We start from the raw sequence: 71,072 nt of genomic DNA on the forward strand, positions 1-71,072 counted from the left end.
GCAAAAGCGGCTGATTTTTGCGCATCATTTACTGTATTTATGTTAAATTATTTGGAATACATTCACCACACTAAATCATGTTCACACGCACAAACAAATAATTTGCTTCAAGATTTAAAGTTTAAGAGAGTGAGTACTCAATTGGACGACATTTCATTGTTACATACCTAGTCTCAGCTCAGCTTATTATCAGACTTCTTGAGGTAGTGACCGTTTTTGTCTTTCGCAGCAACAGTATCTCTTCTTCTGTCACTAACTTCGGGGTGCAGCGCATATGGTTCAGTGGCACTCATCAGCGCCATCTACCATCGGGGAGTTTGAAAAAAGGAACGAACGAGTCTCTGATCTTGTCAATTTCAGCATTTTGCTCTACTTACCATGAAGTAAAATCATAATAGTCATCATCATAATAGTAGTACATTACAGTATATATTTGAGTAAAATAGTACAATTTAAAGGGAGTATGTCAGGGTCAATTACTGGCAAATGAGAACACACTAATCCTCAGGGGTCATTTTGGGGCAAAACGCACCACTTTGTGAAGGTTTTGTTTTGATTGAAGAGCAAGAAAAGTATTAATTGGTTCCACTTCTTTCCCTTCTAAATGCGTTTGCCTAAGGACAGCCAGTATGCACATATCTAAATGTTATAAAACATTGTTGTTTTTTTTGCCACTCAGAACACAGACATTTACCTTAAGGGGAGTTACCCTCATTTTAGACTTCCCAACCATACATTTTCATGACAGTGTTCCTAATCTGCAATAGGCAAAGCAGTTGAAAATCGGTAGGTTAACACCAAACCGTGAAGTGATTATGAATTCAGAGCAGTCGGATTAGGTCATAGTCAAATACATTTGAACAAATGAACAACAATATCACAAGGAAAGTGATGTGAGCATTGCATTGTGGAAAGCAATGACTTTACAAGAACATGTATTGCAATGCAAAGCATGTATTTCTAGATTAAACACTGATTCAGTGTGGTGAACAAGTACCTGTATGATTTGGTGTGCTCTACTTGAACATGTGCTTAGAGTTTTGAAACCACTGCCTATATGATGAGCTGTTGTTGTATTTTTTTTAACCAAATACTTATGAAAATTGCACCAGTTGAGAGATGATGGCTCTCTGAGCCTACGGTGAAGAGTACTTCTGATCCAGCAGGTGGTGCTAAGATCCCTCCCTATATTACTTGAATGATGAGTTGACTTATTCCTTATAGCTCCTAATGATTTTAAGGCCAGTGTTGGCAGACATTACTTCTGCTCCAGCAGGTGGCCATGAAATCCCTCCCTATATGACTTGACTGACCAGTTAGTTGATGGACTCCTTACAGCTCTTAATGATTTTAAGCAGAGTGTTGGCCACATGACTTCTGGTCCAGCAGGTGCCTTTTATTTCAACGCCTCAGGCAAGTAAAACATGCAATACGTAGCTTTTAGACGGGTTAGTTAACAACATACATGGTGAGAAATGTAGAGGTGCGCGTATATAATAAGCCATTTAACAGACGCTTTTATCCAAAGCGACATACAGTCATGTGCGCATACATTTTTACGTCCCGGGGATCGAACCCACTACCCTGGCATTACAAGCGCTATGCTCTACCAATTTAGCTACAGAGGACCACGAATAAATATATCAATTGTGCCTTTTTGATGGAAATATGGAGGTGGGATTTTGGAGATCAAGTCATAATTTACGCGCGCTCTCTGTGAATAAGGCAGGCCAGCTGGATGTCCTAGGACACGATGGTCACCCTCTTTACGTGGATGGCACACAGTTTGGTGTCCTCGAACAGACCGATCAGGTAAGTCTCGCTAGCCTCCTGCAGGGCCATCACGGTGGAGCTCTGGAAACGCAGGTCGGCGATTTTTCTCCACAGGCGCTGGAAGGGCACAATGCGGATGAGCAGCTCAGTGGCCCTTTGGTAATGACGGATCTCTCTGAGACACGGTGCCGGGCCTGTAACTGGGAGGCGCTCCTGCGCGCAGACTTGGCGTTGAGCTGCTTCCTGTAGGCTTTGCCAAGGCTGGATTTGCAGTCGGAGTATAGCCTCGAAATGCCCATGTGAAATGTATAAAGCCGGCAGTGGCATCTGCTGATTGGACACCATCTCCCCACCACCCCGATTGGCCCATTGCGGAGGACTCCTCTGTCGGTTACTGGAAGGGATGCTTTGCTTCTTTTTTTTAGGACCGCGCGCCCAACACAATACACTGGGCGCCCAAAACAATAGTCCACTAAGCGCGTGCGTACAATAGCACACTGCTGGCCCTTTGCGCACAATAATAGTCGTCAAAGTCAAGAGTGAAATCTTGTGTTATATTTTAATGGTAGCCTGTTATGGCAAACGAGGCCAATGGTACACTGCCTGCACACAACTACACACTGCGCGCCGGCAAAAGCACACTGTGCGCGCGCAACAGCACACTGACGGCCCTTTATGCGGAATAATAGTCTCCAAAGTCCAGAGTGAAATCTTGTGTTCTAATCTAATGCTTGCCTGCTATGGCAAACGAGGCCTAGTAGGTGTTATTGTTCATTCATGGCCTCATGTGGGAACATGATATAGTGGCATGTATGTAAGAAATAGTCGACATAATTGTGTATACACCCACTCAATTGGTTGGCTCTTAAAATAGCCTTTGGAGGTTGAGTTGTCAAGTTGAAGCCTCAGTAGCGAATTTACTTGGCTTTGACGGTCTTCTTGGGGAGTAGGTAATGGGGAATGATGTGAGGCTTCTTGTTTGCACGGGCAATGTCTCCGGCCAACTCCAGGATCTCAGCAGTCAGGCACTCGAGCACGGCAGCCAGGTAGACTGGTGCGACAGCACCCACACGCTCGGCGTAGTTGCCTTTGCGCATCAGCCTGGGCATCTCTTAATCCATCTTGATTTAAATGTTCATGTAAAATTTGTTCCCAACATTGAAAAATGTCTGTGTTTGTGTGTTATTTTTTTTCCAGCAAGATGAAGGGGGTGATGTCCTGCAGGACCTAGCACAACATGTAAGGAAAATCGTTGTGTATTAACCTGGGATATTTACGTTAAGGATTATGTTTACCAATCGATGACAGTATTGACTCAATACGGGGTTTGCTTTCCGCTATCCGTCGCGGTTTAAATGTCTGACATATAACCGTGCTCGAGAAAACCACAGGTAGCATAATGTATTTCAGCAGATTTCGTGCATTTCTGTGTGAAAAGACACAAATTTATATGCTACTTAATTCGTGCGAAAAGACACCAATTTAACCAGTAGGCTACACACAACAACCATAAACGGATAGCCTATTTTTCTTTATTTTCTTTATTATGGCTAATTAAACGTTATGAATATACAGAAATGTTGTCTTTATTTAATAATATTTCAAACATTGTAGTTGTATGCCTATGTACTGTTTGAGATTTTCTGAACATCATTTGTGAGAAAATACACACATTTACGTACAACTTAATTCGTGGGAAAAATTGTTTTATTAATGCTAACGCTGTTTTCTATGCTCGATTTCGATTAATTCTTTGGGATACTGGTGCACTTTTGGTCAGAAAGGCCCCTTTTCCGTGTAGGCAACAGTACACGATTTTCTTCATAATGCATTTCATATTTCGTAGAGTCTAAATTACACCATTTTCTTCATTATTCATTTAATACATGTTAAAGAGGTTAATGTAAAAATAATGAAATATGTCGGCTTTCACTTATGGCACTTCCAAGGCCTTTCTATTGTGGTTATGTCAATCATATTATATACTTAGGCTATTGTAACGCGTTCAACCAGTTAGCAAGTCAGAAATGTCCGTTTCCTAGTACCGACTAGCACTTGAATGCTGTATTATGCCAACTTCACATTCTCGTGGAAAATGGGAAGTTGTAACTCCCACATGATTGTGTTAAAGTGGTTTTGAAGTCGGAACAATTCTTAAACCAATAAGATTTGCAACAACATTTTCACTATTTCTCACTTGTAATTCCTACTTGGAGGGTCATTCAAGTGAAACTTCCCAGTCGGAACTAGGTATTTCCGATAACTCTGATAGCACCCTGAACGCGACATTAATATGTGTCATCGACAACAGTAGAGTCTGGGTCCCGGCGTGTCCAGTCCCCATACCCATTCCATAGGAGTGAGTGTCAGTAGTCTACTATATGTCCGTGCTATGTGAAGTAAGTATGGTGATTATTATTAAGGTTCTGGTCGTCTGAGATACCAACAAGTAAGGCTATACAACATACAATATCAATAAATATATATTTTCTCCTATTAGTGTATTTGAGTTTGTTCTGTCGTTTCTGGATGATTTAATTGAAATTGCAACCAACTTTCTATGGCTTGTTTTAGATATAGTGATATTTGAGAGATTATTTCATTTCAAATAACTGAAAGTGAGAGGTTGTAATTTGAATAAAGGGGGGAAATGCCATTATTGAACATGTGGTGATTAGAACAAAAGATTTCACTCTTGACTTTGGCGAATATTATCGCGCGGCAGTGTCCTAATGCCTGCGCGCAGTGGACTATTGGCATCGTTTGCCATAGATTAGAACATAAGATTTCACTCTTGACTTCAGCGACTATTATTGCGCATAAAGGGCCGGCAGTGTACTGTTGCGCGCACATTGTGCTTTTGCCTGCGCGCAGTGTGCAGTTGCATCCGCGCTGTGTACTATTGGCCTCGTTTGCCATAGCAGGCTAGCATTAAATTATAACACAAGATTTCACTCTTGACTTTATTATTGCGTGTAAAGGCCGGCAGTGTTCTATTGTTTTGGGCGCGCAGTGTATTATTGCGGGCGCACGCAAAGTGTATTGTTTTTTGGCGTACAGTGTGTTTTTTGGGCGCGCAGTGTATTGTTTTGGGCGCGCAGTGTACTGTTTTGGGTGCGCGGTCAAAAAAAAAAAGAAGCAAAGCATCCCTTCCGATAGCCAACAGAGGAGGCCTCCGCAACGGGCCAATCGGGGTGGTGGGGAGATGGTGTCCAATCAGCAGATGCCACTGCCGGCGTTATACATTTCACATGGGCATTTTGAGGCTATATTCCGACTGTCTAAGAAGGAAGCTAGCGCCATGGCCAGAACCAAGCAAACCGCTCGCAAATCCACCCGTGGCAAAGCCTACAGGATGCAGCTCGCCACCAAGGCTGCGCAGGAGAGCCTCCCCGTTACAGGCCCGGCACCGTGTCTCAGAGAGATCTGTCGTTACCAAAGCTCCACTGAGCTGCTCATCCGCAATGTGCCCTTCCAGCGCCTGGGGAGAAAAATCGCCCTGTTCTTCAAGACCAACCTGCGCTTCCAGAGCTCCGCCGTGATGGCCCTGCAGGAGGCCAGCGAGGCTTACCTGGTCGGTCTGTTCGAGGACACCAAACTGTGTGCCATCCACGCAAAGAGGGTGCATATCGTGCCCTAGGACATCCAGCTGGCCCGCCTTATTTGCAGAGAGCGCGCGTAAATTATGACCTGATCTCCAAAATCCCACCTCAATATTTCCATCAAAAAGGCACAATTGATCTATTTATACGTGGTCCTCTGTAGCTCAATTGGTAGAGCATGGCGCTTGTAACAACAGGGTAGTGGGTTCCATCCCTGGGACCACCCATACTTAAACATGTATGCGTACATGACTGTACGTCGCTTTGGATAAAAGCGTCTGCTAAATGGCATATTATTATTATATATGCGCACATCTACATTTCTCACCATGTATGTTGTTAACTAACCTGTCTAAAAGCTACGTGTTGCACGTTTTACTTGCCTGAGGCGTTGAAATAAAAGGCATCAATCCAAATGGATTATCTACAATAGTCAAAGTCGCATGGCCAAATCAGGAAGGCTTCGCGCATGCGTTTCTGTATTCAGCACGGTTGAATGCATTCAGAGTCAGAGGTTGAGGATGTGTCTCTCTGGCGGGAGGTAAGCTTGGCTTATATACATACAGAGGTGGGTAGAGTAGCCAAAAATTGTACTCAAGTAAAAATACTGTTACTTCAGAATAATATGACTCAAGTAAAAGTAAAAAGTAGTCATCCAAATAATTACTTGAGTAAGAGTAAAAAAGTACTTGGTGAAAAAACTACTCAAGTACTGAGTTACTTGAGTTTATTTTTTAACACAAGACAACAATCAGACAGACAAAAATCCAAAATAATCATCTTTAGGCAAATTATAGTTCATCCAATTAATTAAATAAATGAAAATGAATTACAAAATAGCTTAAATTAAAATAATTCAGGTAAATTCAAGTACTTATCAATTAAAATAATAATAATAAATAACTAAGCACAAGTTACACACATTTCCAAACGTTTATACTTTTTTTTACCAGGCAGAACTAGAATGAGGCAGCCCATAAACTGTGTATGTGTGTGTCTCCACGGTGACAGAACAACATTTACATTTTATATTATTTAGCAGACGCTCTTATCCAGAGCGACTTACAGTTAGTGCATACATTATTCATTATTTTTTTCATACTGGCCCCCCGTGGGAATCGAACCCACAACCCTGGCGTTGCAAACGCCATGCTCTACCAACTGAGCTACCTCCCTGCCGGCCATTCCCTCCCCTACCGCTGTAGCTCCTGAGTGGCGCAGTGGTCTAAGGCACTGCTTTGCAGTGCTAACTGTGCCACTGGAGATCCTGGTTCGAATCCAGGCTCTGTTGCAGCCGGCCGCGACCTGGAGACTCATGAGCGGTGCACAAGTCGTCCAGGGTAGGGGAGGGAATGGCCGGCAGGGATGTAGTTCAGTTGATAGAGCATGGCATTTGCAACGCCAGGGTTGTGGGTTTGATTGCCACGGGGGGCCAGTATAAAAAATATATATGTATTCACTAACTGTAAATCGCTTTGGATAAAAGCTTCTGTTAAATGGCATATTCTTATTATATACGCGCACGTCTACATTTCTCACCATGTATGTTGTTAACTAACATGTCTAAAAGCTACGTATTGCACGTTTTACTTGCCTGAGGAGTTGAAATAAAAGGCATCAATCCAAATGGATTATCTACAATAGTCAAAGTCGCATGGCCAAATCAGGAAGGCTCTGCGCATGCGTTGCTGTATTCAGCACGGTTGAATGCATTCAGAGTCAGAGGTTGAAGTTTTGTCTCTCTGGCGGGAGGTAAGCTTGGCTTATATACATACAGAGGTGGGTAGAGGAGCCAAAAATTGTACTCAAGTAAAAGTACTGTTACTTCAGAATAATATTGTTATGTATGGTACGACGTGCTGTACGTCGTACTGTACGTTGTTATGGTTTACGACAGTGTGCTGCTTTACGGATGAATGGGTTGTCAGAATGTGTGGCACATGTCATTAAACGACAGAGTGATGTACAATGTGAAACTGTCCAGATGTCCGTTCTTCTACAGCTAGGCTAGATATAACATTGGCGACGAAGATGGCTGAATTCAGTTTACCACCGCCAGCACCATTCCTTGCCGTGCCTGGCGAACCTCCAGTCCCGTGGAATAACTGGCTTGAAAGTTTTAACACTTATCTCGAAGCTATGGACTTTTCTACAATCTCCGACAAGCGGAGGACAGCACTGCTCCGTCACTGCCTTGGTACAGAGGGACAGAGGATTTTCAGAGCGCTTGGATCGGCTCCTACATTCACTGCTGCAGTCAGCCTCCTACGGAACCACTTCGCCGGGAAAGAGCGACGCTACCGGCTATGGAAGAGACACCAACGGCCGGGTGAGTCCATTCAAAGCTACGTGGCTAATCTGAGGGATTTGGCTAGCTCTTGTAACTACGGAACACTTCAAGTATTTAGTCAGCCACCAATTGTGCAAGTCAAAATGAGAAAAATCCTGTAAATCACATTGTAGGATTTCTAATGAATTTATTTGCAAATTATGGTGGAAAATAAGTATTTCATTATTATGGTTGGGTCGGTATATATGATGTGAATTTTTCTTGTTTTTTTCGTAGTCCTATGTGGCTCAGTGGGTTGAGCGTAGCGCTTGTAACCCCATGGAAGCGGGTTCGGTCCCCGAGGCTGCCCACGTAAAATGTAATCATGGATGACGGTAAGTAAAGCGTCTGCTAAAGGGCATAGCATTTCGATTATTATGGTTGGGTCGGTATATATCATGTGAATTTTTCTTGTTTTTTTCGTAGTCCTATGTGGCTCAGTGTGTAGAGCACGGCGCTTGTAACGCCAGGGTAGTGGGTTCGGTCCCTGGGGCCGCTCACATGTAAAATGTATGCAAGCATGACAGTAAGTACAGCGTCTGCTAAATGGCATAGTGTTTTCTTATTATGATGGGGTTGTTGGTTTGTTAATAGTGATGGGGTGGTGGAAAGAGGAGGGTGAGAGGATACTGGAGTGAGTATGGTGTGGCGTGATGCAAATATTGTATGAAAATGAAATGATTTATGATGTATGGTTTTTGTACGATTTTTATAAAACCCGTAAATCAGAACCAAGCAAACTGCTCGCAAATCCACCCGTGGCAAAGCCTACAGGATGCAGCTCGCCGCCAAGGCCCAACTGCTAAGGGCCTCTACACTTTCTGTGCCACGTACAGGTAGGCCTACATGTATTATAGATTATAGTGGACTCCAAATTAAATAATGTACTATGTTGCTATTACTGCTTTTAGTGTCTCAAAACTATTTGAGTGGTCCACAATGTGGATTTTTTAACCTGTTTTGTATTGTCAAATGATGTATCATTGTGAAGTGACATACTTTTTTTTCTGTGATGGATTGTTATTACTGAAAAAAACTGCTGTGTCTAGGAAGTTGACTTCTTGCTGATGAATTGTGTATTTAACCTTAATGGATGGATGGATGATTGTTGAGAATGTTTAGGAAATATGTAAATAGTTGAATGTCGTGAGGCCAGGCTCCTATTATATCGTCTAAGAATCGGTAATAAAAGGTGGGTTGGTATGGACACTTGGCCAGTGCCTCTCTCTCCCATTCAGCGTCTCTCTCCCATTCAGCCATGTGTATATTTGCGTATGCAGGTGCACATTTTTACCCATAGCTGTTCCCGCCACCTGTAGGTAATAGTGATCGTTGAATAAAAAGTTATTGCTAGTAAGGCTGATTTCTAATAGTTGTAGTATTTCTTTGTCCGGTCTAGTGTTAACTGGATATCTCTTGAAAATGTTTCTAACTGCTTGTATTCCTGTTGCTGTATTTATATTAGTGTATAGGCCATCAATATCTATTGTTAATATGTGGGTTTGGGAGGGAACAACTATTGGTCCAATCCTCTCCATGAAGTGATGTGTCCCTAAGATAACTGGGGTGCTTTCAAGTTGATATAATAGTCAATGTATTCTGAGATGTTGTAGGACTCACTGTTGCAGTCAGAAGCAATTGGTATCCGGGGGGGAACCTCAAAGGGAACTATCCAGGTGTCTGGTTCTTTGTGTATTTGCGGGAGTAGGTGAAACAGTCTAGGTCGTGGGGTGTCTGGTACAAAGAGAAAGTTCCGTTGTTTAGCAGTGATATGTTTTTCATAGAGGGTTTGAATGATTTGCCTTAATTGTATTTGTGTCTGTAGTTGTATACGGTTGTCTATTGGTTGATAGTGTTTAGTGTTGGATAATTGTCTGTTTGCTTCGTATGTGTATTGGTGTTTATCTATTATAACTATTTTTGATCCTTTGTCTGCTGGTTTCGGTATATTTTGTGGGTTGTTTTTAAGTTGTTTTATGGCCTCTCTTTCTATGTGGGTGAGATTGTCTTTTGTGTCTGTCTGATGTTTGATAAACCAGGTGTAGTTCTGCCCTCTGCTGGGGGATCTGAGGTAGTGGCTGTGGCAGCAACAGTGAGGGAAGAGGGAAAGAGCTGTGAAAATATTCTGTTGGTGTGGCTATGATTGTCCAAGCTGTGGATGGAAGTCAATGTAAATGTAATGCTGGCACCAGTTATTGAATATCAGTCTTGCTGTGGTTGTTGTCCAGTGTATCAGATCTGGAGACGTATGGAATTGGAGGGTTGGGAATTGTGTGGTGATGTATCCATTCATGATTTTCAGGTTGCGTTTCTGCACTGGGGTGAGGAACTGAATGGTTAAGGATAGGGATATAAATAATAGCATTTGGAAAAGTGTTTTTTGCTTCTTTATACATGTCTGCCAGCTGTTTGAGGGAGGTCTGGTAGGGATCATGGTACTTGTTGGTTATACCCACCTAGAGAAACACCTGGCAGGTGTCTTTTTCAGAACCTTGGCAAAATGATAAATATTTGCACCTGGGTAGCTGTCGATTTGTATGTTTGGGTTATTGAATGAGGGTATTCTGTTGAGGTTGGAATCTCCTAGTATCAGTGTGGATGCTGTGCCTATGAAGTTCCAGTCTGCCACTGAGATGGCATGGTCCAAGTCCTGTTAACGGGAGGAGATTCTATTGAAGCGAATTAATTGTGATTCCGCTATACCTTTTGAAAGTGTGTTTTGGATGGTAGCTGTGTTTATGGAGTAGAGCATGTGTATCTGTAGGTTTAAAGTATACTTTGGTGAGTAATGTTTTCTGTGTTGCATTGTTTTGGTTGAAGAAGGCTGTTGTATCCAAGAAATGTACTTCCATTGGATCTATTGTGTATTTTACTTGAATTGATGCGTGGTGATTATTGAGAATATTAATGAAATCTGTGATACGTGTGCATATGCAGGTGCAAATTTCTTAGCCATAGTTGTTCCCTCCACCTGTAAGTAGTGCCTACCATTAAACATGAAGTCATTGCTCGTCAGGCTGATCTCTAATAGTTCTAATATGTCGTTGTCCGGTCTATCCCTATCTGGAAACCTATTGAAAAGTGTTCTAACTGCCTCTATCCCTACTACTGTGTTGATATTGGTGTATAAGCTATCTATATCAATGGTGAATATATATATATATATATATATATATATATATATATATATATATATATATATATATATATATTCACCATTGATATAGATAGCTTATACACCAATATCAACACTGTGTGTATACACACACACACACAGTATCTCACAAAAGTGAGTACACCCCTCACATTTTTGTAAATATTTGAGTATATCTTTTCATGTCACATCACTGAAGAAATGACACTTTGCTACAATGTAAAGTAGTGAGTGTACAGCTTGTATAACAGTGTAAATTTGCTGTCCCCTCAAAATAACACAACACACAGCCATTAATGTCTAAATCGCTGGCAACAAAAGTGAGTACACCCCTAAGTGAAAATGTCCAAATTGGGCCCAAAGTGTCAATATTTTGTGTGGCCACCATCATTTTCCAGCACTGCCTTAACCCTCTTAGGCATGGAGTTCACCAGAGCTTCACAGGTTGCCACTGGAGTCCTCTTCCACTCTGCCATGACGACATCACGGAGCTGGTGGATGTTAGAGACCTTGCACTCCTTCACCTTCCATTTGAGGATGCCCCACAGATACTCAATAGGGTTTAGGTCTGGAGACATGCTTGGCCAGTCCATCACCTTTACCCTCAGCTTCTTTAGCAAGGCAGTGGTCGTCTTTGAGGTGTGTTTGGGGTCGTTATCATGTTGGAATACTGCCCTGCGGCTCAGTCTCCGAAGGAAGGAGATCATGCTCTGCTTCAGTATGTCACAGTACATGTTGGCATTAATAGTTCCCTCAATGAACTGTAGCTCCCCAGTACTCATGCAGCCCCAGACCATGACACTCCCACCACCATGTTTGACTGTAGGCAAGACACTTGTCTTTGTACTCCTCACCTGGTTGCCGCCACACACGCTTGACACCATCTGAACCAAATAAGTTTATCTTGGTCTCATCAGACCACAGGACATGGTTCCAGTAATCCATGTCCTTAGTCTGCTTGTCTTCAGCAAACTGTTTGCGGTCTTTCTTGTGCATCATCTTTAGAAGAGGCTTCCTTCTGGGACGACAGCCATGCAGACCAATTTGGTGCAGTGTATGGTCTGAGCACTGACAGGCTGACCCCCCACCCCTTCAACCGCTGCAGCAATGCTGGCAGCACTCACACGTCTATTTCCCAAAGACAACCTCTGGATATGACGCTGAGCACGTTCACTCAACTTCTTTGGTCGACCATGGCGAGGCCTGTTCTGAGTGGAACCTGTCCTGTTAAACCGCTGTATGGTCTTGGCCACCGTGCTGCAGCTCAGTTTCAGGGTCTTGGCAATCTTCTTATAGCCCAGGCCATCTTTATGTAGAGCAACAATTCTTTTTTTCAGATCCTCAGAGTTCTTTGCCATGAGGTGCCATGTTGAACTTCCAGTGACCAGTATGAGGGAGTGTGAGAGCGATGACACCAAATTTTAACACACCTGCTCCCCATTCACACCTGAGACCTTGTAACACTAACGAGTGAACATTTTCACTTAGGGGTGTACTCACTTTTGTTGCCAGCGGTTTAGATATTAATGGCTGTGTGTTGAGTTATTTTGAGGGGACAGCAAATGTACACTGTTATACAAGCTGTACATTCACTACTCTACAATGTAGCAAAGTGTAATTTCTTCAGTGTTGTCACATGAAAAGATATACTCAAATATTTACAAAAATGTGAGGGGTGTACTCACTTTTGTGAGAGACTGTATATATGTGTATATGTTTGGGAGGGAACAGCTATGTGTTTGATATTTTCTAAGAAGTGATATGTGTCCCTAAAATAACTGGGGTGCTTAGTGGAGAGGGGGTTGATATAATTAAGATGTTGTAGGACTCACTGTTGCAGTCAGAAACAATTTCTCTTCCGGGGGGAACCTTAACGAGAACTATCCAGGTGTCTGGTTCTTTGTGTATACACCCACTCAATTGGTTGGCACTTAAAATAGCCTTTGGGGGTTGAGTAGTCAAGTTGATGCCGCAGTAGCGAATTTACTTGGCTTTGACGGCATTCTCGGTCTTCTTGGGGAGTAGCACCGCCCGGATGTTGGGTCCTCGTCGTTACGGAAGGCCAGCTGCAGGTGACAGGGGATGATGTGAGTCTTCTTGTTTGCACAGGCAGTGTCTCCGGCCAACTCCAGGGTCTCAGCAGTCAGGTATTCAAGCCCGGCGGCCAGGTAGACTGGTGCGACAGCGCCCACACGCTCAGCGTAGTTGCCTTTGCGCATCAGCCTGTTCACTACATTCTGATTTTAAAAAATAAGGGCATCTTGTAATCCAGCTTGATTTAAATGTTCATGTAACATTTGTTCCCAACATTGAAAGAATGTTTGTGTTTGTGTTTTTTTTTTTACAGGAAGATGAAGGGGGTGATGTCCTGCAGGACCTAGCACAACATGTAAGGAAAATCGTTGTGTACTAACCTGGGATATTTATGTTAAGGATTATGTTTACCAATAGATGTCAGTATTGACTCAATACGGGGTTTACTTTCCGCTATCCCTAGCCGTTTAAATGTCTGACGTATAACCGTGCATGAGAAAGCCACAGGTAGCATAATGTAGTCCCCATACCCATTCCATACGAGTGAGTGTCAGTAGTCTACTACACTGTAAACCCGAATGTTCAAAATAATTAATTGTAATACGTAGTGTAAACTTAAAATGTTCTTAAAAGTTGTACTTACTTAAAAATGTTGAGTGCCAGTAGCAATTTTCTTCTTTTTGAGTTTATTGAACTTATAATAATAATAATAATAATAATAATATGAACATTTTTCATTTTTATGTAACTGCTACTTAACATATTTTTTTTTTACTTAAAACTATATGGATTAAACATGAATTTATGTCTTATTTTGAAAGAACAAATGAATCAAATCAAGAACGAATTGAGAATAAATCAATTGCATCAGATAGATTTGTATATATATAAAATATCACACACACACACACACACGTGTATATACGTTTATAAATAATTAATTGTTAATAGTTTGCTTGTTACAAGGTTGGCTAGTTAATAAATTACATATATGCGCTCACATATTTTATTTTGTAGTATTTACGTGCACTTCCTCTTCAGGCAGCAGACCGGAGCCGAGGAGAAGGGCAGGAGACCGGAGGGTAACACTCAGCTCTGCACAAATGAGTTGTGAATGTAAGTAGTCAACATAAAACTTTCTTGAATGTTTGTATGTTTGTTTCTGGAGGTTCAACGTGTTTTTAAGACGGACAAAGTGAGTCACGTTAGCAATGTAAAACGGTTATCTGTTAGGTTAGCAAGCTAACATGCAAAGTCATCCCGCCAGTTAGCTAGCTGTATAGGCTACATGGCTAGGCTAATGTAGTTGTAAAAAACTGGTCGAGCCCAACGTGCAGCGGTGGATAGTAAGGTATCATGTACTGCTCAATAAAAACTCGAAATCTGTGCTGGAGCTGTGTCAGTGTTGTGAAAGAAAGCAGAAGCTAACTCCACGTGTTGTGACTTAGGCTAACTGAAAGCTATTCTCTGCAAGTTGGCATGGAGGTATAAAGCATTATGAATGCTGAACACGTTGGAGGTTGTCATTAATGATTATAAACATTTAGAAAGCCTTATAAATGCACTATAATGTCATTGTGCTGATGTGTTTTTAACCTCCAAATCTCTTCTTTTATTAAAGTGATGGAAGCTGAAGCCCCACAAAACATGATCTTTCGTGTCATCGAGGCAGACCGTGTTAGAAAATTAAAACTCAGCTCCCGTCCAGCCTCTGTTGATGCAGTGATTGAGATTTTAAAAGAACAACTGGAATTGGACTGTGACTTCAGTTTGCAATACAAAGATCCAGACTTTGATGGAAAACTCACTTGCCTTGTTTACATCGAGGAGTTACCACAAAAAGCCTGTGTTCATATTTCAGTTAGACAGGATTCCAGTTCTCTTGCATCAACTGATACCCTTTCAGATGTGTCATCCCCAGAACGTCTGAGCAGATGGCCTCCAGGTCCTTTACAAATTCCCACATTTGCGTTTGACGTTGAGCTGACACTTAGAGATGGGAATGCTGAATTTGAAAAGAATGAGAGACCTCTTCAGTTGTCAAGGGACCAAAAGCACAATATTTTAGACAAACTGGCATCTACCATATATGGTTTTAAGGCTTACCCCAGTGATAAAGAGATAGCAATGGTGGCTGAAGCTCTTGTGAGGAAACACCCCTGTTTAAAAGAAGCAGGATCTGACAATGGATGGAATGGCTGGAAGAACAGCATCAAGTTTAAAATGGGCAATTACAGGACCAAGATGAGAAGGGCTGGATGTCAGGAGGTCGCTGTAAATGCTGGGAAAAGAAGCCGAAAAAACCCTGAGAATGAACCTTCACACTCCAACATCAAAAGGCCTAAGTGTGCAGAGGTCAACTTTCTGCCTAACTTTCCTCAAGGAGAGGATCCCTCAAGCCTTGACCTTTTGAGGCAGGCTATTGTTGAGGAAGTAAAGAAGACTGAGAGAAACCTACCCCTTATTTGTAAGATGATGCAGAACACGTTTGCCTTGCGACGACAGACTATTGTAATGTCCTGCCCACCGGTGAAAGAGCTAATGGACCTCTGGCCTGCTCTTCATATGCAGTCTGAGGTAAAATCATCATCAATTTAATAAATAAATTCATTTTGTAGGTTATTTTTTCTGTTTTTATCTTTGCTACTGTATGTCACATTGTGTGTACTGTTGCCTAATTTCATTCATCCCAAAATAAATAATTGCTGTTACTGTCCTTTCCTCAATGGAGGTATATGCAGAGTTCCAACGGATAACTAACCAGAACCTACCTAACACTTTCTATGCCGAGCTTGATCGCCACACTCCTCGTTTGATGGCCTTATTTAGACAGAAAGCTTCCAAAACTGAAAAGACTGCAGATGCTTTGGCAAACATTTTCAAAGTCCATGATACACAGGTGATTATACATTTCACAGGTAGTCTTAGTGTAATGTTGGGAGTTTAATGCTTCAAATAAGCTTTTTAATTCCACAATTGCACCAGTCAGCAGGTTATTAGTGGATTTATGTGCAGATATTGGCAATTAATTAATTAATTAATTAATAATTAGCTGGGACTGTTTGTCATTGGGTTTGATAAGTAAACTTGTCACAACACTATTTTAATCTTCTTAGGAATTACATGATGTCCACACAAGGCGTACCACTGTTCTCCATGCCCTTCCTGATTATCTACTAGAGGAAGTCTCTGGATTTTTCAGAACATGTGTGGTAAGTCCCAGTAAAGAGATATCAGGCCTATTGTACTGTAAATTAACAAATTCATATCTTCATTTCATTTCCAACACACTAGAATTTCTGTATATGTACCAGTGTTTCAACTACAAACCTCTGGCAAGATGTTTATAAGTGTGAAGTGTCATTTTGAGCCCATTACAGCATCAAAAAAATAAACTGCAAAGAAAATCAAGTAGCCGTCATTAGCCTCACAGTGGAACACATAAAAGTAATCTCACTTTCTCAGCAACGAGAGCACAACGCAGCAGAATGAACAGGAGTATTTCAGACTTGTGTATTTATTGTTATTTATATGACATCCAACTAGGGGTGGAACAGTACACAGAAGTCACGGTTCGGTTCATACCTCGGTTCAGACATCACGGTTCGGTTTGGTACAATGGAGGGGAAAGCAAAACAAAAATGCAGAGGGCACATTTTGTTATTGTGCATGTCTCAGGCTGTCCACTGAGCTAGCTGTAACAGCTTGAAGTGTATAAAGTAAGATGTAAACAAGAAGTACCCTGCATCATCTCCAGACTCCATCTGTAACTTGTAAACAAAATAAGACAATCAGCTAGAAGTGTGATATGGGAGACAAGCGCTGCTCTCATATGTGAATGCACAGAGCAGGGATGTTAAAAGAGCAGCTTCGGTTACACAGAGCAGTTGACGAGTTTTGGTGTTAGCTTCACACGCTAACGGCGAAGCTAACGGCAGAGCTAACAGCTAATACCGGAGCAAACAGCGAATCAAACGGGCCTGGAGGCCATTTGTGGTCGAGGCGAGAAGGGATACAGCTACGTCCGTGTTTGGTTGTATTTGGAAGGGACTAGTTCGCTTCATGTGGACTCTTCATTTGGACTGGACTGACTGACTCGACATGTAGGCGGGGCTCGGGAGCTTCAGAGCTAAGGGCAGGGCTACAGATTAGGTGTCCCTAAGAACCGCTTGTCTAACAGTAGTTCCGCATTACATTCATTAATTTGCACTCAAGTTTTATTTATTTTTATACTGTGTATTCTCCGTGTAAATTCATGTACCGTACCGAGACGCCCGTAACATTTCGGTTCAATACAAATACACGTACCGTTCCACCCCTACATCCAACTGTAATCAAAATTGCCACAGCCATAGTTTCAGTAAATGTGATTAGTATATGTTCTCCCTTTCATTTTTTAAAGGATGATATGGATGAGCCAGACCTGTGGGATGCATCAGTGGTCCTCCTTACAACAGTCAGTGATGATGCCACAAGCCCAGTTCACTACCACCCAGTGAGAGTCTCTGTCGTCCTAGAGGGTGATGTGGTTGTCAATCTCCCCAGGCTTGCTGATGCCTTCCTGGTAATGTTCGGCCTGATTTATGCACTACATCTCAGCTATCCCAAGGGACTGACAAACACTTTTGAGTTCACACAGAAAATCTTACTTAAAAATTTAGTCATTTAGCAGACGCTCTTATCCAGAGCGACTTACAGTTAGTGAATACATATTTTTTTTTAATACTGGCCCCCCGTGGGAATCAAACCCACAACCCTGGCGTTGCAAACGCCATGCTCTATCAACTGAGCTACATCCCTGCCGGCCATTCCCTCCCCTACCCTGGACGACGCTGTCATTATATCACAAATAGCTTATAAACTGTTATTTTCTTAATGTAATTTTAGCTTTTCTGAGTTTGAATATGTTCTACTATTACATAGTTCATCTTAAAGTATAAACAAAATGCCCAGAAGTAGACTTGTGTTTTTATTTTTCATATTCATTTACATTTTAGTCATTTAGCAGACGCTCTTATCCAGAGCGACTTACAGGAGCATTTAGGGTTATGTGCCTTGCTTAAGGGCACATCGACAGATTTTTCATCTAGTCGGCCGGGGGATTAGAACCAGCTACCTTTCGGTTATTGACACAACGCTCTTACCCACTAAGCTACCTGCCACCCTTATTAATGTTAACGCTGTTTTCTATGCTTGATTTCGATTAATACTTTAATACTTTGGGATACAGGTGCACTTTTGGTCAGAAAGGCCCCTTTTTCGTGTAGGCATCAGTACACGATTTTCTTCATAATGCATTTCATATTTCGTAGAGCCTAAATTACACAATTTTCTTCATAATTCATTTAATACATGTTAAAGAGGTTAATGTAAAATAATGAAATGTCGGCTTTCACTTATGGCACTTCCAAGGCCTTTCTATTATGGTTATGTCAATCATATTATATACTTGTTGTAACACGTTCAACCAGTTAGCAAGTCAGAAATGTCCGTTTCCAAGTACCGACTAGCACTTGAATGCTGTATTATGCCAACTTCACATTCTCGTGGAAAATGGGAAGTTGTAACTCCGACATGATTGTGTTAAAGGGGTTTTGAAGTCGGAACAATTCTTAAACCAATAAGATTGGCAACAACATTTTCACAATTTCTCACTTGTAATTCGAACTTGGAGGGTCATTCAAGTGAAACTTCCCAGTCGGAACTAGGTATTTCCGATAACTCTGATAGCACCCTGAACGCGACATTAATATGTGTGATCGACGACAGTAGGGTCTGGGTCCTGGCGTGTCCATTCCCCATACCCATTCCATAGGAGTGAGTGTCAGTAGTCTACTATATGTCCGTGCTATGTGAAGTAAGTATGGTGATTATTATTAAGGTTCTGGTCGTCTGAGATATCAACAAGTAAGGCTATACAATAAATATATTTTTTTTCTATTAGTTTTTTTCCACAAATAGACAGGTATTTTTACCTTTCCTTGGTAGCAAGATCTTGTAATTTTTTGCTAACTTTCTATTAACATTTAATAGAGTGAGATCATTTTATTTATTTTGGGGTATGTATCCACATCACCATCAGACCATTTAATTGGTAAACTACAAGTTGTATTGTCAGTGATCCAATTTACAGTTTAGTCATTTAGCAGAGTGCATACATTTTTCATTCTGGCCCCCGTGGGAATCGAACCCACAACCCTTGCGTTGCAAGCGCCATGCTCTACCAACTGAGCTACAGGAGGGTCAATACCTTATATAGTACATTTATCATAATGTGGTTGTATTCCAGAGAGGTTAGAAAATGTATCTAGATCCTCTGAGTACAATGACACGTTTGTTTTTAAACCTTGGATTTCTAATCCCTTGATATAATTGTTGGATCTGATTTGAATAGCTAACATTTCGATGGCCATAATAAATAGATATACCGATAGTGGACAACTTTGTACATTTCAGCACCACGGAGCTCCTCTATTACCCGTCTCGTGAGTGGAGATGAAGCAGAAGCGCTGTCCATTCAACTGTGCTGAATAAAGCAACGCATGCACCGAGTCTTCCTTTGTCCTTCCTGATTTGGCCAATTATTTGGTTGGAGTATTTCGGCCTGCCGCGCGTCTTTGACTATTGTAGATAATCCCTTTGGATTTATGCGTTTCATTTCAACGCCTCAGGCAAGTAAAACGTGCAATACGTAGCTTTAAGACGGGTTAGTTAACAACATACATGGTGAGAAATGTAGAGGTGCGCGTATAAATGGAGCAATTGTGCCTTTTTGATGGAAATATGGAGGTGGGATTTTGGAGATCAGGTCATCATTTACGCGCGCTCTCCGCGAATACAGTGGGCCATCAGGATGTCCTAGGGCACGATGGACACCCTCTTTGCGTGGATGGCACACAGTTTGGTGTCCTCGAACAGACCGACCAGGTAAGCCTCGCTGCCTCCTGCAGGGCTATCACGGCGGAGCTCTAGAAGCGCAGGTCGATCTTGAAGAACTGGGCGATTTTTCTCCCCAGGCGCTGGCAGGGCTCGTAACGGGGAGGCGCTCCTGCGCGCAGACTTGGCGGCTAGCTGCTTCCTGTAGGCTTTGCCACGGGTGGATTTGCGAGCGGTTTGCTTGGTTCTGGCCATGGCGCTTGCTTCCTTCTTAGACAGTTGGAGTATAGCCTCGAAATGCCCATGTGAAATGTATAAAGCCGGCAGTGGCATCTGCTGATTGGACACCATCTCCCCACTACCCCGATTGGCCCGTTGCGGAGGACTCCTCTGTCGGTTACTGGAAAGGATGCTTTGCTTCTTTTTTTTTAGGACCGCGCGCCCATCACAATACACTGCGCGCCAAAAACAATAGTACACTAAGCGCGTGAGTACAATAGCACACTGCTGGCCCTTTGCGCGCAATAATAGTCGTCAAAGTCAAGAGTGAAATCTTGTGTTATATTTTAATGCTAGCCTGTTATCGCAAACGAGGCCAATAGTACACTGCCTGCACACAACTACACACTGCGCGCTGGCAAAAGCACACTGACAGTCGGGAGTATAGCCTCGAAATGCAGAGACGCGCCATGGCCAGAACCAAGCAAACCGCTCGCAAATCCACCGGTGGCAAAGCCCCCAGGAAGCAGCTCGCCACTAAGGCTGCTCGCAAGAGCGCCCCGGCCACCGGCGGTGTGAAGAAGCCTCACCGTTACAGGCCCGGCACCGTGGCTCTGAGAGAGATCCGTCGTTACCAGAAGTCCACTGAACTGTTCATCCGCAAGCTGCCCTTACAGCGCCTGGTGAGAGAAATCGCCCAGGACTTCAAGACCGACCTGCGCTTCCAGAGCTCCGCCGTGATGGCCCTGCAGGAGGCTAGCGAGGCTTACCTGGTCGGCCTGTTCGAGGACACCAACCTGTGCGCCATCCACGCCAAGCGGGTGACCATCATGCCCAAGGACATCCAGCTGGCCCGCTGTATTCGAGGAGAGCGCGCATAAATTAGGATGACCTGAACTCGAAAATCCCCCAAAGGCTCTTTTAAGAGCCACCTCCATATTTCCATCAAAAAGGCACAATTGTTCCATGTATACACGCACCTCTACATTAGCCACCATGTATGTTGTTCACTAACACGTCTAAAAGCTACGTATTGCACCTTTTAGTTGCCTGAAGTCTAGCTTCAATGTTTGTGTGTGTGTGTGTGTGTGTATATACTCTGGCATCATCCACTTCCTTTGAACTATAGTAGCACAGTAAAATGCTTTACAAAGGAGGGGGAAAAGAAACGAGTGATAATATAGGCCGAATAGTAACAAGAATTGTGTTCAGATGAATAACTGACACTATTAGTTGTGTGTAATAATAGCCTTGCATGCAGTCCAGAAAAAACATTGCATGCCAACTTACTTTGAAAGTCCCATGTTGCAGTGCTGCTGAGAGACTCATGCAGAGGCCAAAACTTTACAGTGGAGCACGGAGGCCATCTTGTGGTTAAATGTGGGTACTGCACATCATGGTGATTCCCTTTCAGCATTTGCTCTTTAGGCCAGCGTTTCCCAAACGTGGTCCTGGGGTCCCCAAGGGGTGCGCGTTGTTGCGTTTTGCCCTAGCACTCCACAGCTGATTCTAATACTCCAGCTTGATGATGATGAGTTGATTATTTGAAGCAGCTGTGTAGTGCTAGGGCAAAACTCCCAAAACGTGCCCCGAGTTTGGGAAACCCTGCTTTAGGCTAATACTAGCCTATTAGGATGACTTGGTTCGATCGCTTTAATGGCAACTGCTGAACTCTGGTTTTCACTAATTACTTGTCCCAGGTCACCATTATGAATCCAATAGCAAAGCAAATTTTTCAAAATTGCTCAATAGTGAAAAAAGGGCAGGAAACGATGGGTTCTCAGCAATATTTCACCAACAACCAATCACTATTCAAGCATAGACATTAGGATCATCAACAAATATTCCTAAATCATACTACAAAAGGGTTGTAACGAAATGGATTTGTCCGTTCAATGCAAGTTCAACGTCAAAGAAAAAGATCATCACCACAACAAACGTGTCTTTAGATACACTATAAAAAATGACTTTGTGGAATGTACTCAAGCTATTACAGTCAACAAAAGCACACGTCATATTATTGAGTAGATCTTTTTGCTTGTTTTTATGAGTAGATAAGCTTGAGTAAGTTGTTTAGATGTGGTCCAATACATAGAGTAAAGATGATAGAGGTAAAAAAGGATTATATTACGTTGATTCAACTCAAATAGACATTGTGTTATTTTACCTGAATGATTCATCCTATTATGTATTTAGACCAAGTCAGAAAAATTTTCACATTTTTACTTTGGATTCACTCAATCAGATCCCTTAAGAGAAAAGGTATCCGGACACCGGGAATCCATTTATTTAAACATCAACGGTTTGCAAAACATCTGTTATTATGAGATGAGAAATTACGGATTTGCAATCAACATTGCAGGTAAATCCTGATTGCTGCAGGTAGGCAAAACCGTAGAAATAGGAACTACAACACTAACTAGTATAGGATCTCTGTGGGCAGAACCATTACATACGAGAGATACAATGGCGCTTCAACCCCATAGACGTCACGGGGAACAAAATATTCTCATAGTAACCATGGATACCTACGGAAATGGAGGCTCAAATAGCTCGTGTTTGCACTGTGGGATATTTTTCAAACTACAATGCCAAAACATTGAACAACCCCAATAATCTAAACACTTTTACTCGTTTGTTCCTATAACATTTCTCTGTTCACGAGCACTGCTGATGGATGCCACCTATATTACTTTGGTCATTTTTCCTTTAACCCATTAATGTTGTAGGTGCGCCTTTTTTCAACAGTACCACACCTGCTGCTATTTCAACCTCTAAATGGCCGCCTATGAAAAGCCAAGTGACATTTACTCCTGATGTACCGACTGTACCGACTGACCTGTTGCAACCTCTACAACCACTGTGCTTATTATTTGACCCTGCTGGTCATCTATGAACGTTTGAACATCTTGGAGAGAAATGTGCCCTTAATGGCCACGTACTGTTGTAATCTCCACCCGGCACAGGCAGAAGGGCACTGGGCACCCCTCAGAGCCTGGTTGTTCTCTAGGTTTGTGCCTTTCTAGGGAGTTTTTCCTAGCCACCGCGTTTCTACATCTGCATCGCTTGCCGTTTGGGGTTTTAGGCTGGGTTTCTGCATAGCACTTTGTGACATCTGTTGATGTAAAAAGGGCTTTATAGATCCACTTCATTGATTGATTGATTGATGGTAGAATTGTCAAAATACCAGTGGTAAAAGGTGTGTACCTTGATGAAACCTCAAAATGGTACGTACAACGGATTCAAAAATGGACATTTCAAACCGCAACTGTATGGGAACAAAATGGACATTACATTTTACAATGACATCCTTCATTAAAAACACCTATTTGGTATCTCTTGTATACAAAAACACAATGGAAAATACCGTGGCAGTGACCCTTTAAAACACACCTTGCAGAATAAACGTGTCTTCCTTACCCTCTAACCTCTTTAGCCTAGATGACCGCCCATCGGGGACGGGGTCCCAGACCGCAATGTGCTCGAGCCCCGCCTCTCGGTGACCATCCCCCGGTAGGCAGAGGTTGGTCCCAGCACAGATTCTGTGCCCCAGGCGGCTTCACCAACAACAAGCGGGCCTGTGGTAGAGGACACCGTTCCTGACCTGCTACCAGAAAAAATGAAGGGAGAGAAGAGTTCCAAAAGGCACCTCAGCGTTTAACTACGAAGGTGTTACAAAGTAACCCTGACATTCAGTCTATGACAATTGTCCTCTGGCCTGGCATTCTGCTTAAGACAGTCATTTGTTCTTGAGGCCTGTCATCTTGACTGTGAGCTTTGAGCAGTCCAGCTCCACAAACACTTTCTGGAATGCCTTGAACGTGTACTCCGGCTTTTAGGGGTGGCTGAGATTCAGAGCATACAGTGAGGGGAAAAAGTATTTGATCCCCTGCTTATTTTGTACGTTTGCCCACTGACAAAGACATGATCAGTCTATAATTGTAATGGTAGGTTTATTTGAACAGTGAGAGACAGAATAACAACAAAACAATCCAGAAAAACGCATGTCCAAAATGTTATAAATTAATTTGCATTTTAATGAGGGAAATAAGTATCTTGTCCCTGACATCCTTGGAGAGGTCTTTGGTCTTGGCCACGGCGGAGAGTATGGAATCTGATTGATTGATTGCTTCTGTGGACCAGTGTCTTTTATACAGGTAACACGCTGAGATTAGGAGCATTCCCTTTATGAGTGTGCTCCTAATCTCAGCTCGTTACCTGTATAAAAGACACCTGGGAGCCAGACATCTTTCTGATTGAGAGGGGGTCAAATACTTATTTCCCTCATTAAAATGCTAATCAATTTATAACATTTTGGACATGCTTTTTTTCTGGAAGTTTTTGCTGTTATTCTGTATTTCACTGTTCAAATAAACCTACCATTCAAATTATAGACTGATCATTTCTTTGTCAGTGGGCAAACGTACAGAATCAGCAGGGGATCAAATACTTTTTTCCCCTCACTGTATGTCATGCCAAGAAGAATGGCAGAAGCCTTTGCAAAACTCAGACCGGTGATCACCTAAGGATGACGCCTACCTCCTCTGGACCATCACTCGCCACGGCACCCTCCTTGTTGATCGCATAGATTTGCTTTACATGTTGCGCAAGGTCTTGCAGGAAATGACCCCCCTCAGCTTCCTGTAAAATAAATAACACACAAATACAGACATTCTGTCAATGTGGGGAACACATTTTATTCCACCTGGATTACGACATGCCCTTATTTGTTATCAGATTGCAGTGAACATTCTCTCCCTCTCTCTCACACACACACACACACACACACACACACGTGATCGAATATTCATGGATGAAAATGCTTTATTGCCCCCACACGGTAGTCTTTAATGAGGCCACCTCCAGTAAAGCTGAACAATAATTCCTCACTGAACTCACATCATGACCCTGATATAGAATAAAATCACTGATCTCATTGGATTCAATCTGTGCATGTGAAATCTATGAAATCCCCGACCCAATTATCCTATATTAGCAAAAGGTGTACAATAGCACAGCGGGGCCCGTGGCTTAAATTGCAGCACCGAACATCAGCCAGCTAAATACAAAACAGTGCATTTTTCCTGAGGATACTTTACCATCCAGCATGACCCGCAATCTGTCTGAAAGTACTCCTCCCTTGGAATGGAATAAGGACAGCAGCTTAGGGGTGTCCTGCATAAACCTTGCCTCAAGATGCTTTGCGGTGAGCCTGTGGAATTGTTCATTGATCTGAAAGACAAATATTGAAATATCATCAAGCAAGGCTCATAACAAAGAGGTTTGTCATAGTGAAGACATCATTTGGCATTTTCTTTTTTTGCCTGCCGACTCACCTGAGAGGCTTCTAAACAGAGCAGGCTATCTGTCTTTCATGTCTTCAACACTGGGACACTGGTTGATCACTTCCTGTCTTTTGGCGTGCAAATGTCTTGGTCATATTTCCTGAAATCACCCTTGTGTGGTCCTTCTTTGCATGTTACTAATTCTATTCTCTGAGCGGCCACATCTGTTAAAAGAAGAATCTAGACGACTAAACATAACCATTAACCCATTTTATCAAGACCCTATACAACTACAACAAGTGGCTACGAATTGTGACAAAATTGATTATTTCCATAGCCATTACAGCAGCTAGCTTTTAGCTAACGTCGTTAGCAATCAAGGGCTGACACACGGTTGATACGCTACTAGCGAGTTCGCGCTAATACACATGGGCAGACAAACCTAAATTAGCTAACGTTAGCTTAGCTTAGAAAGTAACCTAGCTAGCACAAGCGCCCTTATGTTAGCTAGCTACCTACTAGCTAAAGGTAGTATGACACAAAAAAGAGGACGAGGAAACGTAGCGTGGGACGCCGTATTCTCGGCATATTCAACAGCATTTAAATAATGCATTACCTTCAACAGTGTTATCTTGTGATCAAGCCATCAATGTTAGGTGATTTTTGGTGGTGTCAAAATGTTAGCTAACGGGTTAGCAATTAGCAAGTTTGACATTTCAGTGGAAATACTATTTTCAGCTTTTTGATGAGCTGTAGTCAAAGGTGATTTTGGATTATTATATATGATTATTATTACGATATGTTATTATATTATTATTTTCAAGGCTATAGGGTGCGGTAACAGGCCCTCTGTGATTTGTTGTTGTACTGTACATGTCAAGTATCTGCACTCTAGCCTAATTCGCCTAACCCGCTAGGGAAAAGTCACTTCCGGTCGTAGCTGTATCCCACCTAGTCAAAACCTTGTTAGTCCTTATCCTAAAAGGCACCCTCTGTTCCTCGATATACTCCACCGAGGGCCGGCAGCCAGTAAGTACAGGTAAGTGACAATTATGGCAACAATAAGTTGTCCTATGAAAGCTAGTCACATCTGAGATGTTAAACTGCCCTGAATGATAAAGTGGCAGTCTGTGCTCTTGGGCCCTTATGGCATCAGTGCCCCCCTCCAATTTGTCCCTTTTGAAATGAACAGTTGAGATGGGCCCTCTTTCTGTGGCCGTCCTTTGACGACACATCTGAGGCTATCCTGCGGGAATACAAATTATCAACATCATAACAATAATCCCCATTATAAGAAGCTTTATTATTGGTTTGCAAAGAAAGGTACAATACAATATTGGCACATCACTATCACCTCTGTATGGGTAGGAAATCAATCCCTTCATTGTGTGTGTGTGGGTGTGTGTGTAAAGGTACGCCACTCTCGGCCTCACCGTTTATGCATACGGTCGTCTTTATGCAACAAAATAGAAGACATTCCCAAATGTGCTTACATCATAGCGTAATGTCAGGGAGTCACACAAACAGTGTGTGCTGTTTGGCTGCAACACACATTAGGCATAAGGATGATGGCAACTATTTTCTAAATGCTCCAGCTTGCAGAGGGATCACCACCCCTCCCATCCGCACCCCAGGTCCTCTTGGCCCCCTTACTGTCAGGCCAAGTGCTGTCTATGGAAGAAAGAAGAAGAGCGATGTTATTAATGACAGTCAATACGACACGTCCTTCCATAGCTAAACAGACTGATCCTACTAGTTCAGTGTTTCCCAACTCCAGCGGTAGAGTAGCCTACCCCCAACAGGACCCATTTTTCTTGTAGGCCTGGACAGCCACAGCTGATTGAACAACCTGTCACCTAAATAATAGAATCAGGTGCAACAACAACAACAACAACAACAACAACAACAATATGAGGAGAGGGACACAGTGTACTAGCTGATCTCCCAGTTGTCACAGTTTGGCCTTGTGTTCCACATAGCCTATATCAGTATTTGAGTATGTTTCCCACGCACGTTAGTTGCTTTCACGTCATCTTTGAAATCGCTCCTCCCTAGTCCCCTAGAACGAGCGCCCTCCCCTTTGCAACGCCTCCGAACATATAACAGAGGCGCGCTTTCTGTGCCGCCGGCCTCAATCAGGTCGACCAAACGCAGATAATAGCGCACCGCGCACCGGCGCTGAAGTCATTCATTCACTTGAACTCAACTAGCGAACACACCATGTACGGAAGAGGCAAAGGCGGCAAGGGACTCGGAAAAGGAGGCGCCAAGCGTCACCGCAAAGTTCTCCTTGAATGCTGTATTATGCCAACTTCACATTCTCGTGGAAAATGGGAAGTTGTAACTCCGACATGATTGTGTTAAAGTGGTTTTGAAGTCGGAACAATTCTTAAACCAATAAGATTGGCAACAACATTTTCACAATTTCTCACTTGTAATTCGAACTTGGAGGGTCATTCAAGTGAAACTTCCCAGTCGGAACTAGGTATTTCCGATAACTCTGATAGCACCCTGAACGCGACATTAATATGTGTGATCGACGACAGTAGGGTCTGGGTCCTGGCGTGTCCATTCCCCATACCCATTCCATAGGAGTGAGTGTCAGTAGTCTACTATATGTCCGTGCTATGTGAAGTAAGTATGGTGATTATTATTAAGGTTCTGGTCGTCTGAGATATCAACAAGTAAGGCTATACAATATCAATAAATATATATTTTTTTCTATTAGTTTTTTTCCACAAATAGACAGGTATTTTTACCTTTCCTTGGTAGCAAGATCTCATAATTTTTTGCTAACTTTCTATTAACATTTAATAGAGTGAGATCATTTTATTTATTTTGGGGTATGTATCCACATCACCATCAGACCATTTAATTGGTAAACTACAAGTTGTATTGTCAGTGATCCAATTTACAGTTTAGTCATTTAGCAGAGTGCATACATTTTTCATTCTGGCCCCCGTGGGAATCGAACCCACAACCCTTGCGTTGCAAGCGCCATGCTCTACCAACTGAGCTACAGGAGGGTCAATACCTTATATAGTACATTTATCATAATGTGGTTGTATTCCAGAGAGGTTAGAAAATGTATCTAGATCCTCTGAGTACAATGACACGTTTGTTTTTAAACCTTGGATTTCTAATCCCTTGATATAATTGTTGGATCTGATTTGAATAGCTAACATTTCGATGGCCATAATAAATAGATATACCGATAGTGGACAACTTTGTACATTTCAGCACCACGGAGCTCCTCTATTACCCGTCTCGTGAGTGGAGATGAAGCAGAAGCGCTGTCCATTCAACTGTGCTGAATAAAGCAACGCATGCACCGAGTCTTCCTTTGTCCTTCCTGATTTGGCCAATTATTTGGTTGGAGTATTTCGGCCTGCCGCGCGTCTTTGACTATTGTAGATAATCCCTTTGGATTTATGCGTTTTATTTCAACGCCTCAGGCAAGTAAAACGTGCAATACGTAGCTTTAAGACGGGTTAGTTAACAACATACATGGTGAGAAATGTAGAGGTGCGCGTATAAATGGAGCAATTGTGCCTTTTTGATGGAAATATGGAGGTGGGATTTTGGAGATCAGGTCATCATTTACGCGCTCTCCGCGAATACAGTGGGCCATCAGGATGTCCTAGGGCACGATGGACACCCTCTTTGCGTGGATGGCACACAGTTTGGTGTCCTCGAACAGACCGACCAGGTAAGCCTCGCTGCCTCCTGCAGGGCTATCACGGCGGAGCTCTAGAAGCGCAGGTCGATCTTGAAGAACTGGGCGATTTTTCTCCCCAGGCGCTGGCAGGGCTCGTAACGGGAGGCGCTCCTGCGCGCAGACTTGGCGGCTAGCTGCTTCCTGTAGGCTTTGCCACGGGTGGATTTGCGAGCGGTTTGCTTGGTTCTGGCCATGGCGCTTGCTTCCTTCTTAGACAGTTGGAGTATAGCCTCGAAATGCCCATGTGAAATGTATAAAGCCGGCAGTGGCATCTGCTGATTGGACACCATCTCCCCACTACCCCGATTGGCCCGTTGCGGAGGACTCCTCTGTCGGTTACTGGAAAGGATGCTTTGCTTCTTTTTTTTTAGGACCGCGCGCCCATCACAATACACTGCGCGCCAAAAACAATAGTACACTAAGCGCGTGAGTACAATAGCACACTGCTGGCCCTTTGCGCGCAATAATAGTCGTCAAAGTCAAGAGTGAAATCTTGTGTTATATTTTAATGCTAGCCTGTTATCGCAAACGAGGCCAATAGTACACTGCCTGCACACAACTACACACTGCGCGCTGGCAAAAGCACACTGACAGTCGGGAGTATAGCCTCGAAATGCAGAGACGCGCCATGGCCAGAACCAAGCAAACCGCTCGCAAATCCACCGGTGGCAAAGCCCCCAGGAAGCAGCTCGCCACTAAGGCTGCTCGCAAGAGCGCCCGCCACCGGCGGTGTGAAGAAGCCTCACCGTTACAGGCCCGGCACCGTGGCTCTGAGAGAGATCCGTCGTTACCAGAAGTCCACTGAACTGTTCATCCGCAAGCTGCCCTTACAGCGCCTGGTGAGAGAAATCGCCCAGGACTTCAAGACCGACCTGCGCTTCCAGAGCTCCGCCGTGATGGCCCTGCAGGGAGGCTAGCGAGGCTTACCTGGTCGGCCTGTTCGAGGACACCAACCTGTGCGCCATCCACGCCAAGCGGGTGACCATCATGCCCAAGGACATCCAGCTGGCCCGCTGTATTCGAGGAGAGCGCGCATAAATTAGGATGACCTGAACTCGAAAATCCCCCAAAGGCTCTTTTAAGAGCCACCTCCATATTTCCATCAAAAAGGCACAATTGTTCCATGTATACACGCACCTCTACATTAGCCACCATGTATGTTGTTCACTAACACGTCTAAAAGCTACGTATTGCACCTTTTAGTTGCCTGAAGTCTAGCTTCAATGTTTGTGTGTGTGTGTGTGTGTGTATATACTCTGGCATCATCCACTTCCTTTGAACTATAGTAGCACAGTAAAATGCTTTACAAAGGAGGGGGGAAAAGAAACGAGTGATAATATAGGCCGAATAGTAACAAGAATTGTGTTCAGATGAATAACTGACACTATTAGTTGTGTGTAATAATAGCCTTGCATGCAGTCCAGAAAAAAACATTGCATGCCAACTTACTTTGAAAGTCCCATGTTGCAGTGCTGCTGAGAGACTCATGCAGAGGCCAAAACTTTACAGTGGAGCACGGAGGCCATCTTGTGGTTAAATGTGGGTACTGCACATCATGGTGATTCCCTTTCAGTATTTGCTCTTTAGGCCAGCGTTTCCCAAACGTGGTCCTGGGGTCCCCAAGGGGTGCGCGTTGTTGCGTTTTGCCCTAGCACTCCACAGCTGATTCTAATACTCCAGCTTGATGATGATGAGTTGATTATTTGAAGCAGCTGTGTAGTGCTAGGGCAAAAACTCCCAAAACGTGCCCCGAGTTTGGGAAACCCTGCTTTAGGCTAATACTAGCCTATTAGGATGACTTGGTTCGATCGCTTTAATGGCAACTGCTGAACTCTGGTTTTCACTAATTACTTGTCCCAGGTCACCATTATGAATCCAATAGCAAAGCAAATTTTTCAAAATTGCTCAATAGTGAAAAAAGGGCAGGAAACGATGGGTTCTCAGCAATATTTCACCAACAACCAATCACTATTCAAGCATAGACATTAGGATCATCAACAAATATTCCTAAATCATACTACAAAAGGGTTGTAACGAAATGGATTTGTCCGTTCAATGCAAGTTCAACGTCAAAGAAAAAGATCATCACCACAACAAACGTGTCTTTAGATACACTATAAAAAATGACTTTGTGGAATGTACTCAAGCTATTACAGTCAACAAAAGCACACGTCATATTATTGAGTAGATCTTTTTGCTTGTTTTTATGAGTGGATAAGCTTGAGTAAGTTGTTTAGATGTGGTCCAATACATAGAGTAAAGATGATAGAGGTAAAAAAGGATTATATTACGTTGATTCAACTCAAATAGACATTGTGTTATTTTACCTGAATGATTCATCCTATTATGTATTTAGACCAAGTCAGAAAATTTTTCACATTTTTACTTTGGATTCACTCAATCAGATCCCTTAAGAGAAAAGGTATCCGGACACCGGGAATCCATTTATTTAAACATCAACGGTTTGCAAAACATCTGTTATTATGAGATGAGAAATTACGGATTTGCAATCAACACTGCAGGTAAATCCTGATTGCTGCAGTTAGGCAAAACCGTAGAAATAGGAACTACAACACTAACTAGTAAAGGATCTCTGTGGGCAGAACCATTACATACGAGAGATACAATGGCGCTTCAACCCCATAGACGTCACGGGGAACAAAATATTCTCATAGTAACCATGGATACCTACGGAAATGGAGGCTCAAATAGCTCGTGTTTGCACTGTGGGATATTTTTCAAACTACAATGCCAAAACATTGAACAACCCCAATAATCTAAACACTTTTACTCGTTTGTTCCTATAACATTTCTCTGTTCACGAGCACTGCTGATGGATGCCACCTATATTACTTTGGTCATTTTTCCTTTAACCCATTAATGTTGTAGGTGCGCCTTTTTTCAACAGTACCACACCTGCTGCTATTTCAACCTCTAAATGGCCGCCTATGAAAAGCCAAGTGACATTTACTCCTGATGTACCGACTGTACCGACTGACCTGTTGCAACCTCTACAACCACTGTGCTTATTATTTGACCCTGCTGGTCATCTATGAACGTTTGAACATCTTGGAGAGAAATGTGCCCTTAATGGCCACGTACTGTTGTAATCTCCACCCGGCACAGGCAGAAGGGCACTGGGCACCCCTCAGAGCCTGGTTGTTCTCTAGGTTTGTGCCTTTCTAGGGAGTTTTTCCTAGCCACCGCGTTTCTACATCTGCATCGCTTGCCGTTTGGGGTTTTAGGCTGGGTTTCTGCATAGCACTTTGTGACATCTGTTGATGTAAAAAGGGCTTTATAGATCCACTTCATTGATTGATTGATTGATGGTAGAATTGTCAAAATACCAGTGGTAAAAGGTGTGTACCTTGATGAAACCTCAAAATGGTACGTACAACGGATTCAAAAATGGACATTTCAAACCGCAACTGTATGAGAACAAAATGGACATTACATTTTACAATGACATCCTTCATTAAAAACACCTATTTGGTATCTCTTGTATACAAAAACACAATGGAAAATACCGTGGCAGTGACCCTTTAAAACACACCTTGCAGAATAAACGTGTCTTCCTTACCCTCTAACCTCTTTAGCCTAGATGACCGCCCATCGGGGACGGGGTCCCAGACCGCAATGTGCTCGAGCCCCGCCTCTCGGTGACCATCCCCGGTAGGCAGAGGTTGGTCCCAGCACAGATTCTGTGCCCCAGGCGGCTTCACCAACAACAAGCGGGCCTGTGGTAGAGGACACCGTTCCTGACCTGCTACCAGAAAAAATGAAGGGAGAGAAGAGTTCCAAAAGGCACCTCAGCGTTTAACTACGAAGGTGTTACAAAGTAACCCTGACATTCAGTCTATGACAATTGTCCTCTGGCCTGGCATTCTGCTTAAGACAGTCATTTGTTCTTGAGGCCTGTCATCTTGACTGTGAGCTTTGAGCAGTCCAGCTCCACAAACACTTTCTGGAATGCCTTGAACGTGTACTCCGGCTTTTAGGGGTGGCTGAGATTCAGAGCATACAGTGAGGGGAAAAAGTATTTGATCCCCTGCTTATTTTGTACGTTTGCCCACTGACAAAGACATGATCAGTCTATAATTGTAATGGTAGGTTTATTTGAACAGTGAGAGACAGAATAACAACAAAACAATCCAGAAAAACGCATGTCCAAAATGTTATAAATTCATTTGCATTTTAATGAGGGAAATAAGTATCTTGTCCCTGACATCCTTGGAGAGGTCTTTGGTCTTGGCCACGGCGGAGAGTATGGAATCTGATTGATTGATTGCTTCTGTGGACCAGTGTCTTTTATACAGGTAACACGCTGAGATTAGGAGCATTCCCTTTATGAGTGTGCTCCTAATCTCAGCTCGTTACCTGTATAAAAGACACCTGGGAGCCAGACATCTTTCTGATTGAGAGGGGGTCAAATACTTATTTCCCTCATTAAAATGCTAATCAATTTATAACATTTTGGACATGCGTTTTTTTCTGGAAGTTTTTGCTGTTATTCTGTATTTCACTGTTCAAATAAACCTACCATTCAAATTATAGACTGATCATTTCTTTGTCAGTGGGCAAACGTACAGAATCAGCAGGGGATCAAATACTTTTTTCCCCTCACTGTATGTCATGCCAAGAAGAATGGCAGAAGCCTTTGCAAAACTCAGACCGGTGATCACCTAAGGATGACGCCTACCTCCTCTGGACCATCACTCGCCACGGCACCCTCCTTGTTGATCGCATAGATTTGCTTTACATGTTGCGCAAGGTCTTGCAGGAAATGACCCCCCTCAGCTTCCTGTAAAATAAATAACACACAAATACAGACATTCTGTCAATGTGGGGAACACATTTTATTCCACCTGGATTACGACATGCCCTTATTTGTTATCAGATTGCAGTGAACATTCTCTCCCTCTCTCTCACACACACACACACACACACACACACGTGATCGAATATTCATGGATGAAAATGCTTTATTGCCCCCACACGGTAGTCTTTAATGAGGCCACCTCCAGTAAAGCTGAACAATAATTCCTCACTGAACTCACATCATGACCCTGATATAGAATAAAATCACTGATCTCATTGGATTCAATCTGTGCATGTGAAATCTATGAAATCCCCGACCCAATTATCCTATATTAGCAAAAGGTGTACAATAGCACAGCGGGGCCCGTGGCTTAAATTGCAGCACCGAACATCAGCCAGCTAAATACAAAACAGTGCATTTTTCCTGAGGATACTTTACCATCCAGCATGACCCGCAATCTGTCTGAAAGTACTCCTCCCTTGGAATGGAATAAGGACAGCAGCTTAGGGGTGTCCTGCATAAACCTTGCCTCAAGATGCTTTGCGGTGAGCCTGTGGAATTGTTCATTGATCTGAAAGACAAATATTGAAATATCATCAAGCAAGGCTCATAACAAAGAGGTTTGTCATAGTGAAGACATCATTTGGCATTTTCTTTTTTTGCCTGCCGACTCACCTGAGAGGCTTCTAAACAGAGCAGGCTATCTGTCTTTCATGTCTTCAACACTGGGACACTGGTTGATCACTTCCTGTCTTTTGGCGTGCAAATGTCTTGGTCATATTTCCTGAAATCACCCTTGTGTGGTCCTTCTTTGCATGTTACTAATTCTATTCTCTGAGCGGCCACATCTGTTAAAAGAAGAATCTAGACGACTAAACATAACCATTAACCCATTTTATCAAGACCCTATACAACTACAACAAGTGGCTACGAATTGTGACAAAATTGATTATTTCCATAGCCATTACAGCAGCTAGCTTTTAGCTAACGTACGTTAGCAATCAAGGGCTGACACACGGTTGATACGCTACTAGCGAGTTCGCGCTAATACACATGGGCAGACAAACCTAAATTAGCTAACGTTAGCTTAGCTTAGAAAGTAACCTAGCTAGCACAAGCGCCCTTATGTTAGCTAGCTACCTACTAGCTAAAGGTAGTATGACACAAAAAAGAGGACGAGGAAACGTAGCGTGGGACGCCGTATTCTCGGCATATTCAACAGCATTTAAATAATGCATTACCTTCAACAGTGTTATCTTGTGATCAAGCCATCAATGTTAGGTGATTTTTGGTGGTGTCAAAATGTTAGCTAACGGGTTAGCAATTAGCAAGTTTGACATTTCAGTGGAAATACTATTTTCAGCTTTTTGATGAGCTGTAGTCAAAGGTGATTTTGGATTATTATATATGATTATTATTACGATATGTTATTATATTATTATTTTCAAGGCTATAGGGTGCGGTAACAGGCCCTCTGTGATTTGTTGTTGTACTGTACATGTCAAGTATCTGCACTCTAGCCTAATTCGCCTAACCCGCTAGGGAAAAGTCACTTCCGGTCGTAGCTGTATCCCACCTAGTCAAAACCTTGTTAGTCCTTATCCTAAAAGGCACCCTCTGTTCCTCGATATACTCCACCGAGGGCCGGCAGCCAGTAAGTACAGGTAAGTGACAATTATGGCAACAATAAGTTGTCCTATGAAAGCTAGTCACATCTGAGATGTTAAACTGCCCTGAATGATAAAGTGGCAGTCTGTGCTCTTGGGCCCTTATGGCATCAGTGCCCCCCTCCAATTTGTCCCTTTTGAAATGAACAGTTGAGATGGGCCCTCTTTCTGTGGCCGTCCTTTGACGACACATCTGAGGCTATCCTGCGGGAATACAAATTATCAACATCATAACAATAATCCCCATTATAAGAAGCTTTATTATTGGTTTGCAAAGAAAGGTACAATACAATATTGGCACATCACTATCACCTCTGTATGGGTAGGAAATCAATCCCTTCATTGTGTGTGTGTGGGTGTGTGTGTAAAGGTACGCCACTCTCGGCCTCACCGTTTATGCATACGGTCGTCTTTATGCAACAAAATAGAAGACATTCCCAAATGTGCTTACATCATAGCGTAATGTCAGGGAGTCACACAAACAGTGTGTGCTGTTTGGCTGCAACACACATTAGGCATAAGGATGATGGCAACTATTTTCTAAATGCTCCAGCTTGCAGAGGGATCACCACCCCTCCCATCCGCACCCCAGGTCCTCTTGGCCCCCTTACTGTCAGGCCAAGTGCTGTCTATGGAAGAAAGAAGAAGAGCGATGTTATTAATGACAGTCAATACGACACGTCCTTCCATAGCTAAACAGACTGATCCTACTAGTTCAGTGTTTCCCAACTCCAGCGGTAGAGTAGCCTACCCCCAACAGGACCCATTTTTCTTGTAGGCCTGGACAGCCACAGCTGATTGAACAACCTGTCACCTAAATAATAGAATCAGGTGCAACAACAACAACAACAACAACAACAACAATATGAGGAGAGGGACACAGTGTACTAGCTGATCTCCCAGTTGTCACAGTTTGGCCTTGTGTTCCACATAGCCTATATCAGTATTTGAGTATGTTTCCCACGCACGTTAGTTGCTTTCACGTCATCTTTGAAATCGCTCCTCCCTAGTCCCCTAGAACGAGCGCCCTCCCCTTTGCAACGCCTCCGAACATATAACAGAGGCGCGCTTTCTGTGCCGCCGGCCTCAATCAGGTCGACCAAACGCAGATAATAGCGCACCGCGCACCGGCGCTGAAGTCATTCATTCACTTGAACTCAACTAGCGAACACACCATGTACGGAAGAGGCAAAGGCGGCAAGGGACTCGGAAAAGGAGGCGCCAAGCGTCACCGCAAAGTTCTCCGCGATAACATCCAGGGAATCACCAAACCCACTATCCGCCGTCTGGCTCGCCGCGGCGGCGTGAAGCGTATTTCCGGTCTGATCTACGAGGAGACCCGCGGTGTCCTGAAGGTGTTCCTGGAGAATGTGATCCGTGACGCAGTCACCTACACCGAGCACGCCAAGAGGAAGACCATTACCGCCATGGATGTGGGACGCACCCTGTACGGTTTTGGCGGTTAAACCCACTCTCTTCGGAACCTCAACACCCCGACTCAAACCCAAAGGCTCTTTTAAGAGCCACCCACATCCGCTTCAAATGGGCCCATTCCATATAGTGTTATATATTTTTTTTTAAATGTAATGCTATTTAGTAAGAAAGTATGAGCCACTTCGAGTGGACAGGGAGTATTAATTAGAGGATTCTATTGTCCCGTCCAGTTTTAGCGCACAGAGGGAGGCCTATATCTGACAGTGACAAAGTGTAAGAACGTTATTATTTTGGGTCAAGCAATGGTGGAATTTGGACAACATAAAGCCACCACGAGTCGGTAGACGTGGCTCGAAAAGAGGGGGACAGCGCGCACACACACACACAGTCCAAAATGGGAGCCCTATGTCTGACGGTGCCAAAGTGGGCAATTCTATCACCAGCATTATTTGGCACAACAATCGTGCCATTTGGACACCTATTAAAGCCCCCCTTTTGAAACACACAATTCCCCATCGGTCACAGAGCATAGGCTATAGAGAGGAGGGAAGGAGGGAGGGAGGGAGGGAGCAAGCAGGGGAGTGTCTACGGCCGCTGACTTTGCTTAGCTTCCTCTTCATAAGACGGGTAAGCGCCCTTCACCCCCTCATTCGTTTCTGAGAAGCAACGAGACATCATCATGCCCGAGCCAGCAAAGTCAGCACCCAAGAAGGGCTCCAAGAAAGCCGTCACCAAGACCGCAGGGAAGGGCGGCAAGAAGCGCAGAAAGTCCAGGAAGGAGAGTTACGCCATCTACGTGTACAAAGTCCTGAAGCAGGTCCACCCCGACACCGGCATCTCCTCCAAGGCCATGGGTATCATGAACTCCTTTGTGAACGACATCTTCGAGCGTATCGCCGGAGAGTCCTCTCGCCTGGCCCACTACAACAAGCGTTCTACCATCACCTCCAGGGAGATCCAGACCGCAGTGCGCCTGCTGCTCCCCGGTGAACTTGCCAAACACGCCGTGTCCGAGGGCACCAAGGCCGTAACCAAGTACACCAGCTCCAAGTAAACAGCGCATTTGGACTGCTCTACTAACCCAAAGGCTCTTTTAAGAGCCACCCACTCTGTCAGTAAAAAAAGCAATTCCATCGCCACCAAATGAATGCGTAGGTAGGCTGCATTACATTGTATGACCGCGGTTACATTGTATCATTGTTTAATGGGCGGCGCGCGCCGGCTCGGAGAGCGGCTACATTGTATCATTTCCCCTGCCCGTTCCAGCGTAGGGGTTTAGCGCGCCTTTTTTGGTGTCTTTGCGCGCTGAATAGTAACCCATGTTTGTCGGGCTCCATTCCAGGTGAAGGCAATGTAAAATGGCACCATTTGACAAAGGGTGTAAATAAATCAATCAAAAAGGCAGTCTGTTGGGTTTGATTGGAAAGAAATGCCTTTTGTCGTCTAATGAGCAGATAGTCATTTTGAGTTGACTTCCTGAATCGGTAGGACACGGATGGAGTGAATGGATGCTCCATCATTGGACTATACCCTAATGATGTGAACGAGAATGATAATGGCAAGAATAAAAAGGTGGTGAATAATATGAATGAATGTATATAATTATATATATATATATATTTATATGAACGTAGCCCTTTTGGCCTACGGGTCATTTCCGGTCAAGGTCGCATCATCCATATAGTCCCCTGTAGCTCAGTTGGTAGAGCACAGCGCTTGCAACGCCAGGGTTGCGGGTTCGTTTCCCACGGGGGGCCAGTATGAAAATGTACGCACTCACTTAACTGTAAGTGGCTCTGGATAAGAGCGTCTGCTACATGACTCAAAATGACCATGTGAAGTGTAGTACATTTGAGTCAAGTAGTGTATTTTCCTTCCTACTACACTCACGAGGCAACAGGATAAAAGGCAGTGGCTTCCACGTGACAAAGTGGGGATATGAATGTGTCTGTAGGCCAAGTCACAGTATAACAAAGTGAGTGAGTGAGTGAGTGTGATAGTCGTTGGAGCAGTAGTGGATTCCAATGACTACCTTGGGGATAGCCTATACAACAGGGAAAAGAAAAGAGGCCGCAATCAGCCTTCTGACCCACATGCACCTGCTGTGATTCTTCTCCCAGTCCAACCACATATGCAGCACTTGTCCCACTCGGAGAGAGAGAGACAGAGAGAGACTGAGAGAGAAAGAGAGAGATAGAGAGACTGAGAGAGAGAGAGATAGAGAGAGAGAGAGACTGAGAGAGAGAGAGACAGAGAGACAGAGAGAGAGAGATAGAGAGAGAGATAGAGAGAGAGACTGAGAGAGAGAGAGAGAGAGAGAGAGACTCCCTCTATCTAGGCCTATATCAACGCGCCATAGCCCATGGGGCGCCAGCCTCCATAGCGCCAGCCAGACACCAAGACCCACAGACACAAAGACCGAGCCGAGTCACGCTGCCGAGTCAAGCAGGTGAACAATATATTAGTAGAGACAGCCAACCTACCTACCTACCAGAAGGGAGGGGAAGACAACACACAATCTCACTGTGTAGAAATAGTAGGCTACAAATACAACAACAACACACACACTGCCAGTGCACAAAAAGTACTAATACACACACAGTGCAAGTAATCATGTCGTAGGACAGTTCATACCATGTGGATCCTGTACATACGACGAATACAACTTGAAACTTGAAGTACAACACTAGTCTCAGCCAGGCCTCACGGGTGCATGTGTTTTAAGGTCCCCAAAAGAGCACTTCTTTAAAACACCCTGGTCCACATCAGATAAAATCCTGCGACTTGTGACTGCAGGCCGCCCAACAACCTGCCCGCTTGACCCCATCCCCTCCTCTCTTCTCCAGACCATCTCCGGTGACCTTCTCCCCTACCTCACCTCGCTGATCAACTCATCCTTGACCGCTGGCTATGTCCCTTCCGTCTTCAAGAGAGCGAGAGTTGCACCCCTTCTCAAAAAACCAACACTCGATCCCACTGATGTCAACAACTACAGACCAGTATCCCTTCTTTCTTTTCTTTCCAAAACTATTGAGCGTGCCGTCTTTAGCCAACTCTCTTGCTATCTCTCTCAGAATGACCTTCTTGATCCAAACCAGTCAGGTTTCAGGACTGGTCATTCAACTGAGACTGCTCTTCTCTGTGTCACGGAGGCTCTCCGCACTGCTAAAGCTAACTCTCTCTCCTCTGCTCTTGTCCTTCTAGACCTGTCTGCTGCCTTTGATACTGTGAACCATCAGATCCTCCTCTCCACCCTCTCCGAGCTGGGCATCTCCGGCGCGGCTCACTCCTGGATTGCGTCCTACCTGACCGGTCGCTCCTACCAAGTGGCGTGGCGAGAAGCTGTCTCCGCACCACGTGCTCTCACCACTGGTGTCCCCCAGGGCTCAGTTCTAGGCCCTCTCCTATTCTCCCTATACACCAAGTCACTTGGCTCTGTCATATCCTCACATGGCCTCTCCTATCATTGCTACGCTGACGATACACAACTAATCTTCTCCTTTCCCCCTTCTGATAACCAGGTGGCGAATCGTATCTCTGCATGTCTGGCAGACATATCAGTATGGATGACGGATCACCACCTCAAGCTGAACCCTGGCAAGACGGAGCTGCTCTTCCTCCCGGGGAAGGACTGCCCGTTCCATGATCTCGCCATCACGGTTGACAACTCCGTTGTGTCCTCCTCCCAGAGTGCGAAGAGCCTTGGCGTGACCCTGGACAACACCCTGTCGTTCTCCGCTAACATCAAGGCGGTGACCCGATCCTGCAGGTTCATGCTCTACAACATTCGGAGAGTACGACCCTGCCTTACACAGGAAGCGGCACAGGTCCTAATCCAGGCACTTGTCATCTCCCTTCTGGATTACTGCAACTCGCTGTTGGCTGGCCTCCCTGCCTGTGCCATTAAACCCCTACAACTCATCCAGAATGCCGCAGCCCGTCTGGTGTTCAACCTTCCCAAGTTCTCTCACGTCACCCCCCTCCTCCGCACACTCCACTGGCTTCCAGTTGAAGCTCGCATCCGTTACAAGACCATGGTGCTTGCCTATGGAGCAGTGAGGGGAACGGCACCTCCGTACCTTCAGGCTCTGATCAGTCCCTACACCCAACCGAGGGCATTGCGTTCATCCACCTCTGGCCTGCTGGCTCCCCTTCCTCTGCGGAAGCATAGTTCCCGCTCAGCCCAGTCAAAACTGTTCGCTGCTCTGGCACCCCAATGGTGGAACAAGCTCCCTCACGACGCCAGGACAGCGGAGTCACTCACCACCTTCCGGAGACATTTGAAACCCCACCTCTTTAAGGAATACCTGGGATAGGATAAATTAATCCTTCTACCCCCCAAAAAAAATATATATATATATATATATATATATATATAAAAATAAAATAAAAATAAAAACATTAAAAATAAAAAATAAAAAATAAAAAATGAATTGTAAGGTGGTTATCCCACAGGCTATAGGGTGAATTCACGAATTTGTAAGTCGCTCTGGATAAGAGCGTCTGCTAAATGACGTAAATGTGCCCTTGAGCAAGGCACTTAACCCTAATTGCTCCTGTAAGTCGCTCTGGATAAGAGCGTCTGCTAAATGACTAAAATGTAAATGTAAATGTAATCAGGGGACCCCAAACCATTTGATTCCCTTGCCAGACATCTCGGCTCACTTCACAACAAGTGCTGCTCGCAATCGGATGCACTTTTAGCCCATTTAGGAGACAAATAGCACAGGAAAACCAGTGCGCACCGCTCCACCCGACAGTCCAGCGGTGAGGTTTTGAGCGAGTCGCAACAAAATGCACGGCCCTTCCGCGGCCCACTTGACTTTATTCTGAACGGAGACAAGTTTGCTCGCTGGGCCGTTCGCTTTTGGACCAAAAACACGGCTCCGTCGGTGACTTTTGGCCCGATATAGGCGACCAGAAAACACAAGTGAAAAAGCATTTGGCCAGCCCAGAGAAGCCGAGCTGGGTGGCTTGAGTCTACATGGTTCTCATGTCGCGTTTAAGGCCAGCCCCCTGCTCGGTGTGGAGCTTCAATAGCGCAGAGCAGCGTCTACAGCAAACTACTCCTCGCAGACCGTGTGTGTGTGTGTGTGTGTGTGTGTGTGTGTGTACCGGACCAAACGACAGATAGACATGGCAGACGTCGCACCAGCACCCGCCGCCGCCGCGCCGGCCAAGGCACCCAAGAAGAAGGCAGCAGCCAAGCCCAAGAAAGTGGGACCCAGCGTAGGCAAGCTCATCGTCAAGGCTGTGACCGCTTCCAAGGAGAGGAGCGGCGTGTCCCTGGCCGCGATCAAGAAGACGCTGGCGGCAGGCGGCTACGACGTGGAGAAGAACAACTCCCGCGTCAAGATCGCAGTCAAGAGCCTCGTCACCAAGGGCACCCTGGTCCAGACCAAGGGCACCGGTGCATCCGGCTCCTTCAAGATCAACAAGAAAGCCGTCGAGGCGAAGAAGCCCGCCAAGAAAGCCGCAGTCCCCAAAGTAAAGAAGTTGGCCGCCAAGAAGCCCGCCGCGGCGAAGAAGCCCAAGAAGGTAGCAGCCAAGAAAGCCGTCGCCGCAAAGAAGTCCCCCAAGAAGGCCAAGAAGCCCGCTACACCCACAAAGGCCGCCAAGAGCCCCAAGAAGGTGAAGAAGCCCGCCGCAGCGGCCAAGAAGGCAGCCAAGAGTCCCAAGAAGGCTACAAAGGCAGCCAAGCCCAAAGCCGCCAAGCCCAAGGCAGCCAAGGCCAAGAAGGCAGCCCCCAAGAAGAAGTAAACCTATTACAAACAGTGTTCTACTCGACACATGTTGTACCACAAAAGGCTCTTTTAAGAGCCACCCACCTCTTTCCATAGAAAGCGCATTGATTTCCATGTACTACCTGTCGTGAAAAAGAAATTACGCACACTAGGCTACTTTTACACACACAACATTGTCCCACTCTGGGTGTGTGCGAAGGGAGAGGCATTTAATAGAGGGCCAAAATGGCTTAGAAATTCGACCTCACGAGTGCACCCTCACCAGCCATTTTTATATATGAGCCACTGGGCTATTCCCGTTCAGAGGCAGGCTGCTGTGATGTGTTACAAGTGCCATGTAATAAAAATAACAATACTATAGTGGCTTCGAATTCAAACTCACGAGTGCACCCTCAACAGCCATTTTTATATATGAGCCACTGGGCTTTTCCCGTTCAGAGGCAGGCTGCTGTGATGAGTTACAAGTGTCATGTAATAACAATAACAATACTATAGTGGCTTCGATTTCAAACTCAAGAGTGCACCCTCACCAGCTGTTTGTTTCCCATTTGGAGAGAAATAATGTGAGGATTTCATTTCGGACATTTTGGCGCTCACGCGAAATGACACAAAGTAACAAAGTCGGAGGGAAACAAAGTAGCCTCTCACTCGCTGCCTGTGGGTGGGAACCGGCTTAGGGCTGTCTGTCTGTCCCTCGCTCCAATTGGATAAGGCCACACTGGCCCGGTGGCCAATCGTTGCCTCTTGTGGCGAGGTATAAGTACGGCTCTCGGAGTGGCGAGCGGCTCATTCAGACTTTCTGTGACTTTCTCAAGCTACCAATATGAGCGGAAGAGGCAAAACCGGAGGCAAGGCCAGGGCGAAGGCAAAGACCCGTTCATCCCGTGCCGGCCTCCAGTTCCCCGTGGGCCGTGTGCACAGGCTGCTGCGCAAAGGCAACTACGCCGAGCGTGTGGGCGCTGGCGCACAAGTCTACCTGGCCGCCGTGCTCGAGTACCTGACTGCTGAGATCCTGGAGTTGGCCGGCAACGCTGCCCGTGACAACAAGAAGACTCGTATCATCTCCCGTCATCTGCAGCTGGCCGTCCGTAACGACGAGGAGCTGAACAAACTGCTCGGCGGTGCGACTTCAACTTGACTACTCAACCCCCAAAGGCTCTTTTAAGAGCCAACCACCTAGCTCTCCAAAAGCGCAAAGTACCTTTCTATGACCGCAATACATTGAGTGGGTGTATACACAACTATTTCGACATTCTGTGCCCACATGAGGCCTTGCATGAACAACAACACCTACTAGGCCTCGTTTGCCATAGCAGGCTAGCATTAGATTACACGTGCCTATAAGATGTCACTCTTGACTTTGGCGACTATTATTCTGCGTAAAGGGCCGGCGGCGTCCTATTGCGCATAAAGGGCCGGCGGCGTCCTATTGCGCGTAAAGGGCCGGCGGCATCCTATTGCGCGCGCACCGGGAGTTTGAATTTTGGAGAGGCCGGGCCTCCCGTCCAATGGCCAACGGAGGAGGCCTGCGCAACGGGCCAATCGGGGTGGTGGGGAGATGGTGTCCAATCAGCAGGCGCCACTGCCGGCTTTATAAACTTCACATAGGCATTTCGAGGCTATACTCCCGACTGTCAGAGCAGCGCCATGGCCAGAACCAAGCAAACCGCTCGCAAATCCACCGGTGGCAAAGCCCCCAGGAAGCAGCTCGCCACTAAGGCTGCTCGCAAGAGTGCCCCGGCCACCGGCGGTGTGAAGAAGCCTCACCGTTACAGGCCCGGCACCGTGGCTCTGAGAGAGATCCGTCGTTACCAGAAGTCCACTGAGCTACTCATCCGCAAGCTGCCCTTACAGCGACTGGTGCGAGAAATCGCCCAGGACTTCAAGACCGACCTGCGCTTCCAGAGCTCCGCCGTGATGGCCCTGCAGGAGGCTAGCGAGGCTTACCTGGTCGGCCTGTTCGAGGACACCAACCTGTGCGCCATCCACGCCAAGCGGGTGACCATCATGCCCAAGGACATCCAGCTGGCCCGCCGTATTCGCGGAGAGCGCGCATAAATGAGGATGACCTGAACTCGAAAATCCCCCAAAGGCTCTTTTAAGAGCCACCTCCATATTTCCATCAAAAAGGCACAATTGTTCCATGTATACACGCACCTCTACATTAGCCACCATGTATGTTGTTCACTAACACGTCTAAAAGCTACGTATTGCACCTTTTAGTTGCCTGAAGTCTAGCTTCAATGTTTGTGTGTGTGTGTGTGTATATACACAACCATCTGGCATCATCCACTTCCTTTGAACTATAGTAGCACAGTAAAATGCTTTACAAAGGAGGGGGAAAAAGAAACGAGTGATAATATAGGCCGAATAGTAACAAGAATTGTGTTCAGATGAATAATTGACACTATTAGTTGTGTGTAATAATAGCCTTGCATGCAGTCCAGAAAAAAACATTGCATGCCAACTTACTTTGAAAGTCCCATGTTGCAGTGCTGCTGAGAGACTCATGCAGAGGCCAAAACTTTACAGTGGAGCACGGAGGCCATCTTGTGGTTAAATGTGGGTACTGCACATCATGGTGATTCCCTTTCAGTATTTGCTCTTTAGGCCAGCGTTTCCCAAACGCGGTCCTGGGGTCCCCAAGGGGTGCGCGTTGTTGCGTTTTGCCCTAGCACTCCACAGCTGATTCTAATACTCCAGCTTGATGATGATGAGTTGATTATTTGAAGCAGCTGTGTAGTGCTAGGGCAAAAACTCCCAAAACGTCCCCCGAGTTTGGGAAACCCTGCTTTAGGCTAATACTAGCCTATTTGGATGACTTGGTTCGATCGCTTTAATGGCAACTGCTGAACTCTGGTTTTCACTAATTACTTGTCCCAGGTCACCATTATGAATCCAATAGCAAAGCAAATTTTTCAAAATTGCTCAATAGTGAAAAAAGGGCAGGAAACGATGGGTTCTCAGCAATATTTCACCAACAACCAATCACTATTCAAGCATAGACATTAGGATCATCAACAAATATTCCTAAGTCATACTACAAAAGGGTTGTAACGAAATGGATTTGTCTGTTCAATGCAAGTTCAACGTCAAAGAAAAAGTGCATCACCACAACAAACGTGTCTTTAGATACACTGTAAAAAATGACTTTGTGGAATGTACTCAAGCTATTACAGTCAACAAAAGCACACGTCATATTATTGAGTAGATCTTTTTGCTTGTTTTTATGAGTAGATAAGCTTGAGTAAGTTGTTTAGATGTGGTCCAATACATAGAGTAAAGATGATAGAGGTAAAAAATGATTATATTACGTTGATTCAACTCAAATAGACATTGTGTTGTTTTACCTGAATGATTCATTATCACTATTATGTATTTAGACCAAGTCAGAAAAATGTTCACATTTTTACTTTGGATTCACTCAATCAGATCCCTTAAGAGAAAAGTTATCCGGACACCGGGAATCCATTTATTTAAACATCAACGGTTTGCAAAACATCTGTTATTATGAGATGAGAAATTACGGATTTGCAATCAACACTGCAGGTAAATCCTGATTGCTGCAGGTAGGCAAAACCGTAGAAATAGGAACTACAACACTAACTAGTATAGGATCTCTGTGGGCAGAACCATTACTTACGAGAGATACAATGGAGCTTCAACCCCATAGACGTCACGGGGAACAAAATATTCTCATAGTAACATTTTTACATTTACATTTTAGTCATTTAGCAGACGCTCTTATCCAGAGCGACTTACAGGAGCAATTAGGGTTAAGTGCCTTGCTCAAGGGCACATTTACGTCATTTAGCAGACGCTCTTATCCAGAGCGACTCACCAATTGGTGCGTTCACCCTATAGCCAGTGGGATAACCACTTTACAAATTTTTTTTTTGGGGGGTAGAAGGATTACTTTATCCTATCCCAGGTATTCCTTAAAGAGGTGGGGTTTCAAATGTCTCCGGAAGGTGGTGAGTGACTCTGCTGTCCTGGCGTCGTGAGGGAGCTTGTTCCACCATTGGGGTGCCAGAGCAGCGAACAGTTTTGACTGGGCTGAGCGGGAACTATGCTTCCGCAGAGGTAGGGGAGCCAGCAGGCCAGAGGTGGATGAACGCAGTGCCCTCGTTTGGGTGTAGGGACTGATCAGAGCCCGAAGGTACAGAGGTGCCGTTCCCCTCACTGCTCCATAGGCAAGCACCATGGTCTTGTAGCGGATGCGAGCTTCAACTGGAAGCCAGTGGAGTGTGCGGAGGAGGGGGGTGACGTGAGAGAACTTGGGAAGGTTGAACACCAGACGGGCTGCGGCATTCTGGATGAGTTGTAGGGGTTTAATGGCACAGGCAGGGAGGCCAGCCAACAGCGAGTTGCAGTATTCCAGACGGGAGATGACAAGTGCCTGGATTAGGACCTGTGCCGCTTCCTGTGTAAGGCAGGGTCGTACTCTCCGAATGTTGTAGAGCATGAACCTGCAGGAGCGGGTCACCGCCTTGATGTTGGCGGAGAACGACAGGGTGTTGTCCAGGGTCACGCCTAGGCTCTTCGCACTCTGGGAGGAGGACACAGCGGAGTTGTCAACCGTGATGGCGAGATCATGGAACGGGCAGTCCTTCCCCGGGAGGAAGAGCAGCTCCGTCTTGCCAGGGTTCAGCTTGAGGTGGTGATCCGTCATCCATACTGATATGTCTGCCAGACATGCAGAGATGCGATTCGCCACCTGGTTATCAGAAGGGGGAAAGGAGAAGATTAGTTGTGTATCGTCAGCGTAGCAATGATAGGAGAGGCCATGTGAGGATATGACAGAGCCAAGTGACTTGGTGTATAGGGAGAAAAGGAGAGGGCCTAGAACTGAGCCCTGGGGGACACCAGTGGTGAGAGCATGTGGTGCGGAGACAGCTTCTCGCCACGCCACTTGGTAGGAGCGACTGGTCAGGTAGGACGCAATCCAGGAGTGAGCCGCGCCGGAGATGCCCAGCTCGGAGAGGGTGGAGAGGAGGATCTGATGGTTCACAGTATCAAAGGCAGCAGACAGGTCTAGAAGGACAAGAGCAGAGGAGAGAGAGTTAGCTTTAGCAGTGCGGAGAGCCTCCGTGACACAGAGAAGAGCAGTCTCAGTTGAATGACCAGTCCTGAATACCTGGACCATGGATACCTACGGAAATGGAGGCTCAAATAGCTTGTGTTTGCACTGTGAGATATTTTTCAAACTACAATGCCAAAACATTGAACAATCCCAATAATCTAAACACTTTTACTCGTTTGTTCCTATAAAATTTCTCTGTTCACGAGCACTGCTGATGGACGCCACCTATATTACTTTGGTCATTTTCCCTTTAACCCAAGACCCTGCAACTACAACAAGTGGCTACGAATTGTGACAAAATTGATTATTTCCATAGCCATTACAGCAGCTAGCTTTTAGCTAACGTACGTTAGCAATCAAGGGCTGACACACGGTTGATACGCTACTAGCTAGTTTGCGCTAATAAACATGGGCAGACAAACCTAAATTAGCTAACGTTAGCTTAGCTTAGAAAGTAACCTAGCTAGCACAAGCGCCCTTATGTTAGCTAGCTACCTACTAGCTAAAGGTAGTATGACACAAAAAAGAGGACGAGGAAACGTAGCGTGGGATGCCGTATTCTCGGCATATTCAACAGCGTTTAAATAATGCATTACCTTCAACAGTGTTATCTTGTGATCAAGCCATCAATGTTATCAAGCCATCAATTGGGTTGGCGCCCCCCCCTTGGTTTGTGCTGTGGTGGAGACCTCTGTGGGCTATACTCGGCCTTGTCTCAGGATTGTAAGTTGGTGGTTGGGGATATCCCTCTAGTGGTGCGGGGGCTGTGCTTTGGCGGAGTGGGTGGGGTTATATCCTTCCTGTTTGGCCCTGTCCGGGGGTTTCTTCGGATGGGGCCACAGTGTCTCCGGACCGCTCCTGTCTCAGCCTCCAGTATTTATGCTGCAGTAGTTTATGTGTCGGGGGCTGGGGTTAGTTGGTTATACCTGGAGTACTTCTCCTGTCTTATCCAGTGTCCTGTGTGAATTTAAGTATGCTCTCTCTAATTCTCTCGTTCTCTCTTTCTCTCTGAGAACCTGAGCCCTAGGACCATACGTCAGGACTACCGGGCATGATGACACCTTGCTGTCCCCAGTCCGCCTGGCCTTGCTGCTATTCCAGTTTCAACTGTTCTGCCTGCGGCTACGAAACCCCTACCTGTCCCAGACCTGCTGTTTTCAACTCTAAATGATCGGCTATGAAAAGCCAACTGAGAGACCTGAGCCCTAGGACCATACGTCGGGACTACCGGCCGTGGTGACTCCTTGCTGTCCCCAGTCCGCCTGGCCTTGCTGCTATTCCAGTTTAAACTGTTCTGCCTGCGGTTATGGAACCCCTACCTGTCCCAGACCTGCTGTTTTAAACTCTAATGATCGGCTATGAAAAGCCAACTGAGATTTATTCCTGATTATTATTTGACCATGCTTGTCACTTATGAACATTTTTGAACATCTTGGCATGGTTCTGTTATAATCTCCACCCGGCACAGCCAGAAGAGGACTGGCCACCCCTCATAGCCTGGTTCCTCTCTAGGTTTCTTCCTAGGTTTTGCCTTTCTAGGGAGTTTTTCCTAGCCACCGTGCTTCTACACCTGCATTACTAGCTGTTTGGGGTTTTAGGCTGGGTTTCTGTACAGCACTTCGAGATATTAGCTGATGTAAGAAGGGCTATATAAAATAAAATTGATTGATTGATTGATTGAATGTTAGGTGATTTTTGGTGGTGTCAAAATGTTAGCTAACGGGTTAGCAATTAGCAAGTTTGACATTTCAGTGGAAATACTATTTTCAGCTTTTTGATGAGCGGTTTTGAGAAAAAAAACGTCACGTATTATCGCCATTCGGGCCCCAGTTGTTGGCCACCTTACTATTCAGTTCCATTACAAGATATATCCGTTCAATTTTGTTCAAGAGACACACCGCCCGCGTACCGGAAGTGTTTGACTAGTTGGCTAGGCTTCCAGTAAAAAAGAATGATTTTCCTGTCCACTTTTCATTGCGTGGCCCGGTGCGCCCTCTTGAGGACGATTAAAAAATGGTCCATCACCTACATATTCAGTGTTATAACCAAATAATGTCTCATCATTTGTTTTACAGATTCATCTTATGTTTTGAGAAAGTAGATAACAGTTGAATTCTAAAATATGAGTATTAATAATTTACATCAAATAAACCTTTATTTTCAGTTATGTGCATTGACATAAACAATGAAAACACTTGGAGTTTGTTGCAGAGATGCACTTGGAGAGTAAAGGAAGAACTACACAAGAGTGGTTCCATAAATATATATATATATATATATATATATATATATATATATATATATATATATATATATATATATATATTTACATTTTAGACTTTTCTTTTTTGTACAAATAAATAATTTCATATGAACACAAACAATTAAATCTCGACCTCCATCCCTATATTGTCACAAAAATCACAATAATATTCCAGCTACACCGCTACCTCTTGATCCCACTGCACACACCTGCAGTGGAACCAGTGCTGACAGAAGTCACAGCACAACCATGGCACCTCGGATCTACACTCCTGAGAGGAGCTTGCAGGCGGATCACGCTCCCCGCAGCGAGCACAGCAGGTGGTCTTCTTTTATACCAAATAATACAAATGGATTAATATGGTTTTACAAAATGTAGAAGTTCTTCAGCAACAATAGTAATTGATACAACTGAGAGAGAGAGAGAAAAACAGATGAAGTACCTGAGAGCGGTGCCATGGGTGGCGTGACCGACGTGACCGGTGGAGCTTTTCTCTTCCTTTTCTGTGCTGCAGTTTGAGAAAAAGTACTGTTAGACAGAGCATGTTTCATGAAAACCCTTTTCCACTTTTTTACACCAACACCTCTGGAGGAAGCCGCAGAGGTTTTGGAGGAGGTGGAGATGACTTGAGGGCTGGTGCTATGCACTGTAGATATGTAAAGATAGATTCTGTTGTTTACATTGCTGTTGTATAAAACAGATAACAAACAGTCATTTTTACGTAATTTAACACGCGTTTACCTGTGGAGGTGGCGGTATTCAAATTGCAGGGGGCCAGGGACACCAGACGAGGCCGCTACGGTGGTGTGACCAGGGGAGTCTGAGGAGGCAGTTGGTCCAGAGGAGGCCGTGTTGGTGGTGACAGACAGGGTGGGGGTGTGCATCGCGGTGGCGGTGGACAAAACCGCCGACGATGGCTTGGAGGAGCCGGTGTTTGTAACGGTGGGGTTGAGGGGCCGACGACGGTGTGGCCGGGAGAGTAGGCACGTGGCCTTCTGCAGCTGGGGACTCCGGCGGCTCCTACAGGTGTTGCACACCGGGAGGCACTGGCAGTGGTGATACAGCTGTCAGGAGTGGTTCCAGCAGGGGGTCCTGCAGAGGCGATGGCGCCAATGGTCTCATCCACGGCAGCCCTCTCCTGTGCCCTCTGTGTTCTGAGGGCTGCCCGACGCTCTTTCCCCTCTCCTTCTCACCCCTCTCCTGCCACCGGCGCGTGTATTCCTCCCCGGTGAGGCACGTGGCGACCACAGCGACTCTTCTGTATCGGTCCAGCCGATACTTCAGGACAGTAAGGATGTGCCCCAGGTCCTTCGCTATCAGCCCACCCTCTATTAGGGGGTGCTCTTCTAGAGCTAGGGCTGGGACTGGAGCAGGGACTGGGACTGGAGATGGGGCTGGGACTGGAGCAGGGACTGGGACTGGAGATGCGGCTGAGGGTCCTCCTGCGGTCGCTGGGGAGGAGGCGCTGACAGATGGCACAGTGCTGCTGGTTCCAGGAGAGGCGGTGGTGGGACTCAGTAGGGACCGAGACAACATTAAACGGGACCCTTTAATGGCTGAAGGGTCAAGAAGGGAAGAGGGCACACTTCTTAAACCCTTCCACCACATAGCGCATGTCCTTGCATCGCTGGTACGAGTAGCGAAATACTCTGGCAAAGTCTGATTTGTTTACCATGTAGGAGTGGTCAAAATGGCTAAGGTCTCCAGCTACCTCGGAGAACTCAGCCTTTAAAGGGCCAAAGTATGCCACGTCCAGCGGCTGCAGGACACGGGTGCAGTGTGGTGGAAGACAAAGAAGTATAACCCCTTCCCTTAGTGCCGCCGCGAGCACCTCCGGGTCCATGTGGCTCTTGTGCCCATCGAAGAGGAGAAGGCGCTCCTTCACTGCATGCTTAAAGAAGTGCAGAAACCTCTTCCTGAACAGGTCCCCGTCAATGTAGCCACTGCTAGCCAAGGCTTGGGGGGGGGCCTCCCAGTGTGTAGTGGCCACCGGGGAAACGTCCTCCCCAGCTGCGTTGAAGCAGGCCAGCACTGTGATGTGCTCCTTGGTCCCAGGAGCCTGCTGGTACACGTGTTTTGCGCCCGGGGAGCCAGCACTTTGTGCCTGCTCTGGTCGCTACGAAACCCAGACTCATCGCAGTTATAGATTTGTCTGGGTTTCTCCCTCAACCCACTCTCCTCCAAGTGCTTCTCATAAGAAGCGAAGAAGGTGTCCGTCGTCGGACGTGTGGCACACTCAGCACTCCCCCTGTCCTGGGTGTCCGGCCTCCTCATGCTCAGGATCATGTGCCTCCTCCTGAACATTTCCCACCACCGCTTCCCCAGTGGCGGGATTGTTTCCCCTGGGTGCCGAAACCTACAATAGAATAGAATAGAATATATACAGTGGGGGGGAAACGTATTTAGTCAGCCACCAATTGTGCAAGTTCTCCCACTTAAAAAGATGAGAGGCCTGTAATTTTCATCATAGGTACACGTCAACTATGACAGACAAAATGAGATTTTTTTTTCCAGAAAATCACATTGTGGGATTTTTAATGAATTTATTTGCAAATTATGGTGGAAAACAAGTATTTGGTCAATTACAAAAGTTACTCAATACTTTGTTATATACCCTTTGTTGGCAATGACACAGGTCAAACGTCTGGCACTGCAGGATTTGAGTCCCTGGCGGCGTAGTGTGTTACTGATGGTAGGCTTTGTTACTTTGGTCCCAGCTCTCTGCAGGTCATTCACTAGGTCCCCCCGTGTGGTTCTGGGATTTTTGCTCACCGTTCTTGTGATCATTTTGACCCCACGGGGTGAGGTCTTGCGTGGAGCCCCAGATCGAGGGAGATTATCAGTGGTCTTGTATGTCTTCCATTTCCTAATAATTGCTCCCACAGTTGATTTCTTCAAAACAAGCTGCTTACCTATTGCAGATTCAGTCTTCCCAGCCTGGTGCAGGTCTACAATTTTGTTTCTGGTGTCCTTTGACAGCTCTTTGGTCTTGGCCATAGTGGAGTTTGGAGTGTGACTGTTTGAGGTTGTGGACAGGTCTTTTATACTGACAACAAGTTCAAACAGGTGCCATTAATACAGGTAACGAGTGGAGGACAGAGGAGCCTCTTAAAGAAGAAGTTACAGGTCTGTGAGAACCAGAAATCTTGCTTGTTTGTAGGTGACCAAATACTTATTTTCAACCATAATTTGCAAATAAATTCATTAAAAATCCTACAATGTGATTTTCTGGATTTTTTTCTCCTCAATTTGTCTGTCATAGTTGACGTGTACCTATGATGAAAATTACTGGCCTCACTCATCTTTTTAAGTGGGAGAACTTGCACAATTGGTGGCTGACTAAATACTTTTTTTCCCCACTATCATTGTCCATCCAGGATGAAAATGTTTGTTTTGGCATCATCATACACATCCACATTTACATCACACACATTGAGAACAGTCAGTCCACCAGTCGATTTTTTTTAAAGCATTTTTCAATGAATATTGTCTAAAATCATGTTTTAGTCAAAATCCACAATGGAACTACTTCGGCATATGAAGGGATACAAAGTTCTTTATAACAAACAAGAAAAATATTTTTTATACATTTTGCATGAAAAGGGTCAAAAATATTTTTTTTAAATGTGATTTTTTTTAAAGCTTTTTTCAATGAATATTTTTTTAAATCATGTTTTATGCAAAATCCACAATGCAACTAGTTCGGCATATGAAGGGATACAAAGTTCTTTATAACAAAAGAGAAAAATATTTATTATACATTTTGCATGAAAAGGGTCTAAAATATTTTTTTATCGTTCAGCACTAGAAGGACATATGTAGAATTCAACATACAAGGGTTTTCAAATGTAATTTAAAAAAAAGCTTTTTTCAATGAATATTTTCTAAAATCATGTTTTAGGCAAAATCCACAATGCAACTAGTTCGGCATATGAAGGGATACAACGTTTTTTTTATAAAAAACGAGAAAAATATTTTTTATACATTTTGCATGAAAAGGGTCTAAAATATTTTTTTAACGTTCAGCACTAGAAGGACATATGTAGAATACAACATACAAGAGTTTTCAAATGTGATTTTTTTAAATGCTTTTTTCAATGAATATTTTCTAAAATCATGTTTTAGGCAAAATCCACAATGCAACTAGTTCGGCACATGAAGGGATAAAAAGTTCTTTATAACAAACAAGAAAAATATTTATTATACATTTTGCATGAAAAGGATCTAAAATATTTTTTTTATGTGATTTTTTTTAAAGCTTTTTTCAATTAATATTGTCTAAAATCATGTTTTAGGCAAAATCCACAATGCAACTAGTTCGGCATATGAAGGGATACAAAGTTCTTTATAACAAACAAGAACAATTTTTTCATACATTTTGCATGAAAAGGGTCTAAAATATTTTTTAACGTTCAGCACTAGAAGGACATATGTAGAATACAACATACAAGGGTTTTGAAATGTAATTTTTTAAAAAGCTTTTTTCAATGAACATTGTCTAAAATCATGTTTTAGTCAAAATCCACAATGGAACTAGTTTGGCATATGAAGGGATACAAAGTTCTTTATAACAAACAAGAAAAATATTTTTTATACATTTTGCATGAAAACGGTCTAAAATATTTTTTTTAAATGTGATTTTTTTAAAAGCTTTTTTCAATGAATATTTTTTTAAATCATGTTTTATGCAAAATCCACAATGCAACTAGTTCGGCATATGAAGGGATACAAAGTTCTTTATAACAAAAGAGAAAAATATTTATTATACATTTTGCATGAAAAGGGTCTAAAATATTTTTTGAAGGACATATGTAGAATTGAACATACAAGGGTTTTCAAATGTGATTTTTTAAAAAGCTTTTTTCAATGAATATTTTCTAAAATCATGTTTTAGGCAAAATCCACAATGCAACTAGTTCGGCATATGAAGGGATACAAAGTTCTTTATAACAAACAAGAAAATATTTTTTTATACATTTTGCATGAAAAGGGTCTAAAATATTTTTTTCAAATGTGATTGTTTTAAAAGCTTTTTTCAATGAATATTGTCTAAAATCATGTTTTAGGCAAAATCCACAATGCAACTAGTACGGCATATGAAGGGATACAAAGTTCTTTATAACAAACAAGAAAAATATTTTTATACATTTTGCATGAAAAGGGTCTAAACAATTTTTTTTACGTTCAGCACTAGTAGGACATATGTAGAATACAACATACAAGAGTTTTCAAATGTGATTTTTTTAAAAGCTTTTTTCAATGAATATTTTCTAAAATCATGTTATAGGCCAAATCCACAATGCGACCAGTTCAGCATATGACAGGAGGGCAAGGGTTTTCAAGTCTGCAAGTACGTTTTAAGCTGAGTTCCATGAACATTGTCCAAAATCATGTTTTAACCCAAATCCACAATGCGACCAGTTCAGCATATGACAGGAGACACTGTTTGCGTGTAACAAACGTGAATCAATTCTTTTAGCCATTTCGCATGAAAACAGGGTCCAAAATCATGGGTTTTCGTTCAGCACTGGAAGGACAGGCGCGCTCTACAATAGGCAAGGGTTTTCAAGTCTGCAAGTACGTTTTAAGCTGAGTTCCATGAGCATTGTCCAAAATCATGTTTTAGGCCAAATCCACAATGCGACCAGTTCAGCATATGACAGGAGACACTGTTTGCGTGTAACAAACGTGAATCAATTCTTTTAGCCATTTCGCATGAAAACAGGGTCCAAAATCATGGGTTTTCGTTCAGCACTGGAAGGACAGGCGCGCTCTACAATAGGCAAGGGTTTTCAAGTCTGCAAGTACGTTTTAAGCTGAGTTCCATGAACATTGTCCAAAATCATGTTTTAGGCCAAATCCACAATGCGACCAGTTCAGCATATGACAGGAGACACTGTTTGAGTGTAACAAACGTGAATCAATTCTTTTAGCCATTTCGCATGAAAACAGGGTCCAAAATCATGGGTTTTCGTTCAGCACTGGAAGGACAGGCGCGCTCTACAATAGGCAAGGGTTTTCAAGTCTGCAAGTACGTTTTAAGCTGAGTTCCATGAGCATTGTCCAAAATCATGTTTTAGGCCAAATCCACAATGCGACCAGTTCAGCATATGACAGGAGACACTGTTTGCGTGTAACAAACGTGAATCAATTCTTTTAGCCATTTCGCATGAAAACAGGGTCCAAAATCATGGGTTTTCGTTCAGCACTGGAAGGACAGGCGCGCTCTACAATAGGCAAGGGTTTTCAAGTCTGCAAGTACGTTTTAAGCTGAGTTCCATGAACATTGTCCAAAATCATGTTTTAGGCCAAATCCACAATGCGACCAGTTCAGCATATGACAGGAGACACTGTTAGGGGTTCTGTTTCGTTAATCACATCTTTTAGCCATTTCGCATGAAAACAGGGTCCAAAATCATGGGTTTTCGTTCAGCACTGGAAGGACAGGCGCGATCTACAATATGCAAGGGTTTTCAAGTCTGCAAGTACGTTTTAAGCTGAGTTCCATGAACATTGTCCAAAATCATGTTTTAGGCCAAATCCACAATGCGACCAGTTCAGCATATGACAGGAGACACTGTTTGCGTGTAACAAACGTGAAACAATTCTTTTAGCCATTTCGCATGAAAACAGGGTCCAAAATCATGGGTTTTCGTTCAGCACTGGAAGGACAGGCGCGATCTACAATAGGCAAGGGTTTTCAAGTCTGCAAGTACGTTTTAAGCTGAGTTCCATGAACATTGTCCAAAATCATGTTTTAAGCCAAATCCACAATGCGACCAGTTCAGCATATGACAGGAGACACTGTTTGCGTGTAACAAACGTGAAACAATTCTTTTAGCCATTTCGCATGAAAACAGGGTCCAAAATCATGGGTTTTCGTTCAGCACTGGAAGGACAGGCGCGATCTACAATATGCAAGGGTTTTCAAGTCTGCAAGTACGTTTTAAGCTGAGTTCCATGAACATTGTCCAAAATCATGTTTTAACCCAAATCCACAATGCGACCAGTTCAGCATATGACAGGAGACACTGTTTGAGTGTAACAAACGTGAAACAATTCTTTTAGCCATTTCGCATGAAAACAGGGTCCAAAATCATGGGTTTTCGTTCAGCACTGGAAGGACAGGCGCGCTCTACAATAGGCAAGGGTTTTCAAGTCTGCAAGTACGTTTTAAGCTGAGTTCCATGAACATTGTCCAAAATCATGTTTTAGGCCAAATCCACAATGCGACCAGTTCAGCATATGACAGGAGACACTGTTTGAGTGTAACAAACGTGAAACAATTCTTTTAGCCATTTCGCATGAAAACAGGGTCCAAAATCATGGGTTTTCGTTCAGCACTGGAAGGACAGGCGCGATCTACAATATGCAAGGGTTTTCAAGTCTGCAAGTACGTTTTAAGCTGAGTTCCATGAACATTGTCCAAAATCATGTTTTAGGCCAAATCCACAATGCGACCAGTTCAGCATATGACAGGAGACACTGTTTGCGTGTAACAAACGTGAAACAATTCTTTTAGCCATTTCGCATGAAAACAGGGTCCAAAATCATGGGTTTTCGTTCAGCACTGGAAGGACAGGCGCGCTCTACAATATGCAAGGGTTTTCAAGTCTGCAAGTACGTTTTAAGCTGAGTTCCATGAACATTGTCCAAAATCATGTTTTAGGCCAAATCCACAATGCGACCAGTTCAGCATATGACAGGAGACACTGTTTGAGTGTAACAAACGTGAATCAATTCTTTTAGCCATTTCGCATGAAAACAGGGTCCAAAATCATGGGTTTTCGTTCAGCACTGGAAGGACAGGCGCGATCTACAATATGCAAGGGTTTTCAAGTCTGCAAGTACGTTTTAAGCTGAGTTCCATGAACATTGTCCAAAATCATGTTTTAGGCCAAATCCACAATGCGACCAGTTCAGCATATGACAGGAGACACTGTTTGAGTGTAACAAACGTGAATCAATTCTTTTTAGCCATTTCGCATGAAAACAGGGTCCAAAATCATGGGTTTTCGTTCAGCACTGGAAGGACAGGCGCGCTCTACAATAGGCAAGGGTTTTCAAGTCTGCAAGTACGTTTTTAAGCTGAGTTCCATGAGCATTGTCCAAAATCATGTTTTAGGCCAAATCCACAATGCGACCAGTTCAGCATATGACAGGAGACACTGTTTGAGTGTAACAAACGTGAAACAATTCTTTTAGCCATTTCGCATGAAAACAGGGTCCAAAATCATGGGTTTTCGTTCAGCACTGGAAGGACAGGCGCGCTCTACAATAGGCAAGGGTTTTCAAGTCTGCAAGTACGTTTTAAGCTGAGTTCCATGAGCATTGTCCAAAATCATGTTTTAGGCCAAATCCACAATGCGACCAGTTCAGCATATGACAGGAGACACTGTTTGCGTGTAACAAACGTGAATCAATTCTTTTAGCCATTTCGCATGAAAACAGGGTCCAAAATCATGGGTTTTCGTTCAGCACTGGAAGGACAGGCGCGATCTACAATATGCAAGGGTTTTCAAGTCTGCAAGTACGTTTTAAGCTGAGTTCCATGAACATTGTCCAAAATCATGTTTTAGGCCAAATCCACAATGCGACCAGTTCAGCATATGACAGGAGACACTGTTTGAGTGTAACAAACGTGAAACATTTCTTTTAGCCATTTCGCATGAAAACAGGGTCCAAAATCATGGGTTTTCGTTCAGCACTGGAAGGACAGGCGCGCTCTACAATATGCAAGGGTTTTCAAGTCTGCAAGTACGTTTTAAGCTGAGTTCCATGAGCATTGTCCAAAATCATGTTTTAGGCCAAATCCACAATGCGACCAGTTCAGCACATGACAGGAGACACTGTTTGCGTGTAACAAACGTGAAACATTTTTTGTAGCCATTTCGCATGAAAACAGGGTCCAAAATCATGGGTTTTCGTTCAGCACTGGAAGGACAGGCGCGATCTACAATATGCAAGGGTTTTCAAGTCTGCAAGTACGTTTTAAGCTGAGTTCCATGAGCATTGTCCAAAATCATGTTTTAGGCCAAATCCACAATGCGACCAGTTCAGCATATGACAGGAGACACTGTTTGAGTGTAACAAACGTGAAACATTTCTTTTAGCCATTTCGCATGAAAACAGGGTCCAAAATCATGGGTTTTCGTTCAGCACTGGAAGGACAGGCGCGATCTACAATATGCAAGGGTTTTCAAGTCTGCAAGTACGTTTTAAGCTGAGTTCCATGAGCATTGTCCAAAATCATGTTTTAGGCCAAATCCACAATGCGACCAGTTCAGCATATGACAGGAGACACTGTTTGAGTGTAACAAACGTGAACAATTCTTTTAGCCATTTCGCATGAAAACAGGGTCCAAAATCATGGGTTTTCGTTCAGCACTGGAAGGACAGGCGCGCTCTACAATAGGCAAGGGTTTTCAAGTCTGCAAGTACGTTTTAAGCTGAGTTCCATGAGCATTGTCCAAAATCATGTTTTAGGCCAAATCCACAATGCGACCAGTTCAGCATATGACAGGAGACACTGTTTGAGTGTAACAAACGTGAAACAATTCTTTTAGCCATTTCGCATGAAAACAGGGTCCAAAATCATGGGTTTTCGTTCAGCACTGGAAGGACAGGCGCGCTCTACAATAGGCAAGGGTTTTCAAGTCTGCAAGTACGTTTTAAGCTGAGTTCCATGAGCATTGTCCAAAATCATGTTTTAGGCCAAATCCACAATGCGACCAGTTCAGCATATGACAGGAGACACTGTTTGCGTGTAACAAACGTGAATCAATTCTTTTAGCCATTTCGCATGAAAACAGGGTCCAAAATCATGGGTTTTTTGTTCAGCACTGGAAGTACAGGCGCGCTCTACAATAGGCAAGGGTTTTCAAGTCTGCAAGTACGTTTTAAGCTGAGTTCCATGAGCATTGTCCAAAATCATGTTTTAGGCCAAATCCACAATGCGACCAGTTCAGCATATGACAGGAGACACTGTTTGAGTGTAACAAACGTGAAACAATTCTTTTAGCCATTTCGCATGAAAACAGGGTCCAAAATCATGGGTTTTCGTTCAGCACTGGAAGGACAGGCGCGCTCTACAATAGGCAAGGGTTTTCAAGTCTGCAAGTACGTTTTAAGCTGAGTTCCATGAGCATTGTCCAAAATCATGTTTTAGGCCAAATCCACAATGCGACCAGTTCAGCATATGACAGGAGACACTGTTTGCGTGTAACAAACGTGAATCAATTCTTTTAGCCATTTCGCATGAAAACAGGGTCCAAAATCATGGGTTTTCGTTCAGCACTGGAAGGACAGGCGCGCTCTACAATAGGCAAGGGTTTTCAAGTCTGCAAGTACGTTTTAAGCTGAGTTCCATGAGCATTGTCCAAAATCATGTTTTAGGCCAAATCCACAATGCGACCAGTTCAGCATATGACAGGAGACACTGTTTGCGTGTAACAAACGTGAAACAATTCTTTTAGCCATTTCGCATGAAAACAGGGTCCAAAATCATGGGTTTTCGTTCAGCACTGGAAGGACAGGCGCGCTCTACAATAGGCAAGGGTTTTCAAGTCTGCAAGTACGTTTTAAGCTGAGTTCCATGAGCATTGTCCAAAATCATGTTTTAGGCCAAATCCACAATGCGACCAGTTCAGCATATGACAGGAGACACTGTTTGCGTGTAACAAACGTGAAACAATTCTTTTAGCCATTTCGCATGAAAACAGGGTCCAAAATCATGGGTTTTCGTTCAGCACTGGAAGGACAGGCGCGCTCTACAATATGCAAGGGTTTTCAAGTCTGCAAGTACGTTTTAAGCTGAGTTCCATGAGCATTGTCCAAAATCATGTTTTAGGCCAAATCCACAATGCGACCAGTTCAGCATATGACAGGAGACACTGTTTGCGTGTAACAAACGTGAAACAATTCTTTTAGCCATTTCGCATGAAAACAGGGTCCAAAATCATGGGTTTTCGTTCAGCACTGGAAGGACAGGCGCGCTCTACAATAGGCAAGGGTTTTCAAGTCTGCAAGTACGTTTTAAGCTGAGTTCCATGAACATTGTCCAAAATCATGTTTTAGGCCAAATCCACAATGCGACCAGTTCAGCATATGACAGGAGACACTGTTTGAGTGTAACAAACTTGAATCAATTCTTTTAGCCATTTCGCATGAAAACAGGGTCCAAAATCATGGGTTTTCGTTCAGCACTGGAAGGACAGGCGCGATCTACAATAGGCAAGGGTTTTCAAGTCTGCAAGTACGTTTTAAGCTGAGTTCCATGAACATTGTCCAAAATCATGTTTTAGGCCAAATCCACAATGCGACCAGTTCAGCATATGACAGGAGACACTGTTTGAGTGTAACAAACGTGAAACAATTCTTTTAGCCATTTCGCATGAAAACAGGGTCCAAAATCATGGGTTTTCGTTCAGCACTGGAAGGACAGGCGCGCTCTACAATAGGCAAGGGTTTTCAAGTCTGCAAGTACGTTTTAAGCTGAGTTCCATGAGCATTGTCCAAAATCATGTTTTAGGCCAAATCCACAATGCGACCAGTTCAGCATATGACAGGAGACACTGTTTGCGTGTAACAAACGTGAATCAATTCTTTTAGCCATTTCGCATGAAAACAGGGTCCAAAATCATGGGTTTTCGTTCAGCACTGGAAGGACAGGCGCGCTCTACAATATGCAAGGGTTTTCAAGTCTGCAAGTACGTTTTAAGCTGAGTTCCATGAGCATTGTCCAAAATCATGTTTTAGGCCAAATCCACAATGCGACCAGTTCAGCATATGACAGGAGACACTGTTTGCGTGTAACAAACGTGAAACATTTCTTTTAGCCATTTCGCATGAAAACAGGGTCCAAAATCATGGGTTTTCGTTCAGCACTGGAAGGACAGGCGCGATCTACAATATGCAAGGGTTTTCAAGTCTGCAAGTACGTTTTAAGCTGAGTTCCATGAGCATTGTCCAAAATCATGTTTTAGGCCAAATCCACAATGCGACCAGTTCAGCATATGACAGGAGACACTGTTTGAGTGTAACAAACGTGAATCAATTCTTTTAGCCATTTCGCATGAAAACAGGGTCCAAAATCATGGGTTTTCGTTCAGCACTGGAAGGACAGGCGCGCTCTACAATATGCAAGGGTTTTCAAGTCTGCAAGTACGTTTTAAGCTGAGTTCCATGAGCATTGTCCAAAATCATGTTTTAGGCCAAATCCACAATGCGACCAGTTCAGCATATGACAGGAGACACTGTTTGCGTGTAACAAACGTGAATCAATTCTTTTAGCCATTTCGCATGAAAACAGGGTCCAAAATCATGGGTTTTCGTTCAGCACTGGAAGGACAGGCGCGATCTACAATATGCAAGGGTTTTCAAGTCTGCAAGTACGTTTTAAGCTGAGTTCCATGAGCATTGTCCAAAATCATGTTTTAGGCCAAATCCAAAATGCGACCAGTTCAGCATATGACAGGAGACACTGTTTGAGTGTAACAAACGTGAAACATTTTTTGTAGCCATTTCGCATGAAAACAGGGTCCAAAATCATGGGTTTTCGTTCAGCACTGGAAGGACAGGCGCGATCTACAATAGGCAAGGGTTTTCAAGTCTGCAAGTACGTTTTAAGCTGAGTTCCATGAGCATTGTCCAAAATCATGTTTTAGGCCAAATCCACAATGCGACCAGTTCAGCATATGACAGGAGACACTGTTTGCGTGTAACAAACGTGAATCAATTCTTTTAGCCATTTCGCATGAAAACAGGGTCCAAAATCATGGGTTTTCGTTCAGCACTGGAAGGACAGGCGCGCTCTACAATAGGCAAGGGTTTTCAAGTCTGCAAGTACGTTTTAAGCTGAGTTCCATGAGCATTGTCCAAAATCATGTTTTAGGCCAAATCCACAATGCGACCAGTTCAGCATATGACAGGAGACACTGTTTGCGTGTAACAAACGTGAATCATTTCTTTTAGCCATTTCGCATGAAAACAGGGTCCAAAATCATGGGTTTTCGTTCAGCACTGGAAGGACAGGCGCGCTCTACAATAGGCAAGGGTTTTCAAGTCTGCAAGTACGTTTTAAGCTGAGTTCCATGAACATTGTCCAAAATCATGTTTTAGGCCAAATCCACAATGCGACCAGTTCAGCATATGACAGGAGACACTGTTTGCGTGTAACAAACGTGAATCAATTCTTTTAGCCATTTCGCATGAAAACAGGGTCCAAAATCATGGGTTTTCGTTCAGCACTGGAAGGACAGGCGCGCTCTACAATATGCAAGGGTTTTCAAGTCTGCAAGTACGTTTTAAGCTGAGTTCCATGAGCATTGTCCAAAATCATGTTTTAGGCCAAATCCACAATGCGACCAGTTCAGCATATGACAGGAGACACTGTTTGAGTGTAACAAACGTGAAACAATTCTTTTAGCCATTTCGCATGAAAACAGGGTCCAAAATCATGGGTTTTCGTTCAGCACTGGAAGGACAGGCGCGCTCTACAATATGCAAGGGTTTTCAAGTCTGCAAGTACGTTTTAAGCTGAGTTCCATGAGCATTGTCCAAAATCATGTTTTAGGCCAAATCCACAATGCGACCAGTTCAGCATATGACAGGAGACACTGTTTGCGTGTAACAAACGTGAATCAATTCTTTTTAGCCATTTCGCATGAAAACAGGGTCCAAAATCATGGGTTTTCGTTCAGCACTGGAAGGACAGGCGCGCTCTACAATATGCAAGGGTTTTCAAGTCTGCAAGTACGTTTTAAGCTGAGTTCCATGAGCATTGTCCAAAATCATGTTTTAGGCCAAATCCACAATGCGACCAGTTCAGCATATGACAGGAGACACTGTTTGCGTGTAACAAACGTGAATCAATTCTTTTAGCCATTTCGCATGAAAACAGGGTCCAAAATCATGGGTTTTCGTTCAGCACTGGAAGGACAGGCGCGCTCTACAATATGCAAGGGTTTTCAAGTCTGCAAGTACGTTTTAAGCTGAGTTCCATGAACATTGTCCAAAATCATGTTTTAGGCCAAATCCACAATGCGACCAGTTCAGCATATGACAGGAGACACTGTTTGCGTGTAACAAACGTGAAACAATTCTTTTAGCCATTTCGCATGAAAACAGGGTCCAAAATCATGGGTTTTCGTTCAGCACTGGAAGGACAGGCGCGCTCTACAATATGCAAGGGTTTTCAAGTCTGCAAGTACGTTTTAAGCTGAGTTCCATGAGCATTGTCCAAAATCATGTTTTAGGCCAAATCCACAATGCGACCAGTTCAGCATATGACAGGAGACACTGTTTGCGTGTAACAAACGTGAATCAATTCTTTTAGCCATTTCGCATGAAAACAGGGTCCAAAATCATGGGTTTTCGTTCAGCACTGGAAGGACAGGCGCGATCTACAATATGCAAGGGTTTTCAAGTCTGCAAGTACGTTTTAAGCTGAGTTCCATGAGCATTGTCCAAAATCATGTTTTAGGCCAAATCCACAATGCGACCAGTTCAGCATATGACAGGAGACACTGTTTGCGTGTAACAAACGTGAAACATTTCTTTTAGCCATTTCGCATGAAAACAGGGTCCAAAATCATGGGTTTTCGTTCAGCACTGGAAGGACAGGCGCGCTCTACAATATGCAAGGGTTTTCAAGTCTGCAAGTACGTTTTAAGCTGAGTTCCATGAGCATTGTCCAAAATCATGTTTTAGGCCAAATCCACAATGCGACCAGTTCAGCATATGACAGGAGACACTGTTTACGTGTAACAAACGTGAATAAATTCTTTTAGCCATTTCGCATGAAAACAGGGTCCAAAATCATGGGTTTTCGTTCAGCACTGGAAGGACAGGCTTGATCTACAATATGCAAGGGTTTTCAAGTCTGCAAGTACGTTTTAAGCTGAGTTCCATGAACATTGTCCAAAATCATGTTTTAGGCCAAATCAAAAAATGCGACCAGTTCAGCATATGACAGGAGACACTGTTTGAGTGTAACAAACGTGAAACAATTCTTTTAGCCATTTCGCATGAAAACAGGGTCCAAAATCATGGGTTTTCGTTCAGCACTGGAAGGACAGGCGCGCTCTACAATAGGCAAGGGTTTTCAAGTCTGCAAGTACGTTTTAAGCTGAGTTCCATGAGCATTGTCCAAAATCATGTTTTAGGCCAAATCCACAATGCGACCAGTTCAGCATATGACAGGAGACACTGTTTGCGTGTAACAAACGTGAAATCAATTCTTTTAGCCATTTCGCATGAAAACAGGGTCCAAAATCATGGGTTTTCGTTCAGCACTGGAAGGACAGGCGCGCTCTACAATATGCAAGGGTTTTCAAGTCTGCAAGTACGTTTTAAGCTGAGTTCCATGAGCATTGTCCAAAATCATGTTTTAGGCCAAATCCACAATGCGACCAGTTCAGCATATGACAGGAGACACTGTTTGCGTGTAACAAACGTGAATCAATTCTTTTAGCCATTTCGCATGAAAACAGGGTCCAAAATCATGGGTTTTCGTTCAGCACTGGAAGGACAGGCGCGCTCTACAATAGGCAAGGGTTTTCAAGTCTGCAAGTACGTTTTAAGCTGAGTTCCATGAGCATTGTCCAAAATCATGTTTTAGGCCAAATCCACAATGCGACCAGTTCAGCATATGACAGGAGACACTGTTTGAGTGTAACAAACGTGAACATTTCTTTTAGCCATTTCGCATGAAAACAGGGTCCAAAATCATGGGTTTTCGTTCAGCACTGGAAGGACAGGCGCGCTCTACAATAGGCAAGGGTTTTCAAGTCTGCAAGTACGTTTTAAGCTGAGTTCCATGAGCATTGTCCAAAATCATGTTTTAGGCCAAATCCACAATGCGACCAGTTCAGCATATGACAGGAGACACTGTTTGCGTGTAACAAACGTGAATCAATTCTTTTAGCCATTTCGCATGAAAACAGGGTCCAAAATCATGGGTTTTCGTTCAGCACTGGAAGGACAGGCGCGATCTACAATATGCAAGGGTTTTCAAGTCTGCAAGTACGTTTTAAGCTGAGTTCCATGAGCATTGTCCAAAATCATTTTTAGGCCAAATCCAAAATGCGACCAGTTCAGCATATGACAGGAGACACTGTTTGAGTGTAACAAACGTGAAACATTCCTTTTAGCCATTTCGCATGAAAACAGGGTCCAAAATCATGGGTTTTCGTTCAGCACTGGAAGGACAGGCGCGCTCTACAATAGGCAAGGGTTTTCAAGTCTGCAAGTACGTTTTAAGCTGAGTTCCATGAGCATTGTCCAAAATCATGTTTTAGGCCAAATCCACAATGCGACCAGTTCAGCATATGACAGGAGACACTGTTTGCGTGTAACAAACGTGAATCAATTCTTTTAGCCATTTCGCATGAAAACAGGGTCCAAAATCATGGGTTTTCGTTCAGCACTGGAAGGACAGGCGCGATCTACAATATGCAAGGGTTTTCAAGTCTGCAAGTACGTTTTAAGCTGAGTTCCATGAGCATTGTCCAAAATCATGTTTTAGGCCAAATCCACAATGCGACCAGTTCAGCATATGACAGGAGACACTGTTTGAGTGTAACAAACGTGAAACAATTCTTTTAGCCATTTCGCATGAAAACAGGGTCCAAAATCATGGGTTTTCGTTCAGCACTGGAAGGACAGGCGCGCTCTACAATATGCAAGGGTTTTCAAGTCTGCAAGTACGTTTTAAGCTGAGTTCCATGAACATTGTCCAAAATCATGTTTTAGGCCAAATCCACAATGCGACCAGTTCAGCATATGACAGGAGACACTGTTTGAGTGTAACAAACGTGAAACAATTCTTTTTAGCCATTTCGCATGAAAACAGGGTCCAAAATCATGGGTTTTCGTTCAGCACTGGAAGGACAGGCGCGCTCTACAATATGCAAGGGTTTTCAAGTCTGCAAGTACGTTTTAAGCTGAGTTCCATGAGCATTGTCCAAAATCATGTTTTAGGCCAAATCCACAATGCGACCAGTTCAGCATATGACAGGAGACACTGTTTGCGTGTAACAAACGTGAATCAATTCTTTTAGCCATTTCGCATGAAAACAGGGTCCAAAATCATGGGTTTTCGTTCAGCACTGGAAGGACAGGCGCGATCTACAATATGCAAGGGTTTTCAAGTCTGCAAGTACGTTTTAAGCTGAGTTCCATGAACATTGTCCAAAATCATGTTTTAGGCCAAATCCACAATGCGACCAGTTCAGCATATGACAGGAGACACTGTTTGCGTGTAACAAACGTGAAACAATTCTTTTAGCCATTTCGCATGAAAACAGGGTCCAAAATCATGGGTTTTCGTTCAGCACTGGAAGGACAGGCGCGCTCTACAATATGCAAGGGTTTTCAAGTCTGCAAGTACGTTTTAAGCTGAGTTCCATGAGCATTGTCCAAAATCATGTTTTAGGCCAAATCCACAATGCGACCAGTTCAGCATATGACAGGAGACACTGTTTGCGTGTAACAAACGTGAATCAATTCTTTTAGCCATTTCGCATGAAAACAGGGTCCAAAATCATGGGTTTTCGTTCAGCACTGGAAGGACAGGCGCGATCTACAATAGGCAAGGGTTTTCAAGTCTGCAAGTACGTTTTAAGCTGAGTTCCATGAGCATTGTCCAAAATCATGTTTTAGGCCAAATCCACAATGCGACCAGTTCAGCATATGACAGGAGACACTGTTTGCGTGTAACAAACGTGAATCAATTCTTTTAGCCATTTCGCATGAAAACAGGGTCCAAAATCATGGGTTTTCGTTCAGCACTGGAAGGACAGGCGCGCTCTACAATAGGCAAGGGTTTTCAAGTCTGCAAGTACGTTTTAAGCTGAGTTCCATGAGCATTGTCCAAAATCATGTTTTAGGCCAAATCCACAATGCGACCAGTTCAGCATATGACAGGAGACACTGTTTGCGTGTAACAAACGTGAAACAATTCTTTTAGCCATTTCGCATGAAAACAGGGTCCAAAATCATGGGTTTTCGTTCAGCACTGGAAGGACAGGCGCGCTCTACAATAGGCAAGGGTTTTCAAGTCTGCAAGTACGTTTTAAGCTGAGTTCCATGAGCATTGTCCAAAATCATGTTTTAGGCCAAATCCACAATGCGACCAGTTCAGCATATGACAGGAGACACTGTTTGCGTGTAACAAACGTGAATCAATTCTTTTAGCCATTTCGCATGAAAACAGGGTCCAAAATCATGGGTTTTCGTTCAGCACTGGAAGGACAGGCGCGCTCTACAATATGCAAGGGTTTTCAAGTCTGCAAGTACGTTTTAAGCTGAGTTCCATGAGCATTGTCCAAAATCATGTTTTAGGCCAAATCCACAATGCGACCAGTTCAGCATATGACAGGAGACACTGTTTGAGTGTAACAAACGTGAAACAATTCTTTTAGCCATTTCGCATGAAAACAGGGTCCAAAATCATGGGTTTTCGTTCAGCACTGGAAGGACAGGCGCGCTCTACAATAGGCAAGGGTTTTCAAGTCTGCAAGTACGTTTTAAGCTGAGTTCCATGAACATTGTCCAAAATCATGTTTTAGGCCAAATCCACAATGCGACCAGTTCAGCATATGACAGGAGACACTGTTTGCGTGTAACAAACGTGAATCAATTCTTTTAGCCATTTCGCATGAAAACAGGGTCCAAAATCATGGGTTTTCGTTCAGCACTGGAAGGACAGGCGCGATCTACAATATGCAAGGGTTTTCAAGTCTGCAAGTACGTTTTAAGCTGAGTTCCATGAGCATTGTCCAAAATCATGTTTTAGGCCAAATCCACAATGCGACCAGTTCAGCATATGACAGGAGACACTGTTTGCGTGTAACAAACGTGAAACAATTCTTTTTAGCCATTTCGCATGAAAACAGGGTCCAAAATCATGGGTTTTCGTTCAGCACTGGAAGGACAGGCGCGCTCTACAATATGCAAGGGTTTTCAAGTCTGCAAGTACGTTTTAAGCTGAGTTCCATGAACATTGTCCAAAATCATGTTTTAGGCCAAATCCACAATGCGACCAGTTCAGCATATGACAGGAGACACTGTTTGCGTGTAACAAACGTGAATCAATTCTTTTAGCCATTTCGCATGAAAACAGGGTCCAAAATCATGGGTTTTCGTTCAGCACTGGAAGGACAGGCGCGCTCTACAATATGCAAGGGTTTTCAAGTCTGCAAGTACGTTTTAAGCTGAGTTCCATGAGCATTGTCCAAAATCATGTTTTAGGCCAAATCCACAATGCGACCAGTTCAGCATATGACAGGAGACACTGTTTGCGTGTAACAAACGTGAAACAATTCTTTTAGCCATTTCGCATGAAAACAGGGTCCAAAATCATGGGTTTTCGTTCAGCACTGGAAGGACAGGCGCGATCTACAATATGCAAGGGTTTTCAAGTCTGCAAGTACGTTTTAAGCTGAGTTCCATGAACATTGTCCAAAATCATGTTTTAGGCCAAATCCACAATGCGACCAGTTCAGCATATGACAGGAGACACTGTTTGAGTGTAACAAACGTGAATCAATTCTTTTAGCCATTTCGCATGAAAACAGGGTCCAAAATCATGGGTTTTCGTTCAGCACTGGAAGGACAGGCGCGCTCTACAATAGGCAAGGGTTTTCAAGTCTGCAAGTACGTTTTAAGCTGAGTTCCATGAACATTGTCCAAAATCATGTTTTAGGCCAAATCCACAATGCGACCAGTTCAGCATATGACAGGAGACACTGTTTGCGTGTAACAAACGTGAATCAATTCTTTTTAGCCATTTCGCATGAAAACAGGGTCCAAAATCATGGGTTTTCGTTCAGCACTGGAAGGACAGGCGCGCTCTACAATATGCAAGGGTTTTCAAGTCTGCAAGTACGTTTTAAGCTGAGTTCCATGAGCATTGTCCAAAATCATGTTTTAGGCCAAATCCACAATGCGACCAGTTCAGCATATGACAGGAGACACTGTTTGCGTGTAACAAACGTGAAACAATTCTTTTAGCCATTTCGCATGAAAACAGGGTCCAAAATCATGGGTTTTCGTTCAGCACTGGAAGGACAGGCGCGCTCTACAATAGGCAAGGGTTTTCAAGTCTGCAAGTACGTTTTAAGCTGAGTTCCATGAGCATTGTCCAAAATCATGTTTTAGGCCAAATCCACAATGCGACCAGTTCAGCATATGACAGGAGACACTGTTTGCGTGTAACAAACGTGAAACAATTCTTTTAGCCATTTCGCATGAAAACAGGGTCCAAAATCATGGGTTTTCGTTCAGCACTGGAAGGACAGGCGCGCTCTACAATATGCAAGGGTTTTCAAGTCTGCAAGTACGTTTTAAGCTGAGTTCCATGAACATTGTCCAAAATCATGTTTTTAGGCCAAATCCACAATGCGACCAGTTCAGCATATGACAGGAGACACTGTTTGCGTGTAACAAACGTGAATCAATTCTTTTTAGCCATTTCGCATGAAAACAGGGTCCAAAATCATGGGTTTTCGTTCAGCACTGGAAGGACAGGCGCGATCTACAATATGCAAGGGTTTTCAAGTCTGCAAGTACGTTTTAAGCTGAGTTCCATGAACATTGTCCAAAATCATGTTTTAGGCCAAATCCACAATGCGACCAGTTCAGCATATGACAGGAGACACTGTTTGAGTGTAACAAACGTGAATCAATTCTTTTAGCCATTTCGCATGAAAACAGGGTCCAAAATCATGGGTTTTCGTTCAGCACTGGAAGGACAGGCGCGATCTACAATATGCAAGGGTTTTCAAGTCTGCAAGTACGTTTTAAGCTGAGTTCCATGAGCATTGTCCAAAATCATTTTTAGGCCAAATCCAAAATGCGACCAGTTCAGCATATGACAGGAGACACTGTTTGCGTGTAACAAACGTGAATCAATTCTTTTAGCCATTTCGCATGAAAACAGGGTCCAAAATCATGGGTTTTCGTTCAGCACTGGAAGGACAGGCGCGCTCTACAATATGCAAGGGTTTTCAAGTCTGCAAGTACGTTTTAAGCTGAGTTCCATGAACATTGTCCAAAATCATGTTTTAGGCC

General features: G+C 44.0%; 7 protein-coding genes, 1 long non-coding RNA gene and 4 pseudogenes across 8 annotated transcripts; 8 read left to right on the forward strand and 4 right to left on the reverse strand.

Annotated features, from left to right (window-relative positions):
• Positions 1-1,701: 1,701 nt before the first annotated feature.
• LOC121536407 lies at positions 1,702-2,072 on the reverse strand (annotated as a pseudogene).
• A 3,002-nt stretch (positions 2,073-5,074) lies between these two features.
• LOC121536597 (histone H3-like) lies at positions 5,075-5,413 on the forward strand. The gene has a single exon (XM_041843992.1). The coding sequence runs from the start codon at positions 5,075-5,077 to the stop codon at positions 5,411-5,413; it is 339 nt and encodes a 112-aa protein (XP_041699926.1).
• Positions 5,414-13,947: 8,534 nt separating this feature from the next.
• LOC121536406 (sterile alpha motif domain-containing protein 3-like) lies at positions 13,948-17,561 on the forward strand. The gene is made up of 4 exons (XM_041843667.1): positions 13,948-14,008; positions 14,514-15,469; positions 16,009-16,104; positions 17,295-17,561. Exons 1-4 carry the CDS (start codon positions 13,996-13,998, stop codon positions 17,559-17,561), a joined length of 1,332 nt encoding a protein of 443 aa, XP_041699601.1. The 5' UTR covers positions 13,948-13,995.
• A 1,595-nt stretch (positions 17,562-19,156) lies between these two features.
• LOC121536596 lies at positions 19,157-20,023 on the reverse strand (annotated as a pseudogene).
• Positions 20,024-20,341: 318 nt separating this feature from the next.
• Positions 20,342-30,028, forward strand: LOC121536405 (annotated as a pseudogene).
• LOC121536595 lies at positions 23,440-25,522 on the reverse strand. Its single transcript, XR_005994884.2, has 4 exons — positions 25,324-25,522; positions 25,087-25,219; positions 24,527-24,628; positions 23,440-23,594 (listed from the first exon to the last, which is right to left on the reverse strand). It is a non-coding gene; the product is annotated as an uncharacterized LOC121536595 (long non-coding RNA).
• LOC121536594 lies at positions 28,913-29,184 on the reverse strand (annotated as a pseudogene).
• Positions 30,029-36,651: 6,623 nt separating the features above from the next.
• Positions 36,652-36,942, forward strand: LOC121536593 (histone H4-like). Its single transcript, XM_041843991.2, has one exon. It carries the CDS (start codon positions 36,652-36,654, stop codon positions 36,940-36,942), a length of 291 nt encoding a protein of 96 aa, XP_041699925.2.
• Positions 36,943-37,589: 647 nt separating this feature from the next.
• LOC121536403 (histone H2B) lies at positions 37,590-37,964 on the forward strand. Its single transcript, XM_041843665.1, has one exon. It carries the CDS (start codon positions 37,590-37,592, stop codon positions 37,962-37,964), a length of 375 nt encoding a protein of 124 aa, XP_041699599.1.
• Positions 37,965-42,046: 4,082 nt separating this feature from the next.
• LOC121536591 (histone H1-like) lies at positions 42,047-42,793 on the forward strand. The gene has a single exon (XM_041843989.2). It carries the CDS (start codon positions 42,047-42,049, stop codon positions 42,668-42,670), a length of 624 nt encoding a protein of 207 aa, XP_041699923.2. The 3' UTR covers positions 42,671-42,793.
• Positions 42,794-43,436: 643 nt separating this feature from the next.
• On the forward strand, positions 43,437-43,792 carry LOC121536402 (histone H2A-like). Its single transcript, XM_041843664.1, has one exon. The coding sequence runs from the start codon at positions 43,478-43,480 to the stop codon at positions 43,790-43,792; it is 315 nt and encodes a 104-aa protein (XP_041699598.1). The 5' UTR covers positions 43,437-43,477.
• Positions 43,793-44,272: 480 nt separating this feature from the next.
• LOC121536592 (histone H3-like) lies at positions 44,273-44,736 on the forward strand. Its single transcript, XM_045206525.1, has one exon. It carries the CDS (start codon positions 44,302-44,304, stop codon positions 44,710-44,712), a length of 411 nt encoding a protein of 136 aa, XP_045062460.1. The 5' UTR covers positions 44,273-44,301; the 3' UTR covers positions 44,713-44,736.
• The last annotated feature ends 26,336 nt before the right edge of the window (positions 44,737-71,072 follow it).

This window comes from Coregonus clupeaformis, chromosome 23, assembly GCF_020615455.1.
Source record: "Coregonus clupeaformis isolate EN_2021a chromosome 23, ASM2061545v1, whole genome shotgun sequence".
Classification (NCBI taxonomy): Eukaryota; Metazoa; Chordata; class Actinopteri; order Salmoniformes; family Salmonidae; genus Coregonus; species Coregonus clupeaformis.

Excerpts from the sequence above, each read along its gene's own strand:
- LOC121536597 (XM_041843992.1), top strand. The coding sequence starts at position 5,075 with ATGGCCAGAACCAAGCAAACCGCTCGCAAATCCACCCGTGGCAAAGCC.
- LOC121536591 (XM_041843989.2), top strand. The coding sequence starts at position 42,047 with ATGGCAGACGTCGCACCAGCACCCGCCGCCGCCGCGCCGGCCAAGGCA.
- LOC121536406 (XM_041843667.1), top strand. Across the intron at positions 15,470-16,008 it reads CTCTTCATATGCAGTCTGAG|GAATTACATGATGTCCACAC; the intron begins GTAAAATCATCA and ends TAATCTTCTTAG. Across the intron at positions 16,105-17,294 it reads GATTTTTCAGAACATGTGTG|GATGATATGGATGAGCCAGA; the intron begins GTAAGTCCCAGT and ends CATTTTTTAAAG.
- LOC121536403 (XM_041843665.1), top strand. The coding sequence starts at position 37,590 with ATGCCCGAGCCAGCAAAGTCAGCACCCAAGAAGGGCTCCAAGAAAGCC.
- LOC121536593 (XM_041843991.2), top strand. The coding sequence starts at position 36,652 with ATGTACGGAAGAGGCAAAGGCGGCAAGGGACTCGGAAAAGGAGGCGCC.
- LOC121536402 (XM_041843664.1), top strand. The coding sequence starts at position 43,478 with ATGAGCGGAAGAGGCAAAACCGGAGGCAAGGCCAGGGCGAAGGCAAAG.
- LOC121536592 (XM_045206525.1), top strand. The coding sequence starts at position 44,302 with ATGGCCAGAACCAAGCAAACCGCTCGCAAATCCACCGGTGGCAAAGCC.